At 35.0% G+C, this 72,089-nt stretch overlaps 1 protein-coding gene across 1 annotated transcript; it reads right to left on the reverse strand.

The window, feature by feature from the left end:
• Nucleotides 1-24,689: 24,689 nt before the first annotated feature.
• On the reverse strand, nucleotides 24,690-52,277 carry LOC149560387 (WAT1-related protein At5g40240-like). Its single transcript, XM_089824668.1, has 7 exons — nucleotides 51,700-52,277; nucleotides 50,953-51,015; nucleotides 26,298-26,414; nucleotides 25,671-25,920; nucleotides 25,428-25,586; nucleotides 25,190-25,341; nucleotides 24,690-25,060 (listed from the first exon to the last, which is right to left on the reverse strand). Exons 1-7 carry the CDS (start codon nucleotides 51,879-51,881, stop codon nucleotides 24,877-24,879), a joined length of 1,107 nt encoding a protein of 368 aa, XP_089680794.1. The 5' UTR covers nucleotides 51,882-52,277; the 3' UTR covers nucleotides 24,690-24,876.
• Nucleotides 52,278-72,089: the final 19,812 nt, after the last annotated feature.

Consider the following 72,089-nt stretch of genomic DNA (forward strand, 5'->3'; position numbering starts at 1 on the left):
TCATATGTAGAAAGTAATCTAATATGCAAATATAAGCATAAGATAACATCATCTAACATATGCTAATCATCAATGAAAGGATACATATCCACCATCACGAAGGACACATCAACCACGATGTCTCAATGAATCTCAAATGATACGAGTGGAAAATACACTACCACCCGACCACATGGTACCTAAGTGGTCCACTCCCACCGTGCTGAGGAGATAATCTCAAGTCCCAAACAGGCTGTCAAAATCACATAACACAAGTCTCTAAAGTCCAGGAATCCTGAAAGTATACTAACTCAAAGGTTCCAAACACAAAACAGGCATCTACTTCCCAGAGGCACACAATGACATGTAGGAACCTACTATGCAAGTGGGAAAGTGTCATCGCATTTATCTCGTACAAGTTACCCTGGCAGTTAGCTAAACTCCACGGGTCCATACAAATCTCATGCGGCCACTAGTATCCTTTCATACTGACAAGGCATACTATGGAATGCAAGGTCGCAACCATGCATTCTCTCTACTCCCATCCTAGCCTATACAAGCACTCAAGGCATGGGTGAGAAGCAAAACTCTTATCTTTTTAGGTTCATTCAGTTAGTATTAAGTGTGAATGTTATCACTTATTAATCCAACTTACAATGAGTTACCCTGGCAGCCTCTTAGGGCCCCGGCCCCCATTGCAAGCCACTTCCCATCACTACATGCAAATATCCTACCCTAATGCTCATGGTATCACCATCATAAAGAAAGTCCATAAAATCATCAAATATCCACAATAAGAATCATCAAATATCCATGATAAAATCATCAAATATGCATAAAAGCATCAAATCTCCATGAGCAACATCCATAGAAAATCATGACTACAATAGCTCTCTATTGGCAACTGAAGTATCACTGATAATCAAAGTATCCATTGGTTCTTAATAACTAGAATATATCTCAAATTAGATCACCATATCCATTGGTTCTCAACATGAAACCAAGAATATCTCAAAAACATACTGATCGAAGACTCCAAAATGGTTGAGTCATGCATGTCACAACATAACATCATCAAGAATAAATCCACATATTAGTCCCATCATGGCGACTAGAATATATCCAAGGATAACTGATCGATGACCAAAATAATGGTTAAATCAAGGGTCTCAAACATAAGAATTTCAACTTTAACAATCAGTAATCACAACCAATACATAGAGCATTCCATCACATAATCATGGTTGGGTTTATAAAGATCGAGAAATAAAACTTCATCATGACATCACAATCACATAACCCCCAAGCCTTTGGTAGACGTCCTATATCGGTCAACACTAGTCAACCCAAAATCCCAAAACATTAGCATAAGGAATACACAATGTAAACACATGTTTTGGTTTTGTTAAGTTTTCAAATTTGAAATCAAAAGTCTCAGTTTACGTTTTCCCAAAATTAATATCAAGTGGAGAAATTTCACGTTTTACCTAACCCATGTATTTACTTGATAGATAAAAGTTCCTCCATTAGATTCAATTTTCTAATTGATCCAATAATATTTTATTTGTAAAAACTTCGTTTTAGAAATAACATTTCCAATAATCAAAACTTCGATTATATATATGCTAATAATTAATCTTAATTAAAACTAATGTTTAATTAAATTAACTATTAATATCTCTACTAACTCACATCTTTTATTGATATAATAATTATTTGTTATAAATTACATATATACATATATACTTATATATATATATATATATACATATATATATATATATATATACATATATATATATATATACATATATACTTTTATATATATATATACTTATATATATATATATACATATATATGTATATATATATATATATATACATATATATATATACATATATACTTTTATATATATATATACTTATATATGTATATATATATATATATATATATATACTTATATATATATATATATGTATATATATATATATATATATATATACATATATAATAATAACAAGAAAATGAAATATATAAAAATTGAAATATTGATAACCGATTTCATATAACATAAAATGTTTTGTAAAAATCAAAATGTTAAAACAAATCTTCGATGTCGCGCGGTACATGGTAGCTGCTATCGCAGGTCTACCCAACAGCGGGTAGAGAGTACCCCTGTCATCACAATCCCTGTGATGGCAGGCCCTCTGCGTACTCGCGGGGTGATACGACTCCGCCGGATTCAAAAAAATTTATTATATAATTTAAACATTTTTTAAAAACGCTTAAATAATATTTAACGTTTTTTTCAAAAACATTTTTGATTAATGATATTCAACTTTTATCACATATGAATATATATATATATATATATATATATATACATATGTATGTATATATATATAAAGGTATATGTATATATGTATATATATATATATATGTATATATATATATGTATGTATATATATATATATATGTATATATATATGTATATATATGTATATGTATATATGTATATATATATATAATATAAAGAATTATAGATATCACAGTATATATATAAAAATAATAATTTATGAATACAAGCTTTCTTTTTTCAGAATTTCTCTATGAAACTTGGTTTTCAAAATTTCTTATAATTAATTCTAATGGGTTTGTCCATGAATTGCAACCCTAGCCCCGTGTCATTTTCAGATCTAAGCATATAGAATCCTAAAATAAATTTTAATTGCCCAAATTATAATGAAGACATATGGAAGACACGAAGAAGACAGGGAAAGCAAGATGCGGAAGTAGCATGATTGAAATCACAAGAATCTACCCGAATTCTGATGCTAACTCGCTCTTCCTCAGATAACCCGCAGAGCAAGCTCCCTTTTTCAGAATTATCGAATCCTCCAATGCTCCAATTGCTCTCCACACTAACCACGCTATGTCCAAGCTTCTAAGGAATGCCTGAATATAAAGAGCTCTCAGGAAACCTCTAGAATGCTTCTAGAACCAGCTAGAAGGTGTCACCAACTAAGCATGTGTCTTTTCCAACCTTTTTGATGAGCCCTAGGGTTGTAGACACCATGTGCTCAATTGATGCACTAACCCCCGTGTTGTTGACACATGAAAAATGGAGAATTGCGTTAATTCCCAAGCAAGCTTATAACTCCAATTATTTTTTAAATAATTTCCATTTAAATATTTATAACTCCCATTTTAATTTAATAACTTTTATTTTAATTTTTATAACTTTTATTATTATTATTTGTTTATTAATTTATTAGTATTTTATAATTATTATTTATTTTAATTTTCTAATTTTCTTTTTATTTAATTCTTTTCTCTCAATTAATTCTCCTTGAATTAATTATAATCAAAATATCAAAAATCATGATATTTAATCTTCTCAAATAATTAATTTATTAATTAAATCTATTTGTTGAGGCTTTAATTAATAGAAAATTCATCATAGTTCTCCAAGATAAAATATGAAAACCCATCATAGGACAATTCATACAAAATCAGTGTAAAGGATTAAAAATCACGAAATATGTCATCCGACACATTCAGTGGGTGCTCAACTCTGATACTTGTCCTAACTCACTAGGACAAATGGTTTTAGGGTTGGGATTTGGACTTGAGAATTTATCTCCCTTCTCTTATCATTGAGATAGTATAATAGGGTACGCTCATCCTGGCAATTCAGGGAAGTCGATACCCGGTACCTGCAACCTACAGAAAAACCATGCATGTACATACAATATATATATAATGCTAAACTAAATAGACAATGGTAGGAAGTGGTGCATCGTGTAGATCCCGACTAAGCAGGTGACTGGGAATCCCTTCCTTAACCACATCAGAAATGCCATACAATAAGAAAACACGCACACCGTACATATGCAAGTATGGGGTAAGTATCCATAATAAAACACATGAGATAATAAACCATCTAACTAATCATCAAAAATAACAATATAATGATCATCATACATACATGAAATATAAAGTCTAAATGATCTCATCATATAACAACTGATTCCACAACATAATGTCTGATAGTCTCAAAACAATACCACTAATCCATCAACATAATACTAGTCCATCAAAGTCTGATAATAATAGCAACAATAAGTCTAGAAAAGATGTGAACGAGGGTAGGCACTACATCCACCCCCCCTTGGATTAGGCTTACTCCTGGAAGCCTACAAACAAGTAGGGATATAACTCCCTCAATCTAGTTGCATCCTCCCAAGTAGCTGAAGAATCATCAGTAGGGTCCCATTGGACCCTTACCTGCTCGATGGTTTGACCCCTGAGGGTCAACTCCCGCTGCTCCAGAATATGAACCGGCTCCAAAGCCAGCTGCCTATCCTTTACCTGCAACACATTCCAATCAAGAACATGCACAATATCAGGAATATACTGTCTAAGCACTGAAACATGGAAAACATCATGAATGCGAGCTAGGCTGGGCAGTAGAGCAAGGCGGTAAGCAACCGAGCCAATCCTCTCTAGAATCTCGAATGGTCCCACAAAATGAGGTTCTAGCTTAGAACCCTTTCCGTAACGGATCAGACTCTTTCTTAGTCGCACTCTCAAGAAAATCTTATCTCCCACTGCAAACTGCTTATTAGTCCTATGAGCATCAGCATACTTCTTCTGCCTATCCTGTGCCATAGTCAAATGCTCGCAGATACGCACTACCTATTGCTCCATATCACAAAGCATCTCAGGACCCAAAAGAATGTGATCCTCAAGGTTGTCCCAACTCAAGGGTGTACGACAAGGATGACCATATAATGCCTGAAAAGGTGCCATGCCAATAGAACTATGATACCCATTGTTATAAGAAAACTCCACTAGATAGAGATAGTCCTCCCAATATGTCTGCCTATCTATCACATACATCTATAACATATCCTCCAAAACCTTATTCACCCTCTCTGTCTGACCATCAGTCTCTAGATGATATGCCGAACTGAAGTTTAACTGCGCTCCAAGCTCATGCTACAACAATGTCTAGAATGCAGATGTGAATACAGGATCCCTATCAGAAATGATCTTTCTAGGAATACCATGTAATCTCACAATGTCACACATGAAGACATTAGCTACAGAAGCTACTGTGTAGGAAGACCTGATAGGTGAAAAATGTGCCACCTTAGTCAACCGATCAATGGTGACCATGATAGCATCATGATGACGAACGGTCATAGGTAATCCTACAATGAAATCCATGGAAATGATATCCCACTTCCAAGAAGGAATGAGATTTGGCTGCAAAAGTCCAGCTGGGTGCTGATGTTCTGCCTTGACTCTCTGACACTCAAGACACCTAGCCACAAAATCAACAATATCTCACTTCATTCCGGACCAAAAGAACAAACGTCTCAAATCAGCATGCATCTTCTTGACACCTAGATGTGCTGAGTATGGTGTACGATGGGCTTCTGCTAGAATCAAGGTGCGAAGCTCATCCAATAATGGCACATAAATCCTCCCCAAATGTCTCAAAAGACCATCTGATTCTCGAATGTAGCCTAAAAAATTTCCTTCCAAGGGTCTTCCTGAATCTATCTCTCTACACACTTCCTGATACCATGAATCCGTAGGAAGTGCCTGAAGAATCTGACTCCTCAAATCCACACTAAGAGTCATAGATGATACCACATGTCTCCTGCGACTCAAAGTACCCACCACCACATTCTCCTTACCTTGAATGTACTTAACCTCAAAATCATACTCGCATAGAAACTCCATCCACCATCTCTGGCGAGCGTTCAAATTAGGCTGAGTAAAAATATAATGAAGACTGCGATGATCGCTATGTAGCTCAAATCTGTGCCCCAACAAGAAATGTCTCCATCTTGTCAAAGCATGAACTACTGCTGCTAACTCAAGATCATGCGTAGGATAATTTAACTCATGATCCTTGAGCTTTCGTGATTCATACGCTATCACCCATCCATTCTGCATCAACACTGCCCCAATCCCTTCAAGAGAAGCATCTGTACACACCATGAAATCTCCCTCTGGATCAGGTACTGCTAAAATCGGTGCACTAGTCATAAGCTCCTTGAGCTTCTGAAACGCTTCCTCACATTTCTCTATCCACACAAACTTCTTTCCTTTCCTTTGAAGAGAAGTGCTAGGATGTGCTATCCTAGAGAAGTTCTGGACAAATCTGCGATAATATCCTGCTAAACCCATGAAACTACGAATCTCTGACACATTAGTCGGTGTCGGCCAATATATTATCGCCTAAATCTTTGTAGGATCCACTGAAATACCATCACCTAAGGTGACATGCCCTAAATATGGAATCTCTGATTTGAAGAATTCACACTTAGCTGCATTAGCATAAAGCTGGTTGTCTCTCAAACACTGCAATACCAACCGCAGGTGTTCCTCATGCTCCTTCTGATTCTTAGAGTATATCAATATATCATCAAGAAACACAAGTACAAACCTATCAAGATATGATCGAAATACACCATTCATCAAACTCATGAACACTGATGGAGCATTAGTCAACCCAAAAGGTACCACTGTGAACTCATAATGCCCATAGCGAGTTTGAAAAGCGGTCTTGTGAATATTAGCTTCCTTAATATGAAGTTGGTGGTATCCTGACTTAAGGTCAATCTTAGAGAAAACTGTAGCTCCCTTGATCTGGTCAAATAAGTCATCAATCCTAGGCAAAGGATACCTGTTCTTAATAGTCACCTTGTTCAACTGTCTGTAGTCGATACAAAGGCGCAAGGAACCATCTTTCTTCTTCACAAAGAGCACTAGAGCTCCCCATGGTGATACACTAGGTCGAATACTCCCTTTGGCCAGAAGTTCCTCTAACTAAAGATGTAGCTCTCCCAGTTCCTGTGTGGTCATGTGATAAGGAGCTTTAGAGATAGGCTCCGCTCCAAGAATTAGATCAATGCTAAAGTTGATATCCCTCTTTGGAGGCATGCCTGGAATCTCACTTGGAAAAACATCTACGTACTCTTGCAAAATCGGGTGATCTAAAGTCTTCCTCACAGGATCTTCCTCATCAAGATCATTTACCATAATAGCAAATATTTGACATCCCTTATGAAAACTTCACTTCATTTGCATAGCAGAAATCATCCGCAGAGATATAGGCCTTGGTATCCCAACTATCCTCACATCATTCCCTTGGTCATCTTGGCACATAATTATCTTCTTCCTGCAATCTATACTGGCTTTATGAGTTCCAAGCCAATCCATGCCTAAAACCACATCATAGGAACCAAGGGGTATGACTCGAAGATCCACTACGGATATAAAGCTTCCTAAGCTAAGCCCACATTTATGAATTACAGAGTTCGTGGTGACCTTGATACCTGAGGCTAACTACACTTGCCAACCATGATCTTGCTTCACCGCATCCAGCTTACACTTAGAAACTATAGATGGTGAAATAAATGAGTCTGTAGCTCCTGAATCAAATAAAATTCAAAGAGATATACCTCGAATAGCACCTGTGGTCTCAACCACTGTTCCCTGATGATCTGCCTGACGGTGATCAACTGCTGCAAATACTCTATGAGCTCTACCTGCATCACCAACTGTAGGCTCTGAAGTTGTAGGCCTAGGTCCTGAAAACTGAGGTGCTCACTATGGACACTGAGCTGCATAATGACCAATCTATCCACATGAAAAAAATTCTGTATTCTTGCCAGATCCTCTACCCATAGGTGGTACATTTGATTGCTATCGGTTGTTCCTGCTAACAAACGACTGACTACTCTGAGCTGGCTAATTGGGCTGATTTTGTTTATTGCGCTGAGCATTGTGATTGTTCTTAAAGTTAGAACCTTTGCCACCACCTTGAGCCTGAGAATTTGATCCCTTCTGTTGTTGCATCTACTGAGATTGTTGCTGAAACTGTTTTCCCTTAGAAAAGAAAGGCTTCTTGTTACCACCTGAATTGAAGTTGCCTTTAGATCCTGATGCTGCTGGCACTCCTACAAAACCACCTTGACCAAGGTTGACACTTTGCTCCACAAGGATTGCTCGATGTACCGCATCCTTGAGGGTTTTTGGCTCAAATACTTTGACACCCCCAATAATACGGTTGTTCAAACCCCTAATAAAGTGTTGTGTCAACTGAGCTGAATTTTCACTGAACCCTGAAAAAAACATGAGCTCATAAAACTTACGCTTATATTCGGTCACTAACATAGTGTACTGCTTGAGATTATGAAATTCATCTACCCTTTGTTTTTTCCATTCCTCTGGTAGGAATCGTTCACGAAAACTTTCTAAGAATAGTTCCCAAGTGACAATGCTCATATCCTTCATATGATTACTTAATAAATATATGTATTAATTCAAATTATTAAATCAATACATACTTCTTGACTTATCAACGAGATGTAAAATGGAGTCGTAGAATCTATACTAGGGTCATCAACACTCTTACCCTAAATTTTGAGCAATGTTAAGACATGCTAATTAATTAATCATTCACTATACATATGAAATGTGATCAAATTAGTTTAATATAATTATAATTTACCTATGTGTCAATGCCAAATGTGTCACTCAGGAACTCATCAGTGACTATCCCATCATCTATAGTGTCTCCAACATGACTACCAAACATGCATAAGGATCCACATGGCGTGCACATTTGACCACAATGCAAAGAAGGATACTCCTCAACTAATGTACTAGTGCAATGATTGAGGGTCTATGTCAAAGCATTTATAGTCCCTAGAGTATTGGTCTTTACACGTTCCTTCACAACTGAAAGAATAATGACATGCTCACCCTATGGCTTGACAATAGGCATCCTAACTACATTAGGGTCACGACATGCCCTCGACCTCTCAAATGACAACCCCCCACCTCTACCCTAAGAATCTAACATATCAAAATAATTAGGGATCTCCCCAAGGACAAATTCATAATACAATTTCTTTAAGAAATACATTGGAACGTTGCGATTATTGCTGGGAGGGGCATCAAAGACCATCCACCATCTATCCCAAAAATTATTTCTAATATCTATTAGGAATAAGGTGTCTCAACCTTGGATAATTCTTATTCTTATTATTTGTTTTGTAAATGTATTGTTTGCAAATAATGTAGTTAAGTGTGAGTGTACATGTCTAGTTAGCATGTTGATGTGTCACTCCACATGTATGTGTTGGCATCTTGAATTGTGTAAGGAGATCATGGCTAAAATGGTTATAACGGATTCCTATGATGCATAAGAGCTATCTCTAGAAGATTTGATTATAGGTGAAGATGTGAAGACATGTAGCAATTGATCATTGAGTATTGTACACTCAAGTATCCAACTCATGCGTGGGGTTCAAGGCATCACCCTGAAAAAAAACCCTAATACAGTTGTTCTTTGGAAGTTTTCCTAGAAAGGGAAAGCACATGATATAAGCATTTTTAGGGTTGCAAATTGGAGAGTGAGAAAGTGTATTGTTGGTAGGGTATGTTGCTACTAGATTTGTCTTCTATGTCATTATTCTCCTGAAAGAACTTGCATTGCAAGTGTGTTGTAACCTTTTGTGTTGAAGATAATACATTGTGCAGGTTTTGGAGGGGTGGGGTTGTTTTACTGAAGGGTTTTTCCCCACCGGCATATCTTTGTTTTTATGTGTTTTATTTCTCTATCTATTTTTTATATCCATGGTTGACTGCAATATTATTGTTTACATAATATCAAATCTAAAATTGTATGAATTTAATAGGAATTTGCACAATACTTTCCTTAAGGGATTAGTGTAGGAAGTTTTTTATGCACCTGAGTTTCCTTACAATATCATCATGTATGCACCAATGGATGGGGAACCTTTTAGTAGTATGTTTAATAATGTCTTATTCTCCATAATTTTTAAACAATGCACATATGCTACCTTTCGTTATGTCCTTTTTTCTTACATCTTTATAGGATAATGTGTTTGCATAATATCTTTTTTTTTTCTTCTCCCTTAACACACCAAATATCCAACTAACCACTAACAAAAGCTACATGGCTCATACTAGACTCAAGGGAGGATTCCAATTGTGCTCTCATAGGATTAGTTTTCCTACAAGCTTTCAACCTACCAATGATTTCTTCTAATTTATTTTTCCCTCATTCTATTTATTTTATTATATTGTCTTGGTGCCAGGAAGAGGTCTTTCAATGACTGGAGGTTGCAAAATTTCTTGTTCTTCTTGTGAAGGGTTTTGATTTTGATCTTGTGGAGGGTTTTCATTTTGATTTTGTTGATTAGGCTGGGGATTTGGGGGTTGATTATTCACATTTCCTAATAAGAAACTAATTACATTACAAATAAATAAACAAATTTGAAGAAAAGCTAAAAATATGTACAAAACAATGTAAAAAGGAGAGTAGAAAACATACTTGACGATCTTGATCTTGATCTCTGGTGATGAGGAGGCATTTTAAGGAGGAGAGTCAGCAAATTATTCAACTTTTACAAACCACATGGAGGTTGTTGAGGGGAAAGAAGGCACGAGTGAAAAGAAAAAAGGGAAAATGGAATGGGTCATGGGTTTGCAGCCCATTTATAGAATTTTTTAAAGCATGCACGCTTTGTCTAAGGCTTGTGGAGCCCAAGCCAAAGTGCATGTGCACTTTTAGAAATTTTGAAATTTTAGTTGTGTGTCATCTTTTTCGTACTACAACTTGTGATTTCACCCAATGTAGTAAACATCTCATGCATATAGAAGATATGTGGATAGGTAATAGACTAACCATTATTGTTGAACATTGAAATTGTTTGATGCCAGACCTAGATAAATATTGTTCATCAATCAGTAAAGAAAAATTTTGTTCGTAGCTCTTGGACCCCTCTTCCACAAAACATGATGCAAGATTGGTGTCTTTCTTTTTCACCATTTAGGTTGGATGCATGGACTGTTATGTCTTTCAGTCTCTAAATCTTTTTCAATTCTAAGGATATAATATGAGGTAAGATTGGTGTCTTCCTTTTTTCACCATTTGGGCTAGATGCATGGATTGTTCTGTCCTTCAATCTTTGAATCTTTTTCATTCTAGTACTTTAATATTTTATTGTATTTCTCTATCAAGAAGCTCAAGCAAATTAAGGGACTCTACTCTAGAAGGAAAAACCTAAATTTTCCCTCAAAGTTGAAGAGAAGCATTTACATTCATTAAAAAAAGCTCACTAAAGGATTTTTGTTTGGAAAGCCAAATAAAATTGTTTGGATCAAGCAAAACACAATATAAATTTAAGGAACTCATTTTTCTCAAATTAGGTGGGGATATTTCTGCTTTGTGGCCACCAAATTTAGAGTTGACAAAATGACCCTATTTCATGGCCTAGGCTATAATGGTGATGTGACACTATATAAGGAAAGTCATCACTTATTCTTCCATTAACATTTTTTTGTTTTTTAGATTGATTCCATACTATGAGTAGAATTCCTTACAATAGAATCATAACACTAACGCAGTTGCCCAAGAAGCTACAATTAATCAAAACCACTACACAATCTCATTTCGAGGAATTTGAACTTGGAAAAATCATTCAAAACACTTCCTTAGAAGAGCTATATTTAAAAGTAATAAAATGTAAGGTCAAATGCTTTTATTCTATTGAAAAAGAAATTACATGTATATCTACTACTAAATTATTTTTCGGCCTTCTTGAACTTGCATGAGATTTTCAACTTCTGTAAGTCAATTTTTAGATTTCTTAGGTTTTTGTTACAAAAATCGAATTCCAACAAACTCTTTATGATTTTTGACTTCTTCTTCTCTTATCATTCATAACTGTCCTACCAACATTTGGTAGGAACTATGTTGCACTACAGCTCTTGTTTCTTATGGTAATATACAAATATATTGCTTTTCACCTTTTATTCCATGCATTGGTTGGTGGGTCAAATCTAAGGCTTTTTCCTCCCTTATATTTACTTTATTTATATTTTTCCTCTTATTATTTCTTTTTCTTTTTGTCTGATCAATGTATTCTTATAAAACCATTTTCATTCCCCTTTTAATATGTTTATCACCCCTCTTTTAAATATGATTTTTTGCTTTGTATATTTTTCTTCAATGATTTTCATTCTTTGTTTGCCTGATTGGTGAATGCCCTTCTACCAATAACTTATGTGGATTTATATGCGTGTACAACCTAGTAAAGGTCATGTTATTTTGTCCTGTGGGTAATACTGACGTGCTCTTTGTAAAGTTGTTATTTTCTTAGTTCATAATTGTTATGTTCATTTGTTAGTTTAATTAGTACTATTTAATTGGGATTATTTATTTAATAGTTTAGTTAATTATTATCTATTTATTAGTTTATAGTTTTTATTATGATCAATTTGATTAGAATATTTAATTAATATATTTATAATGAAACACTCAAGTTTATCTATTTATCAAATAATAAGTAATATTATTAAGATTACAGTTGATTGATTTGATATAATCAAGAATGATCAATTTATTATGGATTAAGTAGGAGTGACTCTATTTATTGCTAGAGTAATATTTAAGTGAAGTATAAATTTGGATACATTTGTACCAATTAGGGGTCATGATAGTTCTACCCTCCCAAAATTGTTTCTCCTCAAGAAATTATGTTTTTTTTTTCTTCATTAGATCACAATCATTTCATGATTCTTGTTCAAATTTTGAACTTCAATTAAATGATATAATTGATAATTAAAAGTAGACTCAAGTGCACTTATCGAGTGGTATAAGAGATTCCATATATTAATCAATTGTGTAAATGTGTAATTGACCCTCATTTAGGTGATCAATTGAGCATACTCACTTGATTTGTGTTTGATGATCAAATTTTATATGATGATAAATTATAGATTTCACAATTCAAGGTGTTGAGTTGCTCAAATGATTCTTAAGAAAAAATTGATTGATCTTTTAAAAGTTTCAATATTTGTTTGTTGTAGTTAATGATTGGTTTGATGGTCCATTTGAGGATCATTAGCATACATTTTAATTGAAATAGACTTGTTGGCATATTAAACTTAAGTCCTTTTTTTTTCTTCTTACATGGCCACTTTATGAGGATGAAAATTTCAATGTCATAGGGTGCTAGACACTCATCTATGAGTAGACTCCCTCAAGGCATTAGGATTACATATTCGTAATCATTTTTGAATCTTTCCTCAAGGCTTTTGGAATCATTTTCTTACCTATCATGGGCTCTTTCCTCAAGGTATTAGAAACCATGTCCTCACCCATCTTGGAATCTTTTCTCAATACATTGGAACCCACCTCCTTAAATCTATCTTTGAATCTACCTATCTCGTGATGATTTACTCTCCCTCTGCCATCTCGATGATAAATTACTCTTATTCATGAACTTATATTTATCATTTATGTAATCATGCTATCAAGTGTCATTATCACCTTATTCAATAGATCTAATATTTTATATTGATTAAAATATTTATAATTGTTATAAGATGGCAAGATCATAGCTTTGATACCAATCGTAATGTCCCCTTTTAGGGTCCATTATTATGGACAATTATTTAATCAATTAAAATGTTTATATTAGTTAATTTACTTACCAAATGATGTTATTATTTGGATTTGGAATCGAAGGGTATAGCTATTATCCCACTTGTCTAGACACCATCTATGGAATCCCTTGAAGTTTATAGGTCCAAGCCCGTTCCACAAAGATTTATGGGATGATAACCACCACCCCCTATTAGGAAAGATCCACTAGATAGGATTTATACAAGATCCTCCTTAACACCATTGTATGCTTTCGATGACAAATCAAATAATAGTAATATTTTCTTATAATGATGATAAAAGTTATTTCTATCTTTAATAATAATAGTAATTACTCTACATTTGAATGGTGATTTAATTATAATTATAATATTATTTAAATATTAATCATTATATATATATATATATATATATATATATATATATATATATCACCATGTATATTTTATAATCATAATATACATACATAAATAAATAAGAATAAAGTAAACTGTATATTTTGTCTCCTTTTTAAGATACATTTTTCTTTATATACTCTTCCTTATGAAAGATTTTAGAAAGAAATAAGTATGTATTATGAGAATACTTACATCATTTATGATATGTTTTATTAAGCCGATAGGCTTTTTCCCTAGGAGACTTTCATTGAAATTTTTTGAGTTTCTGATATTGTCGGATGCCATGAAATGCCAAAAACATCACAAAGTCAAATGACACTGGAAATTCAGTTTATGAAATGGAAACTTTGAATTCAGTGCAAGTGTTTTTTGTCATTCAAGATAACTTACACAAACTATTGATGTACATACCGAAAATGGTTTCTCTACTTCTACAATTTTTCTTTTCCCCATTAGCCCTAACTTGCCAAGGTGCACTATTGTCCTATCCATTCTAACTACTCTTAATGAAACCATCAAAGAATCTACTAAAGATCTAAAGAAAGAAGGGATATTGCCAATCCTCTGCCGCATCAACAATTTTAAAATTTTTTGGCCAAATCAAAATATTTTCTTCTGAAGGCTTTTATCCAATGCACCATTTTCTACAAGCGATCCTTAATTTGGGTGCTTTCTAGAAATTGGTAGTAGGATTCCAATGTCTGAGGCAACTTAGATATTTTAACAGCGTGTAATTCTAAAATATCACTAAGAATTGCTCAATCTAATCGTACATCTAAAGAAATTCAAAAGCAGTGTATTTATCTAGACAATTCAACATCCATTTCTCTATCGCCTTTAGAATTCAACCCATGTCAGACCAAACCCCTGAAATCCTTTTCATTTTAAAATATAAAAATATACCTAAAAAGAACAGGTTAAAAGCCACCTCTAAGCCTTTCCCGTAAATGTTTATTGGACAGAGTAATCCATTTTGTAAAAATAATATACTTTATTCATATATGGGTTTGACCATAAGCAACTAGGTAATAAATAATACAAAATAAGTAAAATGAAAATGGTAATGTCCATTTCAAAGCTTAAGAAATTGTCAACTTCAAAAAAAAAATTTTAAAAACTCAAATGTATAATATCAATGAGCAACATGCTTACTCATATTTGATTTCACAAATTTTACTATAAGCAAATATATGATTGTTGCATTTTTAATGGCCAACATGCTTACTATACTCAATGTTAGTGTCACAAATTTTTTTACTTACCAATATTATTCTGAAATAGTACTTTTGTTCTGTAGCTTTTACACACATATTTTTGTTGGTTTCTAAAGTATTATTAATGTATATAAGGAGATATATCAGTTTAAATCGCTAATAAAGCATATACATATTGCAATATTTTTTCTTTCTAAATGGTAGTTGATTTTTTTAATAATTGTAAGAATCTAGTTGTTTAAAATTATAACAATGGCTGCCGCTCACGTTCCTACCCATGGGCGATTGTCAGCTACTGCTATCGCGGGTTCCTTTGTTGGGTCTGTTACTACCATGGGAACTATTGTGTTGGGTGTGGATCCTATCTTTCCCACCTACGTTGGTGTGGGGGCAGTTGGTGGTGTGGTGGTGGCTTCTGCTTCATCCTTCCTCCTTGGTATGCCAGTTAGGGTTTCTGGCCCCCTTCCTGATGTGGGTGTGGTTGTTCCTACTGCTTCTACCTAGGTGTTGGTCACTCTGCTATCTCCTTTGCAGATGTGGCAGCCTTTGAAGTTGGTATTGCTCTGGCTTTGAGGATGGGGTCCTATTCGGTTGGGATTAATCGAGATGTCATGCCTATTCCTGTTAGTAACTAGTTAGTGCTTCACCTTGAAGCTAACATTGTTGATGAAGTTAACTCATCTGCTGATGATTTCTCTACTACTGCTGCTATCTGCCACTTCAGGAATTTTTGGCCCTCTCTCACAGAGTTGCATCCTTGGATATCCATGGTTTGGGAACCTCTCATCTCATATTTAGTTTAGATCTACCTTGTTGCCAGGGGTATTTTTATTGTGAAATTTGCTAATGTTGAGGATAGGGTCGTTGTCCTTTGTCATGGATTCTCTTGGGAGGAATGATTCCCCCTAATGGCCAAACCCTAGTATCTGACTTTTGACCCCACTAAGGAATCCTTCAATAAGATTCCTCTTTCAGTTCATTTGTCGAATCTTCCCCTTCATCTTTGGTAGGACTCGGTCTTGGAGGCTATGGGGGAAGGCCTCAGGGATTTCTTAATTATTGATTCAGTTTCATCCAATATCTTGAGGACAATGTATGCTCATATTCTTGTGGAGATAGATATCTCTAAAGGGCTCCCTACTATGATTAAGTTGCCTTATCCTGGTGGTTCTTGGATCCAACTTCTTGATTATGAAGGTATCCCCTTCAGATGTAGGAAGTGTCACAATACCGGTCATCTTGTTGCTTGGTGCTTTTCTGCTAAGGTCAAATTGAAGAAATCTTTGTCTTGGTGGTCAAGGGCTTTTGATGATCATTATATAGTTCAGAAAGCTACATCAGTTGAGCAAGGATTGATTAGTCCTTCACTTAATGATCTCACTCTGGTTGAGGATTCCATTGATATCTCGGATGTTATACCTGGGGCCCCCTCTATGGTCCAGCCTCATAGTGTAGTTGATGTTTTGTCTCCTATCGACTCTGTGGTTCCTGACTCTTTGCCTGCTTTGAGTCAAAATTCTGTTGTTGACCCTTTTGTCCAGAACATGGTTTTTGGCTCTTTAGCTAGGGGGTTTCTAGGGGCTTGAATGGATTGGCAAAACATGGCGAGGAAGGTGGAGGATGGTTGGACGAAAGTTAAAAGGAAAAAAGTAAAGCCCTCCAATCCCTCATTTGATATGGCTTTAATTAAGATCTCAAAAGAAAGGACAAAAATGTAAATCTTGATGGTCTATTTGTGCCTTGGGTTGTTTGCCCTCTTGTTGAGATCTTTTGTGTTCCTCTAAATTTGTCAAGTGGTTTTCCACAATTGTATTTGATTCTTATTGCTATATTTTTCTTGTCCCTTTGTATAAAGTTTCGGGTCCTTTCAAAATCTGTTTCTACTTAATCAAAACAATTTTGTTGATTTTAAATTCATATTAATGATTAGTAGGAATCAAATATTTATTAAGATTATATAGTAATATTAATTATATATAAATATTATAATAAGAAAATATACAAAGTTTAGTATTTTTACTTCTCTCATAAATTTTCCCTTCTTTTGGGCATTCTTTTTCTTGTTATATTTTAGTACTATTTGTATAATAAAAATAAAGAAAATACAAGAGTTACTTATATACATAGGTTACTTTTAATTTAATAACAATTGAAAATTAGGAGTAAAATCTATTAAATTTAGTTTGTAAAGATTTTTTTCTAAATTTAAAATATTCAATTATAATCATATTTTTTTAATTCTATTTATTTAAACTTATTAGGAAATGAAGAATAAAATAGGTTTTAAAATTGTAAGACTCAAACCTAAAATTAATTTTTCAAACTATCATTCTTAGTGTATTTTTGAAAAGTGTTATTCTCAAAAATCCTTACTTATATTTAGAGATATAGATATTAATGAAATCAACACATTAATTTTTATAATTGTTAAAAAAAATTAATATCACTAGAATATTTGTAAAAGTAATTGAGATTTAAAATGAAATTCAATATATTATATTTTATAAGATTCATCATATGTTCTTTTTTTTTAAAAATTATTAATTACTTATTATTAAAACTTATTACTATTAAAATTAAAAATGAGATCACGTTATGATAATTAAAACAATGTCCTTAAATGGTATGACTTTTACAAGAAGCCATCTGTTGTAAGGAAATAAAAATGATTTTGAAGACATAAGAAACTCTTTCTTTTAATGATAAAATGTCTAATGTTATTAAATTATTACAAACTAATATTGGTTCAATGTGAAAGTTCGAGTTCATTTGCCCAACTACATGAAAATGATGTTTTGTATAATATTAATTTTTAAAAGAGGTTATGTGGTGAGGAATCATCATGTTTACTATATAATTCAATTTTAAGAATATTAGAATTTAAAATGATGATTTAATTGATTTATTTAAATATTAATTAATAAATAAATAGTTAACTTATTTATAGAAAAGAGGGGTAAAAATTTATTAAGACTAAAAGGAATACAACAAGGAGAGCTCAACAAGGAGCTCGATCCTGAGCAACAAGATCATCAAATTTTTGCACCCTCTCAAAGGACAGTTGCCTCCTATCCCTAATATTCCAACCCGGATCATGGCTAGAAGCCCATTTGACAATCAGCAGAATAGTTAACTTATTTATATTAATTATGACATTATCAAATATTTGATATAAAATAAAAAAATATTGCCAAAAAATATCTATGCAATAATTATTATAACATTATGTAATATATATAATACTGTCGGCTTAACCCCTTGTACCTTTAAAAGGTACAAGTGCTAGTATTAATTTACTTTTGGTGTTTGACTAAGGATTTCCCTTATTTAGTTTTAGTCCTTCCTTATATATTTTATTTAATCTAATGTTTCTTTATGTCATATCTATTAAGTAGTTCCTATTATTACTATTATTATTTTATTGGTAAGAGGAGAAGTCAAGATTAATTATTATGTGTTAAATAATCAATTATTATAATTTGTTTATTTAACTCCTCCCAAATAAGAGACTCACAATTTACTGTTTGTGTTGCTAAATTCTTTTATTCATAGTCGTCATGTAATTCAATCAAAGGAAATATATGCGACCACTTCTTGTTTTAATGATAATAAATATATATATATATATATATATATATATATAACACCTTTCATCCCATGTATTGGTTGGTGGGTCAAATCTAAGATGTTTTCCTTCCTCATATGTACTTCCCTTATATTTTTCCTCTTATTATTTATTATTTACATTGTCCATTGTCCCATGTGTCTATTCTTATATAACCATTTTCATTCCCCTTTTAATATATTTCAGTTTCCTCTCTCAAATACGATCTTTTCCCTTGAGTATTTAGCTTCGATGATTTCCATCCGTTGTTTTGCACACTGTGGCTGCCCTTCTATCAATAACAGGCATGGATTTATATGACCGTACAACCTATTAAAGGTCATGTTGTTTGGTCATGTGATCTGTATTGATGTGATATGTATTGATTTGTTATTTTCTTAGTTTATAATTGTTATGTTTATTTGTTACTTTAATTAGTGTTATTTAATTAGGATTATTTATTTAATAGTTAAGTTAATTGTAATTTATTTACTAATTTATAGTTATTTATTATGATAAATTTGATTAGAATAGTTAATTAATGTATTCTATAATCAAATACTAAAGTTTATTTTTTATGTAATAATTAATAATATTGATTAAGATTATATTTGATTGATTTGATATAATCAAGAATAAGCGATTTATTATAGATTAAGTAAGAATGACATTATTTAATGTTAGAGTGATATTTAGCTGAAGTATAAATTTGAATACATTTGTACCAATCAAGGTTCATGACACACATCTATTAAGGGGGTGGCTTTCTCTTTAGAGGTGAGATATCACTTTGTTTCTTGGAGGTGGATGCATTCTTTCCACTTTTCTCTTCTTTCAAGTTTCTTTTTGAGGTGGGAGCTCCTTTTGAGGTGGAGGCACATGCTTTAGAGGTGGGTTATTGTTGGTAGGAAGAGTTCAGTGGTTGTTGGTGCTATTCCTCTTTCAATTACTCCTGTGTTTCTGGCTGGTTGTATTCTATTAGTTGTTTGTTACCTCTCACTCATATTCAGAGTGGCATTCCCCTCTTTTCAATTACTAGATCTTACAGGCTTCCTTCTTGTTGATCTCTATCTTTGCTTGGTTTTGGAGGTTTTTTGTTACCTTATGGAGTTATTGGAGTTTTAATTTCTTCTACTGGTGTCCTTCACTGTTCCTCTTCCCTATCCCTCCTTTCTCGGACGGAAGAGGTATTATCTAGTATTTGGTTTGGGGTTCCTTCTTGAACCCCTGTGTTTTTCAAAATTTAAAATTTTAAGTGCTAGTTCCTAGGTCCTGCTAATTGTGACTCCTTTTAAAAGCCTTTTAAATTAACCTCTTGTGAATTCTTTTATGCCTGTTACTGTTATGGTCTTTCTTTCCTTTTTATATAGGTTCAGTGCCTACACCATTTTACCTAATCAAAACAATTGGACAACATTAGAATTTTATCAAGATCTTTGCACAATTATTTTTAATGTTTTGAATTGGTTTTCAATTAATTATATAATTATATAACTATATCTTTTACAAAGAATAACCAAGATTTATTAGAATTACTTTTATTTTAAATGATTTTTTCTTTTACAATTTTATAGCTGTAAGCTATCATTTTATTTTTTCATTCTAATTTCTATAATAGAATAAATACTACTTATCTAAAAAACTCAATACTTCTCTCTTACATTAATAGGACCCCACATTCTTTCAATTCATTTAGAATTTCACATTTTATGTTCCACTTCTACATTTCATTAGCATACCCATTACACACAAAGGCACAATTGATGATAACATATATTTGTACCAATTCTGCACTTTTTAATTAAAAATAATAATAATTTACTTATTTTTCAACAAACTATTGCTTTGCATAGTAAAGTTTTGATTTCGTATAGGGAATTTATATATTTTTTAATTGATATAACTTTTATACCTAACTTTACCCTTGACTTTTATTTTGCAAGATTAGAAATGGTAACATTTACAAACACAACAAAATGAATAGAGTAAAATAAAGACAAAAATATACACAAATTGTGAAAATTCAAATAGGCAATTAATCAAAAATGTCAACTATGCAATTCCTAGTAGCAATTTAAATGCAAGAGATACATGTTCATTTGTAAGCATTATATGGAAAACAAAAAGTAGTGCTTTTGCTGCAATTATTACATTTAGTTTTTGCATAGTTCAAGTTGTTTTTCTTTTTGATAACATTTTGGCAAAAAAAATTATACTAGTATCACTTGTAAGAGATGTTTGATTTTCTTTCAATAAGAAGCATGTTCTCAGTATATGTCTATCTTATATGTTCATCTGTAATTGACTATTTTTTATGTGTCATGTAGAATAGGTCCTTATTTTGGACATAGTTTGTACATTGTAATATTTCATCATTACAGATAAAGTATTACACCTTTGTTACCCTTCAACGCATGCCACGTGAAAACTACACTTTTTCTCTTGAAACTTTTAAACATATTTTCATATAAACATTTTTCTCTATAGTTGAAGTTTCTTTAATGTGTCATTTATGGAACTCATAGTACTTTTACATTCAAGCTTTGTATTTGTAATAATGAATTAGAATTAGACATGGTAGGTGCAATTGTAGAAGGTGTTAGGGTTGCTTTCCAGCTTCACACAAGACTTTGACTGGTTGAAAAAGAGACTCAGAATTGTAGCAATGGTCTGAAATATGTGTATTCACTTTACAAGACAAAGATGTCAAAGAATGGTTGCACAACATTAGAGACAAATATTATGACATCTTGGCCTTAAAAAAGAATGGAACAATTTCATTTGATAAACAATATACCAATGAGCCTTGTGTATTACATAAATGTATTTTTATTTTTTCTCATTAATAAATTAGAATTAGAATTAGAATTATCTTATTATAGTACAAGTATAGATTACTAATATACAATAAAATAACATTAATTAATATATATTAAATCTTCATATTTAATATTAATATTCAAAATATATAATTATAATATTATGATTAATTTTTTAAGTTTTTAATTATTTACTTTATAATAAATATATTACATATAAATATTAGTGTATAATATTATCATCAATTATGTATAATTATAGGCAAGAGTCTACAATACCTCTTGCAGGAGGTCGTAACACATAAAAATAATTAATCTAATAATAAATAATCTAGGCATCATACCTTAAAAATAAACTATGTATAATCATAATTTGGGTAAGATTAAAAAAATTAGCTTGTCTTATTTATGGTATGTAATAAGATTCTAAAGATATGGGCTGAGAAAAGGAAAAGAGAGATAAGACTATATATAATAATAAAAATAAAAGCTAATAATTTATTCTTTTATAGAGTGAAAAAGGATGGAAGAGAATAACCTACTTCTCTACTTCATTTTTATCTATTTCTAAAATTTATCAAACATTGAATGTAGTGTCAAATTTAATTATGATTAATTTTCTTATGTTATCAGTATTATTAATATTATTTTTTTCCAAAGTTAAAAGGAGTGGTGTTTTCCATTATAGCTGGAAATACTTTGATCCATTAAATTCGTTTACAATGTATGATTCAGTATAATATATGAAACAAGAAGTAGAAAGTAATGCTAGAAACATGAGGAAACTATTTTCAATCTCCTTGCATTTCTTCTGAACACCTTGACATTATTAAAAGTAACCTTATCCTTAGACTTTCATTCTGTAAAATAAGAAACTAAGAAATTTACTTAACATGCATCTCAGAAAATGACCGTAGTAGAGAGTAAAGACAGTAAGGCAAAACATCTCGAACATATGATATTCATATCTACAAATTGCAAAAAAAAAAATCAAACAAATATTTACGAAGAAAATATCAACTATACTAAACCAGCAATAAATTAAAAGAAGCTTGTACATGTTTTTTTTAAAGCCTTATAAGGAGATAAAAAGGTCGTGCATTTGTAGATTACTATGTTTCAGGTATTTACAATTATTTCAATAATAGATTTGTTTTTATTTATTTTTTCAATTAATTTATTTCGATACAGCTTTTTCGAAATTTGTTCAATTTTCTCTCTTGAGGAAGATGAAGATGGTTATAGCAAATGACATCTCTAGGATCTACAGTCTTTATCAAGTCGCATTTCGCTTGAAGAATTTCTCTCTATAAGTGATGAGTCCCAAAAACATATGTTGAAAGATACGATAATTCCTCTCAAACCAAAATTGCTAAATAATAAAAGACGGGTCAAGAGTCCAAGCAACTTGAACAAAACAAGTTTTCGTAGGGGCCTTGCCCCATTGAACAATAAACTCAAGCAAGGAAGAGACATGTCGACAAGATTGATTCCACACATCCAACAACTATGAAATATATCTAGTGAAGAAAGCATTGCTCACTCTTATGACACAATGCACACATTGAGAGGTTCTAAAAACTACACTTACATAAATCATCCCAATTAGGACATCGATTGTGTACCACCAACCACATAAAAAAATTATATTTGAGTCATGAAAAATTGTACCAAATTTGTTTCCACCAAGGAACCTTGATGTCCCCAAAACTTTAATTTTGACTTAAGAAATATAGATAGCAAGCTCACCTTGCAAGAAGAAATATGAATTTTAGATGTTTTAACATAGTAAAATTATAAGCAAGTTAAATGGTACTATGTCATTTACTTTGGAAGGTCAATGACTAATCAAAGATCTTAAAAAATCAATCAAAATTTGTACTCTCATCTTTACCCTCAACTTCCACTTCAATCCAATGCTTTGTGTACTTGTTAACTCTATACTTGTATCTTCTTTTCCTTATTATGTCACTTAAACATCTTTAATTGATCGCTCAATTATATAGTGTAATTCATTTAATAGGTTCATTAAACCAAGCTTCCACCATAGTTCTTATCTATACAATTATCCAAATCATACGATTTCAAGTCTAAATTCTAATTACACTAAAAAAAAAATTGTGTATATCATTTGTTTTATTGTTTATTTGTGTATTTACTCAATTTGAAACATGGATATACATCATGTACACATTAAAATATATGAAATAAAAATAATAGAATGATGGTGCAAATTCATACATTAAAATATATGAAATAAAAATACTAAAGTGATGGTGCAAATTCATTTAACTCATAATTTGTTATTATTATGTACTTTAATTGATTTGAAATGGTGATTTAAGCAAAAATGAGATCTAAACTAAATAATCTGAAGCCTTTTGAATTAAGCTTTTCTCTAAATTTATAATGCCACATGTTCAATTTCATTGTGTATTTTTTATAAACAAATAAATTATTCTAAAATTGTAAATCTCTTACCGTCTTCTCAATTTTAATATTACCCATCTTTCTTATAGGCACATATCAACTAATGGCCAACGACATAGTTTGATGGCTTTGATAGTATATAAGCCTCTTAAAAAGACTGACCCCTGAACCTGATCTAAGATCCATACAGCGTCCAAGTCTTAACACTTCCTGGAACAAGGTGGAAGTAGGATTGGCAAATTTTAATTTAGGAAGACTGAAAAATGGTTGGAACTCGCAGAAGTAAATTAGTCAGTAATTAGCAATTACTCTTTTATAAGTAGCAAATAAGAATTGGGTGAGTGAACTAAAGACTGACAAAGTACTACTCTGATCAGAGTGGGCAAATTACCAGCCATTCAAAAGACAAATTTAAAAAACTCTAGGGGCCAGAATATGCAATCAAAAAGATTGCTGAAATAGTCAGCAATCTACTGGGACCGATGCGGCAAACAGAAACTGTTTATGCGTCCAACGAATTTAAAGAATATTGACAAAAGCTTATATCTTCTGTTTCTGGATTTGACTCTCTATGTTTTTTTAACATTAACATTTGGGATTACACTCCGCAATTGTCATGTTAGAGAAGGATAATAAAGAAAGAAAGATGATGGAACGCACAGTGCTCTGAAACGCTGAAGCTAAGAAAACATAATAGAATCCAGAAACAGGAGATATTAGAAATGGAAGATATTAGAAATAGATTGTGGAAATATGATATTATTAATTGACAAAAACTTACCAGTGAGCAAAGCCATGTGCATAGCTTCAACTTTACCAAGAAATTTAAAATGGATCTATAAACATTTACAGTTCTCCTAGTTATTCTTGCCCACAACTTCAAATTAATCAATACCGTGCAGAATATCAGTCAATTTGTTTGCTTCTGAATTACGAGCCTGTGTGACTGTGTTCCCCCAGTAGCTGTTTATATTCAGAAGGATCATTATCAATTAAATTGGACTCACACTTTACAGGGCCTTTGCTTGACAATTCATCAGAATCATCAGTATCCTTTGATTGCCCCCAAATCACAGCATAGAATCCCAACACAATGAAAAACGCTCCCACCACACTGCAATTGCAACATAGCAACACCAAGTATCAAATTAAGCTCTCGTCAGTACCCTTCCTAGTCTTCTAGCAGCCCTCTGCTAGTCAATAACTAAATGTTAGCTAATCTATGGAATTCTCGAAACCGAACCTTCCATAATGTAGCTTGTCACCAAGAAAAATGGCTGATGCAACAGCTGCAATTACTATCCCAACTGGCTTGAACATTGATACAAATAGAGGTCCTTTCTTGGAGTTGCACCAAGTTTGCATAGTGTAAGTAAACCCTGTACCAATAATTGCCTACAACAGAAGGATCATTAAAGGCAAATGAGTGTTTCTTGTTGTAACTACAAAACCTGAGAACTTTGAAGAGTTACTATTCTTACTGAATATGAAATGCTTGTAACATCAATGTTCCATTTAAGACCCCAAACAGCTAATTTATGCTCAGCAAGAGATGTGAAAATAGCTGACTGCATCGCAGCCATCGTGGTGGTGAAAGCTGTAATTGACAATTCAGCTGGATATCTTTTCAAAGTTTCCACCTGAATAGACAATTGTTTTGTAAATTTTTTGTCAGTAAAAAGCTTGAACAAAGATTCGTCGTAGGCTAATTTTAAAATAACTACCTGCATGATGTTCCAAATTGACCATGAGATTGAGGCCCCTGCAAGGAAAAACGATCCTATGATCCAATCTTTGACTGATGTTGCTCTCAGGGCAACATGGGGACTTTCATGTAAGTCATGGTTCTGAGAGCAAAATCTTCTTACGACAGGGCCTTTATACAGCGTGACAACCATTGCTCCCCCAACTGAAATGAGAGTACCCAGAACTTTTAACTGGCTACTTGAACTTCTCATATTCACTTTCTCCACCCTGAACTCATATGACAAGAAAAATTACACAGAATGCGGGCATAGTGCTAGGTAGAGATAAACATCCCGTAAGGAGCTCTAACAAGTGATAATATCGTAATGCGTAGAGCTTCAACCCTCTGCTGAACAAGCTAAGTAAGATGGTGGGATTTTTTGTGGTAGAGGGACTTATTTTTCTGTGAGTAGGTTGCAATGATGCAGTCAATATAAAATTAGACAAGCAAAGCAGCGCTGATAATTTGAAAAGTGGAAAACAATTGCAAACATTTGTCCAAGAAAGAGTGTCATTCTAGAAGTATGGAATCCCAAACCTGCTCTTAAGGGGAAAAAAAGTATACAAAGTTATGAGTAATTTAACATGCTGACTGAATTATATACCTGAAAAGAAGAGATAACACAAAGGTAAATGCAGGGATCAAGTTCCCCATTGCAGTAGCTAGTGTTGGGGAAGTATAACTTACACCTGTGAAGACACAATTCTGCATAACAGAAATCCTGCCAATCCAGACAAACTTCGGAAAATGAGAACTTATAAATTACTACGGCTAAGCATAAAAAAATATGCAGACAAGACATTTTGAGCAACTCTAATTGCTCGATTGAGTATTGATGCAGGTGGTCTTCTTTTTATAGCAGCAATGAACGGCGCTGCATAAAATAAGTAGATTTTTACTATTTTATTTAGTACAGACCATACCATGCACAATAGTCATTACTAACCTATGTTACTAGAAACAAGAAACGAGAAACGTAACCGCAACGTAAACATGACGAGAAACGAAAATTTGAAAGGTTGTGTAAAAGAAACGTATTTTTTTTTAATATATATATATAACCAAACTAATTTATTTCTTATAAATTAATTCTTAATTCTATCTGAAATTGTATTAATAAATTACTAATTCAATTGAAAAAAAAAACTAATACTTGACTGTTACTAAAAGTAATTCTCTAGATTTTATAAAATCTTCAAAACTTTATAAAGAAATTTGATTAATAACACTCTATGTTTCCAAATATTAACAAAACTAAAACTACTACTTCGTTAACAAGACTGAAACTGTTGCTTCATTAACAAGACTAAAACTAAAAGTAAAACTGCTGCCTGTTACATTCCCTATGCACCCTATAAAATATATTATTTTAATGAGTTTTTATATTTATAACCTTATTCCCAGACAGCACAGAAATTATTAATATTTTTTAACCTTATTCCGACACAGCACAGAAACGGCCGTTGCATGACGCAAAACCGGTTTCGCACATCGCAACATGAAACGGGGCTTCCCCGTCATGTTTCTGGCAACTATGTTACTAACTGGAATCAAATGTAGCTATACTCGTGTCACATGACACTATAATGGCTCAAAATATTTGAAGTCTATACCAAGTTTATTCAAAAGAAATTGTGAGATAATACCAAGTTGGCTGGTTACCATCCAAGGTACATATTTTCTCTCTTCTTTTGCTCTAGTTTTCACCTCTTTCACTCATATTCAACCTCTTTTTCTGCCTTCAGAATGGTTTCACTCATCCCCCATTAAATTATCATTGAAGCCATTGGTTCATTGTTCGGCAATTATTTAGTACTGGAAACAGAGGTTTTCTTATTTTCATTTTTACTGACAAACTAAAATCTAAGATAAAGATAATTTCATGCAATTATTTCTCAACAGATTTGTTGTTTTCTGCATCTAATTTGATGAATATATTAAAGACCAAGGAGCATGGACTTGCCGTAATGTGATGCTTTTGTCAAATGATATATAGTTTGACCATGTTTTGCTAATTTTTTTTATCCATCCAGGTCGATATTGATACTGAGTTTGGCTTACAGAACTTTTGATGTACTGAGAGACTACATATGAAATAGAGGGAAAGGTCTAGCATTTATGATAAACTAGATGATCACTAGACCACCATCAATTCAAACCAAGTCCAAGGTCTGCACCATACTAAAACTAAGGCACATCCTTAGCTACTACAAGGATATGACTTTTGATTTTGTGAAAATAAAGCCCAAGTTTAAGGTACCCTTTAAGGCTGAGCACCCTGAGCAATTGTGTGTTACCCCAAATTGTGTCCTTAGTGTGACCATCAGGTAACTTCTTATAGTAGGCACATGGATCAGATCCCCACCGAATAAAGTTATTTTCAGTCATGAATCGACCGAACTTGATGTACCACTGCCTCGGACCTTGCTTGAGACCATACAAGCTCTTCCTCAATCTGCAATATAAGTTTTTCCTTTCCATGTTTAATGAATTCCTCGGGCTGCATCAAGTAGATTTCTTCATTCAAGTCACCGTGGAGGAATGCCGTTTTGACCTCCAGTTGTTCAAGATCATGAACAACAACTAAACCAAGAATAGCCCGAATTGTAATCATCTTGAGCACGGGTGAGAAGATTTCATTCAAATCTATGCCCTTTTGCTGATCGAAACCTTTAACAACCAGCCTGGCTTTGTAACGCTTCTGACTTTTGCCTTCATCTTTCAACCGATAAATCCATCGATTTTTGAGTGCTTCCCGATTTGGTGGCAAAGGAACCAAATCTCAAGTTTTATTTTGCAATAGAGAATCAATCTCTTCCTGCATCGCTGTCTCCCATTTGTGAGAATCCGATGCTTTGCAAGCTTCTTTAAAGCTTGTGGTTTCAACTTGGTCTGAAAGCAATAGTTCTGGCTCTGCTTCTTCAGAATACAAGAGTTCATAATCAGAGAATCTGGCAGGAAGCCTTCTCTATCTGGTAGATTTTCTCACTCCTTGGATATTATCCCCATTTTGTATATCCAGATTTCCACTGTTATTATTTGCCTGAGAATTTTTTTTGCAATTCACAAGGACTGCCCCTTGGGAGAGTGCGATTACTCTTTTGAGTTTTGTTTTGATTTATGCTGATATTTTCAACAGTCTCTATATTGGGATTAGAATGAATATTACCAGCATTCCTATGACTGTTGTCCATATGAGAATTCTGTGAATTAAAATGCTCACTGCCATACTCTGTGACTATGCCTTGGTAAATATTTGGAGTCACAGCGCCTTGTGTAAGAAATTGTTCCTGCCGTGAGGGCTAGAGTCTTCAACGCGGGTCTGAGGGATGTTAGGCCCCTGCGAGTGAGATTCCCATGTGAAGTCTGTTTTAGAGCCGTGTGGGCTGTTTCTGCCATTTAGGCAATTTTCAACATTGAGTCCAGTCACCAAATGTGGCATGCTGCAGTGGTGGGATTTCCTTATGTAATCATTCTGACTTGTGGGTGGACTTGGTCCGGCGTGAGAGATCGGACCATGCCCATGGTCCACTGAGGGTGGCTGATGCCATTTTCCATATATGTAATTACTTTGAACATGTTCTGCGGTGCATTGACCAGATGTGCCAAAGTTGCCTGTGGAGAGATCTTGGTAATTGCCGTGAGCCAGAGGAATACCATGTTCTGTAATTTCTTGAACAATGGAATAATGCGATGTGTCCTTAGAGTGCCCGCAAGCTTCACCACTATTCTGTGTTGATAGTTTCGAATTGGCTACGTGAATAATTTGGACTGTCAACCTCCATATTATCACGTTCTGTTTCAATTGGTTTTGTGCCTCCATGCTTAAATTATCTCTGTTCTGTTTTGGATTTGATTCTGAAGAATTACCACTATCACTGTTATTAACAAAACTGTTATACTGATTTCCAAACTCATCACTGTGGTTCCACATACTTGTAGAAGATGAGGATAGAGGTGCAGGAGCTAAAACTGAGGTGGGAGATAAGATATTTGAAGAAATAGTATTCTGATTTCTACCAGCATTAAATATTATTATCAAAAATAGAGAAAGGGGGCATATTCACATAACAGTTTTTCTTCCTTATGTAATGCTAGAAATACTTTTCCATTGAAGACTACATCTCTGCTCCGAATTATCTTCTTTTCAATTGGATCCCAAATTCTGAAACCGAATTGATCTTCTCCATAACCCACAAAGATTCCTCTTTTTGATTTTGTATCAAGCTTCGTTCTTTTCTCCTTTGGAACATGTGCATAAGCTTCACAACCAAACACTCGGATGTGAAAATATGAGATTCGCTTTCCCAACCACTCTTCCTCCGGTATGCCAAAAATCCAACCGAGAAGTACTTTGATTGATTAAGTAAACTGCTGTATTACATGCCTCTGCCCAAAACTCCTTGCCTAAACTGGCATTAGAGAGCATACAACGAGCTTTCTCAAAGACTGCTCCATTTTCTTGCGAGGTGAATTGAAACAATCTCGATTCTACAGATGCCATTATCTGCACAAAAAGAATTAAACTCCAATGAACAAAACTCTCCAACATTATCCATTTGCAAGCACTTATATTTTGTGAGCACTCTGATTCTCAACTAAAGCCTTAAAAACTTTAAACTTGCTGAAAACATCAGATTTCTTATGTAACATGTAAATCCATACCTTTCTTGTGCAATCATCAAGGAAAGTGAGAAAATAGTTTGCTCCTCCAACTAACCTCGGTGGGTCCAAACACATCGGAATAGACTAAGGCCAAGGGAGTGCCTTTCTTTTCACGCTTGGTCCTCAAGAAGCTGACCCACTTCTGTTTTCGATAAAGACAGTGCTGACAAAATTGTAAGTCAACTGATTTCAGCCCCAATAATTGCTCCCTTTTATGCATAACAGCAAGGCCCTTTTTACTCATGTGGATCAAGCCTTTGATGCCACAATTCTGAATTACTATCTACAACTGTTATGGCAGCCCCCACTTCACCGACATTTTCTACAATATAAAAACTCCCAACCTTGTCTCTTTTTGCAACTAACATGGATCCTGTTGTGGGCTTTTCACACCATCGCCCCATTGCAAATGGGGGGCCCCCTTTTGTCTCTTGGTCTTGTCCTTTTGGCTTTAGTTCTTGGTAGTATTGGGCTCAATCTTCTAAAGTTCCCTCTTTCAAATGAGAACTGGTAAAATTGGCCAGATGTGGAAAGTGTTGTCCATGTGGCTTTGAGAATGGAAATTATTTGCTTCTTTGAGAATTGAATGTCTTGACTTACTATTTTTAGAAAGTCTATTTTTAGTAAGTCTATTTTTAGTAAATTTCACTACCTCTCAGATTGGCCTTATTTTGACTTTGGGACAACTTGCTATTTTTAGAAAGTCTATTTTTAATAAATTTCACTGCCTCTCAGATTGGCCTTATTTTGACTTTGGGACAACTTAATATTTTTAGAAAGTCTATTTTTAGTAAATTCCACTGCCTCTCAAATTGGCCTTATTGTGACTTTGGGACAACTTACTATTTTCAGAAAGTCTATTTTTAGTAAGTCTATTTTTAGTAAATTTCACTGCCTCTCAGATTGGCCTCATTTTGACTTTGGGACAACTTACTATTTTTAGAATGTCTATTTTTGGCAGGTCTATTTCTGCAACAAGTGAGCTATGGTTGATAAAGAGCCAAAAGGGTACATGTGTCTATATCCAAAAGAATGAGCAAGCACGACAGTCAATCAAAAAAAAAAGGGTTAAGTCTGGAATCACCCATGAAATATCCAAAAGTAGAAAGGCATGAAAATAATAGGAAAAATAGTTGTCGCGGAATTCTTCCATCGTGGACAAAATCCAAGATCACTCAAAAAATCCAACCTTGGAGAAAAATGGTTGTTGCGGAATTCTTCCATCATGGACAAAATCCACGATCACTCAAAAAATCTTGCCTTGGAGAAAAATGTTTGTTGCGGAATTCTTCCATCATGAACAAAATCCATGATCTCTCAAAAAATCCAGCCTAGAAGAAAAATGGTTGTTGCGGAATTCTTCCATCATGGACAAAATCCACGATCTCTCAAAAAATCCAGCCTTGGAGAAAAATGGTTGTTGCGGAATTCTTCCATCATGGACAAAATCCACAATCTCTCAAAAAGTCCTACCTTGGAGAAAAATGGTTGTTGCGAAATTCTTCCATCATGGACAAAATCCACGATCACTCAAAACATCCCACCTTGGAGAAAAATGGTTGTTGCGGAATTCTTCCATCATGGAGAAAATCCATGACCACTCAAAATTTCCATAAGCAAGAGAATTAGAAATCATGGAAGCAAAAATGGCTAAGTGTTGGAAATTTCTCCTTCATGGAAGCAAAAATGGCTAAGTGTTGGAGATTTGTCCTTCATAGAAGCAAAAATGGCGAAGTGTTAGAAATTCCTCCTTCATGGAAGAAAAAATGCTAGTGTTGGAAGTTTCTCCTTCATGGAAGAAAAATTGGCTAAGTGTTGGCAATTCCTCCTTCATGGAAGAATAAATGGCTAATTGTTGGAAACTTTCTCCTTCATGGAAAAATGAAAAAGGATTAAGTGCTGGAAATTTCTCCTCCAGATCTTGAATTTCAACCTCTTCAAGTGTGTACCCAAGACTGGAAAAATGATTGATGATGATTAAAAAAGGGGGAATTCTTCAAAATGTAAGAAAAGGCATAATAGTGAATTGAAAGCATTTGAAGAAAAAGGAGGAGAAAGCTCTAGTTCTAGAAATTCAAAAAAGACGCTCAAATCCAAAATTCTAGTACCAAGATCAAAGTACTAAGTGATCCAGTCCCAGACATTCAAGGTTCAAAGATCAAAGTTCAAATCCAAAAATCCAAGAACATGGCGAAGGAAGTTCAATATGAAGAAATTCTAGAGTAACATAATCATTAGCAAGGGATTCCAATCCATTTTAGGGAGATAAATTTCCAAGCAAGTACATGGAAGACGAGAATGTTCGAAGAGAGATTTTCAGAAAAGTCAGTCAAAGTTGGATCTTAGTTAAAATGATGCAATTGGAAAAGACTCGAGCTTACATGGCCTCCATCATCATTTCATGTCATCCAATTATCTTTGATGAAGAACTGAGGTCTCCAAGTCAAACTTCTATGCATTCAGAGAATGGAATCAAGAATAATTTATTCAAGGAATACTGAGCATTTATTAAGTAATGGACATGCATGGTGGATATTTATTGCACCCCACTCCTTCCTAAACGAGCATGCATAGTGGGCATTTATTACCCACTACAATAATGGATTCCTTGTTGCATTAATGTAGATTCCTTTCCTTTGCCCTAACCCTAATTAGGGCTAATGTGGCACAATCTTGGCCATCGGTTATTGTGATCATCCGGGCCACCTATTGTAATTGAGGACCTATATAAAGGCCTCATTCTAATTTATAAAGGGGAGATTTTTATGAGATTGTTGCTATGAGTTACTGAGATAATAAAGTTTTCATTGGAGTTTGGTGAATACTTGACGTGTCTTAGTGCTTGCTTGTTCTCTTAAATTTCTTCAATTAGATTAAGTTTAGCCTAGTTAATGTGTGGTGATTGCAATGAAGAATACAATGGTGTATTCATGAATTCCTTTGGTTCATACTTTTGACGTTTTAGTGATTCTAACTCGTCGTGCAAAGTTAGCCTGAACCCCTTTCATGCATATGCTTAACTTCTATCATTCGTATACATTGTTCTTTATGATGGCGTATGCGGTGATATGAAAATCTTTGGCATGACCCTTGAAGATTGCACCAGTTCACACTTAGTTGTAGTATAACTTGGCGAAGCAGAATTCGGTAAATTGAGGAATTTTTCCACTAGAGTACTATTTGTTGTTATCACTACCCTTAGGATTAGAATAGAGTTCCTGAACCCTATCCTATTTAATTTCTGAATATTTTGTGAAAATTCCAAAAAGTACTTCATTGCAAAACTTTAAGTTAGCTCCCACATCTAGTATGGCTTGAAATGAATCTAAATAAACACGTAAAGCCCCTTGTGATCATCAGCAAATCACATCAACCACCGATCTTATCCACAGTCAAGACCTGGCATTAAAGGAACCTTGAAGTCGTTGTATGATCTTCTAGCAATCTTAGCATACACAAGACTTTATTCAAGAGAGGATAAGATATTTCGGTATTTTGTTCTACTGTTTGGTGAGTCATAAAACACACATCAACAGATCCCTTTGTGGCTTTCCACGAATTGGTTAGAGAAGTGAGAAAACCTTGTGCATATAGCTAACTTATGGAAATCAAATTTCTCTTTAGTTGTGGCACATGATGCACATCTTTTAATAGCCATTTAACAACTCCTTTCAAAGACAATAAAATGTCTCCTTTGCCTACTATTTCACATGCCTTATTATCACCTAAATATACTTCACCGAACTTACCTTCTTGATAATTCGAGAAGTATTCCGCACATGGAGAGGCATGAAATGACACACCGGAATCCAAAACCCAAGAGGCTGAAGTAGTCTCAATTGTAGATAAGATTAATACACCATCATCTTTGTCATAGACTATATTGGCTTCACTTTCCCGCACTCATTCTTGTGCTCTTTTATAACCTCTACAATCTTTCTTCACATGGCCATTTTTGCCACAAAACCAACAATCTCCTCCTTTCCTTTCCTTTGACTTTGAGCGCCTAGCCGATTTTGATCTTCTATGATGATTGGTTCTCCCCCTATTGTTTCTTCTTCCTCTAGTTTCGGTGTTGACCATCGTCAAGGCTTCACCAAATGAGGATTCCTTGTTGCTTCTTCTCATATCCTCACTAAGTAGAGTGGCCACTACTTCATCATAGACTAGCTTGCTCTTTGAGGAGTTTGAAGTACTAACTGTTGTAACTACAGGATCCCAGCTATCAAGTAAGGAACACAATAAGATGATAGCTTAAGATTCGTTATCTTGAGTCATGCCAACCGAGGTTGCTTGACATAATGTTCAAATCATTTATATGATTTGACATCGCAGTCCCTTCCATCATTTTCAGCTTGTAGAGCTTCTTCGTAATAAATATTTTATTTGCAACCGATGTTGTTTCATACACACTTTGAAGTTTATCCCAAACTTCCTTGGTGGTTGCTTCGTTCGATACATTGAACAAAACAATCTGTGATAATGAAAGAAAGATTGTCGCCATCATCTTCTCATCAATCTTTTCCCAGTCTTCATCCTTCATTGCAGCTGGTTTCTTCGTTTTTCCTCCAATTGCAATTGTCAAGTCTTGCTTGACTAGCAATGAATGCATCTGAATTTCCACAAACTGAAATTTTGTCCTGAGAATTTCTGCACTCCAAATCTTCCATAATTCCAGATTTTCAAACATCGTAATCGATCCCAACGACTACGCCAAGCTCTGATACCAATTGTGAAGTTCGCTAAAAGTGCAAAGTGAAAGAACAAAACAACAAGAAAGAAGAAAAACATAAACACACAAATTTATTGTGGTTCACCACAAATTGTGGCTACGTCTACACTGTAGGGAAGATCTCTTATTAATGTCAAAGTCTGGTTTTTAAATCACAGCTGTAGCTTCAGCTCTTCGAATACAATATGATATAATAAGCCTACAATAACAAATATATAGTCTCGAAAGAAATGAAGAGACAAAACAAATTGGAGGGAAACCATAATTAAAACATAAGTCTATTGGGCTTCACATAGATACCCAACACTTAGTAGCCACCTTGCTTTGTCACATGAACTTAGCACTACAACCATTATCAAGCAAAGGTGGATTCCAGTTCAATCCATTCACATCCTCTCTAATACTTGCTTATCTCCATAAAGAATAATAAAATATCTACTCACCATAGACCACCTGAGAGTTTTCCATTTATACATGTAACCCACACGGGCATCTGAAATCTGTAACCAAATTGTACCTGCGGTTGTAGCTCAAAAATGAAACATGATATTTCACTGGCATGCGTTGTTTCTATAATTGAGTTGCCAGGTGGCTATGGACAACCAACCACATCAGAATGATACAGTGTTTTCTAGGGCATTTTGTCTTTTTTACCTTCGTACGCAAGATAAATTTGGAGAAATCATTTATTTTAAAAAGAAGAAACAAGTAGCATTGTTTTTGCCATGATTTATGCAAATGATATTGACAATTGCATCCACTTGTCCTTAGAAAGATGCAAGTGGGCACAATAAGCATTGCAACCATAATAATGCCGTAGACTACAAATACAATAAGGTTCAATCATTCAAAACAATCCAATGAGTTTGGGCACTGTTTAGCAGTTGGAAAGGCAAAATTACACAAATTCAACTCATTCGATTTTCTTTTCATAAATCTCTCCTTCAGTCAAATTAGTGATAGGTAGTCAGTTCTCTCATCTGCTGGAACGTAGGCAGAGAAACAAGGTAAATCACATCAAAGATTAAGATCTATTGTTGCTATTACAGACTGAAAGACCACTGTGCTGAAGCCTGTTGGCTTTACATGCAAGGACACAACCATACATTTTAATAAATCAACTCATGCTTGATAATTCCAAAGAAGACGCAAGGCATATGATTGATCCTCATAAGAATGAAAAGTATATTCTCAATACTTGGACTATCTGGTCATCATATTCTTATATAGATGCCTGGTGCTTGCACAGACTTCAGTCATATTTTTCTCTAAATCAGATTTCTCAAATTTTGCAACAGCATAAAGACGACAATACCCACAATGAGATTTCAAGATACTACTCATTCATTCCCTTCATCTCCCATCAGCTAGATTTTACATTTTCTGTTTTGGTGACTAAAAAGGCCAAATACATGCCTTTCTATTATGTGGACGGACTGAACTATGTTTTACACAAACTATCATCAGCATGTACATAATTCTGCAATTTAATTGTAATCCACCCCCAAATGGCAAAAAGAACTAATTGGGGCCACTACTTGTATTCAAGTGACCTTGGCATAGTAATGCAGGAGCGTCCCCCCTGCCTATGTCAGAATGGGAGCATCAACTTCTAGAAGGGAGTTTAAAAAATGAAAGTTTTCAAGGAGTGTGATGCACTCATGGGAAGACAATTCCCAAAGGAGATGTCTAGCTTCGCAGCTAGATTATCCACAGCAGAAATGCCCAAACTAACTAACAAGCAATAAACATCAAAGGAAGAAATATCATTGGATTATCGTTGAGTTGGCCTACAAAAGCAGATATTACGTCAACATTATTAATATACAACTACAATCAAGACATATATTCACAATTAATTATCCCTTGAAATTAGGATACTTCAACAAAACCTAGTTATTCCAATTGCTCCTACCGAATCTCTTCTTATCCTTCTCTTTTCTAACCCCCTAGCACTACTCAAACAAGAAATGCTACCCTACTTATATGTAAGATCGCCAGGCACAAGTCAGCTTATCTGATCATTAATTTCCAAGACAAAGGAAACATATTACAAACAGATATGTCTAGAGCCAAATTCATAAGAACAACCACAAATAGACACATTGTGTCATGCAAATATACAAGAGGGTCGATCAAACATATTACAACATAAAAAGATGTGTTGTCAAGCATTGCATGTCTCAAGATCTTCAGCAGCTTCCTCAAAATCATCTTAAGTCTCAGGGTTCTCCTAGCACCAGCCAAAACATTTGGGATCTTAGTCCTTATCTCATTTCTAAAATCCTCCATCTTTTGCTCTGGTCTCCTAGGGTTCATCATTCTAGATGATATGTTTTCAAAGTATGTCAATCATCAATTCCTCAGGTTTGACAATCTGGCCATAAGTGCTGTTTGCCCTAGTTCGATCCGACCATCTGCCAACACCAACAAGCTGCCTCAAGCAACTAGGTCTGTTTGATAACCAAAAAACTATCAATTTGTCAACCAGCTAATCCTCCTTGTGCAACCCTTCACAATTGCGGGTCAGATTCAATCTTGGGTCACCCCATCACCAGGTTCACAAATGTGATCTCCAGTCTTCCAAGCAACCAGTCCTTCTCTACCCACCTTGCACTATCCTTCGGTTGACATTGATCAGAACTTCAACTTCTTCCACTCTACAACAACAAAGCCTGCAAGTCAAAGCCACCGGATTCCAAGTGTTTGTTTTTCTCTGATGTAGAATTGTTCTCTGAAACCACTTGATGCAGCCAAGGTAAGAGAATATCCAAAGGAGATGTCCAACCTTGCAGCTGATTATCCACAGTGGAAATGCCCAAACAAACTAACATGAGGTGAACATCAAAGGAAGAAATATCACTTCAATATCATCAAGTTGGCCCGCAAAAGAAGATATTACATCACCATTGTCAATATACAACTGCAATCAAGACAAATATATTCACAGCTTAATCCTTCTCTTTTCTAACCCCCTAGCACTACTCGAACAAGAACTACTACCCTACTTATATACAAAACCGCCAGTCACAAGTCGACTTATCCGATCATTAATTTTCAAGACAAATGAAACATATTACAAATAGAAAGTTCTAGACCCGAATTCATAAGGACAACCAGAAATAGATACATTGTGCCATATGAACATACAAGAGGGTTGATCAAACATATTACAACATAGAACAATGCATCACTAAGCATCACATGTAGTGAATCTTCATCACAAGCCGCAACTCGCCACACCCTCACTGTTAGAATAGGAAAGTCAGTATAGGACTGGACCAGTCTTAACTTCATCTAGAAACATCGGAACAAGGTGTATAGATAGACATAGGATCTCCATGATGCCTAGACCACACCATATGGACCACATAAGAAAACGTGCCAACTAGAGGGACTGCTACCTAAAACAATAGGAAAATTGTCAAGACAAACAATAAACAGATAAATTGTTTTTGGGCGATGCAAGATTGTCAAAGACCCAAGGATGCTCCTGCATTGGAACGGAATCTCAGAATGGTTCTAAACTTAGCAACCAACAGTTTGCAATTGATGATTTTGTGTGCTTTTTTAGCCAAGCATAGCATTTTCTTGGGGAGAGATTTGGGTTTGAGGAGGGATTTTTGCAACAAGGCAGAGGAGGGTGTAGTTTTTATTTGAGGATTAAATAACTCATCTTTGTTGCAGGTGAAGGGAGGTATTTGTGGCAGGGAATAGCCTTGAGAAGTGTGTTTTGATTTCAGGAGAGAGTAGATTTTGTATGCTGTGGGTTATAGAGCTGGAGATGTTGACAGTGATTTTGAAAAGTATGTGTTCGTGCTGTTGTAAATTAGTTTATTTTCAGTTTTGAATGTATCCTCAGCCTTAGAGGACGCAACTGACGTATTATAAGTTGAGAGATTTGTTGCATTGATTTATTGGTGAATATTCTATGAACATTTCATGAGTTCTTTGTGCAGAATTTAAATCTGTTTCATTGTTTAATGTGGCATGTGATTCAGTTGTATAAGTTTGTGTGATAGAGGGTTTTGTGTGTATCAAGCTAGAAGATTCTCAGTCTGCAGGCTGATTGGCAAGAGGGAGGATGTTTGCACTAGGATTGAGCTTGTGGGTATTGTGAAAATGTATGCAAGCAGAGACCCATGAAGTTCGGATGGCAGATGAGTTAGAACTGGAGGTAGAAATCCTCCTAATGCTGTCCATGGTGAAGATTTAGAGCCTTGTGAAGGCAAGCTAAATAATTAAAAGAGGACATTAGAAGAGGTTTTGCTCCAAAAAGAGAACCTGAGAGTGAAGAGGATCCAGCTACAAAACACATAGGTGATGCAAATGGTGAAGAAGATGAAGGCAGCAACAGAAGTTGTCAATGATCCTTTGTTTAAGGCATTGCCAAAAGCAAGAAAGAGAACAAAAATTAATGCTCCTACATTCAGTGGGAATTTTAATCTAGAAGAATAATGACTTGATAAACGAAATAGAAGAGTACAAGTTCGAGGAAGTTGAAGATCGTGACAAATTTTTGAGGAAGTTGAAGATCATGACAAAGTGAGATTCATAAAGACCAAATTGAAATTGAAGGGACATGCCTCTATTCAATAGAAAGAGGTGTAGCTTGAAAAAGGAAGAAGAGGTAAAGACAAGATTACTAAATGCAATAGGATGTTGGAGAAAACTAAAAGAATTTATTCCAGTTGATTACTTGTTAATAAGATGCAAAGTCTCGAACAAGGAGGAATACCGGTGAAGGAATATACAAAAGAGTTCCGTAGGATTTTGATCTGGACCAGTCGTTCAAGGGCCAGAAAAGAGAAGTTATCCCGTGATACTAATGAAGAGGAAGATTCCTAGTGAACAAAGAGAGGACCCAAGAGAGAAATAGGGTCTATAAATGATTAAGAGTTCAACACTAGAGACATTTTCTTTCTAATATGGGTGTCTAATGCAGAAGCATCCTGCCTGCCTATGCAAAAAAGAAAGCATCCAGAAGCAGAAAGGAGTTTCAGAAAAGGTTCTCAAATTAGTAAAGAAGATTGGGGTCAATTAATGTGAAGAGGTTTCCACAATCTGTCATATTATTGAGATGCATTTCTAGATTTGATTGTGTGCCAATTTTTGCCTCAACATTTTGAATCACACTCAGTGATCCATCATCAGGATGAGAATAGCAGGAGCAAAAAAAAAATCCAGAAAGTTTCTTTCCCTGTTGAGTATAGCATTTTATCAGGAGAGATTTCAGTGTGAATCTGTGAGGAGGGATTTTCACAAGGAGGCAGAGCATGGTTTAGTTTTTCTTTAAAGATTGGATTACTCATATTTGTTGCAGGTGAATAGAGGTATTTGCAGCAGAAAATTGGCTGGAAATGTGTAGTATGATATTTTATTTTTTTTTGTTTTTGTTTTTTTAAACTGCAGATTGTTCTTATGTGTTCTTGCTGTTGTAGATTAGTTTATTTTCAATTTTGAATGTGTATTCATCAGCCTTAGAGGCTTTAATGGACACATTCGCAGTTGAGGAGTTTGTTGTACTGATCTATCAGTGAATGAGGTATCAACATTTCACGAGTCCTTTGTGTAGATTTTAAATCTGTTTAATTGTTCAATGTGGCATTTGATTGAGCTGTGAAAGTTTGTGTGAACGAGGATTTTGTGTGCATACCCTATTACATCACATAGTATTAACTGTTATATTATACTGACCTTCTTGACCACTCGTAGTGATAAGACCATCCTTGAATTTTACAGATTTTAACTTTGTTTCCCAACTTTTCGTGACTGCAATATATGACATGATACTCTCATTGGATTTGCTAAAGCTTCAGACTATACCGATTCAATTGCCACACATTTAAGAGCTAATACCTTTTTGGATTTCCCCTCCCTTTAGTCATTTTTTCCCCGTTTTTCTGATGTTTTATTCAACTTGAGTGCTATTTAACTTGAGTGCTATTTGCATCCACCAACAACTATTCTATGACATTGCATGATATCACAGATTCACAACTTGGAAAAACCATTTTCAGCCCCAATATATAGGCATGGTCTGATCTGTTTTTGTTAAGAGTTTTAGGTTACTCTACAACACTCCTAGGATCAAATGAAAGACCAAAATAACTTCCACAAAAGATTGGCAAGACAATTGCATGAAGATACAAGAATGCTATTATTGATAATGGACTTGATTGACATCGAATGAATTGATTTGAAATGTACATAATAAGCCTCCTTATATAGGAGAGGCGATAAGAAACAATGATAAGGAGAAGATAAGCTATCACCCACATAAGGTGGAATCACATGTCCACGAAAGGTGGATCATCCTCCATTATGCAATGAAGTATGTGCGATGATGAGGATAATAATGTGATAAGTACACTAAAGGTGGAATGAGATAACTATGACCACCTAGAGTGGAATTCTTCTACACCATGTGTTTAATTGAGATGCAAACTCCCAAGTGTCTCAATCACAAGCTACTACGCAATGCATTATCCTAAGTAAGCTTAAGTAAGTGTAATTAGTGAATATTTAATTACACCAACACCCCCCTTAAGTGCAACTTAGGGGAATGCACTTAAACTCACAATGCAAGATGGGTCCCGGCTACTAGGCCATTTTAGGTACCTATAACGAAGAAGCTCCAATGTAGATGAAAAATACCTGCAAGCAAAATATAATCCAATGCCTACAAGAAACATGTCTCCCGTTAGGAAGAGATATCAAATGATGAAGAAGCCACTCCATGTAAGAAGTGAGGAAGGAGGAAGGTCTCCATGTATGCATCTCTGAAAACTGAATAGGTGTCTACAAGCTCAAAGATTTTGTCACACCATCAAGCTGACCTATGAGATGTGAAAAATCAAGAGAACATGAAGAGTTGGAAAATCCAATCTCCAAAAAAGGTGAAGAAGTATCTAAAAGAAAAATCTCCTCAGATGTATTAACGAAATCTGCATTATGAGACTCATTTGAAAGAGCATCCAGAAATTCATCCCACACTACAAGATCTGAAGCATAAAGATCATCCTACTGAATAGTAGAGCTCATGTCTGAAGAAGCATGAGGTGGAGGAGTAGGAAGTTCAACACTTGTCTCAAGAACAAAATGATTCAAGTGTCCAATGTTCTCCTCACATGAATTATTCACCCTTGATAAAGGGTTAGGTACATCATGAATATCATCATCATTACCAACAAAATGTCCAAAAGAACACAAGTGTGATGTATGATCAACAACTCCCATAGCTATGACATCTCTAGTCTCCATGTCGTGAACTCAACAATTTTACCTTGTGCCCCATGAGTAATTTGTTAAATGGAAAGGATATTAGTGGTCAAGGATGGTACACAAAGAACATCATTAAATGTACTCTGTCCCATAGGAATAGAACCTTTCCCACAAACCTTCATGTATGTATTATTACCCATCAATATAGGTGAAGAACTACAAGACTCAATAGAAGAAAACATATCCATAGAAGATGCCATATGATATGATGCACCTAAATCAAGAAGCCATTTACCTTGCTCAGGATGTGTGGAAACAATGAGTGCTTGTCATTTGCCTCTAGACGATGATGTAGATGTAGCAGCTGCCTGATATTGAGAAGAAGGAGAAGACACTGATGAAAGCAACTAGATATTGTTCTTTTGAAGAATGTGAGTGAGCTCATCAATCTTCTTATGGAAACATTTATGCTCATCATGTCTTAACTTTTTGGAATAAGCACATTTATCTCTCTTTCTTCTAGATGATTCCTCTCTTGAAAAGGACTTGGATTCAATATTATGTTGTAAAGGAGAGTCGTCACCTTTTTCATGTTGCTTAGGATCCTTGTGTTGTTTGTTTCCCTTTCCTTTGGGAGCCTTTGGAGAGGAGTCATTTGCAACCAATGTCTGATGCTTTAAAGGCTTCAATTGACCCATGTGTGCTAACTTTGTTTGTTCCCTTGTGAGTTGAGCTGCAAATTCATCAACAAAAGGCATTTTGTATGCACTACCAAGAGCATCCATAGTAGCATAGAATGTGGAAACAAAGATTGAATATTCAAGACCTAGCTTGGAAAGAATAGATAATATCAATTGCTCATCATCTTTAGTAATGCCACAATTAGAAAGCTCTAATCTAATGGAATTGAACTTAGAGAAAAAGTCTTGAATATTGTCAAAATCACATGGACTTAGACCTATAAGCTCATTCTCCAATTTGAATTTTCTTATTCTATTAGGTTTACCAAAGATTCTTTCCAATGTAGTCCAAGTATCATGAGGATGTGTGCAAGATGCAATATGATATAGTAAATCATGAGAGATGGTAGATCTAAGAGAGCCAAGTGCTTTATCCCTTCTATCAAACCATTTCCTTCTTTCTGCAACACCTGTAGCTGGTTCTAGATCTTGTCCAAGAATCATTCTAAGCAATTCAATACTCATCAGCTGATTAGAAATTGCTTGTTTCCATTCATAATAGTTATATGGAGTGAGTAATGGAACTTTTGAAAAATCCATAATGAAATCAAATGATGACTGAAATCAACTAATAACTCCTTCAAATTACTGATTCAATTAAGAATATTGAAATCCAAGTATTCACCAAGTGCAAATATAGCCAAAAAAGACCTATTTCTGAAAGTGATATGCCCACTCCAAATCACTAAAATCGGATTACAGATTTGGAAAGTAGAGGAAAAATCATGCACTTTAAAAAAAAATTGCACCTGAAAATGTTACCGGATGTGCCCAAATAGAGCCTTGAAAGTTGCAAAAAATGGGATTTGCGATTTTCAGAAAAATTTGGAGACAAAGATCCAAAATCACCTGCACCACTATGTAGATTGTGAAATTCTACCCCAAAACAAAAAAAATTCTCGGAAAGAGGAGTCTGTATGAGGGAGATATCACTGTTTGAAAATCCGTATTAGGGAGATCGCTATTTGAAAATTGCCTCTGAAATTATTTTTCCTGAATCGCTGCCACCACACCCTCAAAAAACAAATGGCTCTAGATTTGGCCTCAGATGTCCAATTTGGATGAAACAAAATTCGATTTAGGGGTTTTTGGACCTCCTCTATATTATGTCAACCTCTGATTTGCACCAACAAGCTCCAATTTTCACCTGCAATAGAAGGTCACAAAATAGGACTCCCAAAATCTCCTCCAGATTATGATTGTTAGATTGTGGTGATTGATCAGGAAAGTACTGTACATACTTCATAAATAGTGGGGTTCAGGGCATCGCCCCGAAAAGAAAAAAAATTTGAGCAGTAGCCGACATGGTAGCCGACATATTATGGCCGACATATGGCCGACATGTTATAACCCTAAAGCGGTTTAATACTTGTATAAAAGGGCTTAGGGTTGGGTATTTTTCATAATGTTGTGATACGAAATTGGTTCTTGCGGCGGTATTGAGCTGTAAAAGATTACGAATTGTAATCAGGTTGTAATCACTGGATTGTAATAAGATCGAACTTGTTGTTTGGTGGACGTAGCCCAGGGATTGGGTGAACCACGTTAAATCTTGGTGCCTTATGTTCATTTTTGTGTGTTCTATTATTTTCTGTTATTGGTTATATTTGCATGTAGTTTTTATTTCTGTTCGTGGTTTATCCTAACAAGTGGTATCAGAGCAAGGTTGTCTTTTAGTTATCCTCTGCAGGAAAGTCTCACGGTTAAGTGGGAGTCTCATAGTTGAGTGGGAGCGATGGCAGATGAGGGTAAGTTGAGGGTTGACAGGTTTAATGGGCAGAACTTCCAGTTATGGAAGATGCAAATGGAAGACTATTTATATCAGAAGGATTTATGGAAGCCGTTGGAAGGAAAAGTCAAGAATCAAGGAACTATGTCAAAGGCTGAATGGGATCTTTTGGATAGAAAGGCACTCGGAAGCATTCGGTTATGCTTGGCACCATCGGTGGCATTTAATATTACAAAAGCAAAGACGACAGAAGATTTGATGAAAACCCTAGCAACATTGTATGAAAAGCCCTCCGCTTCAAACAAGGTATTTCTCATGAAGCGTTTATTTAATATGAAAATGGCAGAAGGTGGATCTGTTGCAGATCATTTAAATGAGTTTAATACTATTACTAGTCAATTATCTTCTGTGGGTATCAATTTTGATGAAGAAATTAAGGCTCTCTTGATTTTGTGTTCTTTGCCTAAAAGCTGGAATGGCTTGGTAATGGCGGTGAGTAATTCTGTTCCTGGATCTAGTACCCTAAAATATGATGATATGATCGGTGTTATTTTAAGTGAGGAAACTCGTAGAAAATCCTCAGGTAGATCTACATCAGGAAGTGCTTTAAATGCACAAAGCAGGGGCAGAACGACTGAAAGAGGAAGTAACTCTGGAAATCGTGGGAAATCAAGAGGAAAGTCAAAAGGGAGGAGGTCTCAATCGAGAGGACCAAATGATTGCTGGTACTGTGGGAAGCCAGGGCACAAAAAGAAAGATTGCTGGAATCGAAAGAAAAATGAAAGAGATAAATCAGATGGAGACAAGGAGGCAAATGTGGTAAGTAACAAATCCGAAGAGGATGTTTTGCTTCTGTCTTTAGAGAGTGTTGATGATTCATGGGTTTTAGATTCTGGTGCTTCATTTCATGCTACACCTCATAGAGGTTATTTCATTGATTATGTCCAAGGGGATTTTGGGCTTGTTTATTTGGGAGATAATGAACCCTGTCAGATTGTTGGAAAGGGAAAAATTAAGATTAAGTTGCAGAATAGGAATCATTGGCTACTACATGAGGTAAGACATGTTCCAAAACTAAGTAGAAATTTAATTTCAGCAAGGCAACTCGGTGATGAGGGTTGTGTAGTTACTTTTAATAATAAAAATTGGAAGGTTTCAAAAGGTTCCCTTGTAGTAGCAAAAGGTGTGAAAGTAGGCACCTTATATCTTTGTACAGGTCATATTGTTCCTTCTACTTTGATTGTTTCAGAGAAAAATGAATGTTCAGGAACAATTACTGCAGTTGAGCAGAGAGAACAAATAGCTGTTGTAGATTCTGATACAGCGTTGTGGCACAATAGACTTGGGCACATGAGTGAGAAAGGTATGAAAGTACTTCATTCAAGGAAAGTTTTACCAGGTCTAAAATGTGTGAATATGGATTTCTGTGAAAGTTGTGTGTATGGAAAACAAAAGAGAGTGAGTTTTGTAAAGACAGGGAAGGAAAACAAAAAGGAGAAATTAGAGCTTGTGCATACAGATGTATGGGGACCAACCCAGGTATCTTCCCTTGGTGGCTCTCATTATTATGTTACATTTATTGATGACGCAACTAGAAAAGTATGGGTTTATTTCCTTAGACAGAAATCTGATGTATTTCAAACTTTTAAGAAATGGAAATGCTTGGTTGAAAATGAGACTGGTAAGAAATTAAAATGTAAAGTACTGAGTTTTCTGGATTAGATTGTGTTTGTATGAAATAAACAAACACAATCTAATCCAGAAAACTCAGTACTTTACAAATGGATTGTGGAAATCTGTTACTGTTAAATTAAAATGTCTCAGATCTGATAATGGTGGTGAGTATTGCAGTCATGAATTTGAAGATTATTGCTCCACTAATGGTATTCGTAGACAAAAAACTGTTCCAAGGACTCCACAGGAAAATGGAGTGGCTGAACGCATGAACAGGACTACAATGGAGCGCGCAAGGAGCATGAGGTTGCATGCTGGGTTGCCCTTACACATGTGGGCGGAGGCTGTCAATACTGCAGTATATTTGATTAATAGAGGTCCCTCTACTCCTTTGGGTTGTGGTATTCCAGAGGAAGCATGGACTGGTAAGAAGGTGAGTTATTCTTTTCTCAAGACCTTCGGTTGTGAAGCTTTTGCTCATATAGACTCTGAAAATAGAACCAAGCTAGAAGCTAAATCAAAGAAATGTGTCTTTGTTGGATATGGCATTAATGAATTTGGTTATAGGCTTTGGGATTTTGAAAATCTTAAAATTATTAGAAGTCGGGATGTCATATTCAATGAGAAAGTGTTGTACAAAGATCTGTTGCAGCAACATGAGAAGAAAGAAGATGATTATGTAGTGCTGGATGATACTCCAAAAGCTGATGTTCCAGCCATTCCTCATGACATGCAACAACTGCAACAACAAATACCAAACACACCAGTGAATGTTAGACGGTCAACAAGGCAAATTAGACCTCCACAAAGGTTTTCTCCCTCTTTGTATTCTATTTTACTTACTGATGCTGGTGAACCTGAAAGTTATGATGAAGCTGTGCAGGTGGATACTAAGATTCAGTGGGAGTCTGCAATGAAAGATGAAATGGACTCTTTGCTGAAAAATAAGACATGGGATTTGTGCAAGTTGCCTGCAGGTAAAAAGGCTTTACAGAATAAATGGGTTTACAAGTTGAAAGAAGAGGAAGGAGGTAAGAAAAGATTTAAGGCCAAGTTAGTTGTAAAAAGATTTGCACAGAAAAAGGGAATTGATTTTAATGAGATATTTTCTCCTGTTGTTAAAATGACTTCTATTCGTACTGTTTTAAGTCTTGTGGCTACTGAAGATTTGCATTTAGAGCAGATGGATGTTAAAACAGCCTTTCTTCATGGTGATTTGGATGAAGAAATATATATGGCTCAGCCACAGGGTTTTGAGGTCAAAGGTAAGGAGAAGTTAGTGTGCAAATTGAAGAAAAGTTTATATGGCTTGAAGCAAGCACCTCGGCAATGGTATCTGAAATTTGACAGTTTTATGCATGAGCATGGATATAATAGGTGTCATTCAGATTACTGTGTTTATTTTAAGAGGTTGGATGATGATAGCTACATTATTTTATGTTTATATGTTGATGATATGCTTGTAGCTGGGTCTAACATGGATCATATTAAGGGGCTGAAACGCCAATTAGCACATGCATTTGCTATGAAGGATTTGGGGGCAGCAAAACAAATCCTTGGTATGAAGATTTGCAGAGATAGGAAGAACAGAACATTGACGCTATCTCAAGCTGATTATGTTGAGAAGGTGTTGCAACGTTTCTCTATGAAGAATGCTAAAACTGTCAGCACACCTTTACCCAGTCATTTGAAATTGACTAAGGAAATGTGTCCCAAGACACAAGAAGAGGAGGATAAGATGTCCAAGGTACCCTATGCTTCAGCTGTAGGAAGCTTGATGTATGCTATGGTATGCACTAGGCCAGATATTGCACATGCAGTGGGAGTCGTTAGCAGGTATATGAGTCATCCAGGATTTGAGCATTGGAATGCTGTCAAGTGGGTTCTCAGATATTTGAGAGGAACATCCAATAAGTGTTTACACTTTGGGGGCTCTACTACTGATTTACAGGGCTATGTTGACTCAGATTTGGCTGGGGATATTGATACCAAGCGGAGTACTACAGGTTATGTCTTTACTGTTGGTGGGGCAGCCGTGAGCTGGGTTTCTAGGTTACAGAAGATTAATGCTCTCTCCACTACAGAGGCAGAGTATGTTGCTGCTACAGAGGCAGCCAAGGAGATGATATGGCTTCAGTTCTTCTTGGAAGAATTGGGACATCCTCAGAAAGATAATTATTTGTTCACAGATAGTCAGAGTGCCATTCATCTTGCTAAGAATTCAGCTCTGCATTCTAAGACCAAACACATACAGTTGCAGTACCATTTCATTCGGTCAGTTTTGGAGGATGGACAGTTAAAGCTGGAGAAGATACATACCAATGACAATCCAGCAGATATGTTGACAAAGGTTGTAACAAGGGAGAAGCTGAACTCCTCTTCAGCTTCGGTTGGTCTTTTAGACTGAACATGAATAAAAGAACAGTAGAGTCCAGGATGGTTTGATCCAGTGGTTTATCCTAAAAATGATGTCCAAATTGCCAAATGTTGCACCAACAATGAGTCAAGCCAAGATTGCACTTCTTGAGTAGAAGTCTTCACACCATGAGAGCTCTGATACCATATTAGAGTTTTAGGTGACTCTACAACACCCCCAGGATCAAATGAAAGACCAAGATAACTTCCACAAGAGATTGGCAAGACAATTGCATGAAGATGCAAGAATGCTATTATTGCTAATGGACTTTATTGACATCCTATGGATTGATTTGAAATGTACATAATAGGCCTCCTTATATAGGAGAGGCGATAAGAGACAATGATAAGGAGAAAATAAGCTATCACCCACACAAGGTGGAATCACATGTCCACGAAAGTTGGATCATCCTCCATTATGCAATGAAGTATGTACAATGATGAGGATGATAATGTGATAAGTACACTAAAGGTGGAATGAGATAACAACTATGACCACCTAGAGTGGAATTCTCCTACACCATGTGTTTAATTGAGGTGCAAACTCTCAAGTGTCTCAATCACAAACTACTATGCAATGCATTATCCTAAGTAAACTTAAGTAAGTGTAATTAGTGAATATTTAATTACACCAACAGTTTTGATGCATTGATGCGGAGGATTCCAGACGAATACGCTTGCTCCTACTCAGTGGTGCATGTCATTTAAAAAATATATAACAGTTAATCTTGGGATTTAAATGCTTTGCTCATATTCTGCAAAGTTGCAAAATGATCTTGACACTTTGGTTTGGCTCGACTATTTTCACCAAGCAATGAGATTATGTCCTAATCTGTGGAGGAAGGTAGATCTTCTTCCTGTAAGAAAATTATCATTTCAATAAGGTACACTTAGGGTATACCAAAAAATTGGTCAACACTGAAATAATGACAATGGTTGTGAGCTGATTTCAGAAACTGGAGGGACGAGAATTTTTTATGGAATCGATGCTCGCTTAAGTCTGAAAATCTGCCTATGATTAGGGAGGTATTGTTGAGATTGTTGACTTGGTGGTCAGTACCTTCTTGAAGATTCCTGTCATGGATCAGGTTAAATCTGGCATTTGTATTGGGCACTAACAGTTTGAGCTTTTGGTGCAATGGCAAATGCTTCCAACAAGTGGTATCACAGCCTTGGGTCAAGGATTCGAGTCTCCCTTCAGTAGATGCTGAAGGCTCAGTCGATGTTGATGGGGCATTGTTGAAATTGTTGACTTGGTGGTCAGCATCTCCTTGGAGATTCATGTCGTGGACCAGGTTAAATATGGCATTTGTATCGGGCACTTACAGTTTGAACTTTTGGTGCAATGGCAAATGCTTCCAACAGGTATCCCACAATGGGGGATTAGGCTAAAGCCTAAAACTTTCACAGCAGGGTGAGTTCCATAGAAGATACAAGAAAACAGTACGAAGAAAATAAGGATTTCATCTTCGATTTAATGACTGCCTAATTTCAACCCTTAAGTGTCAATTGGGAGCATTGAGCAGGACCAAAAATTTCCAGAAAACACTTTTCTGAATCTTCTCTATGTTCTCTGCAGAGCTACTTTTGTAGCTTTCCATCAATGGGCCCAAAGGCAATTTAGGAGCCTAGGTTTGAGCTTGTTTCAGACATCATCCAGCTACCAAAAAAATACACCTAATTCTAATTGAAAATTGGGAATCACCACAGTGCTTGTAACAACTATAGCTCATAGGCTACCAGCAAGGGGTTTTAGTATGCCCAAATAGGTGTGATTTTCAGCAACATGTTTTTATGCAAATTGATCGTTACCACTGCCAGGCAAATTCCAATTCAGCAGCCAAAAACTAATAAAGTGAATTTTCAAGACAAAAGGAACGGACCATTTTTTCCCAAAGTCTTAGGTGCAAGAGTGTGTACGGCTAAAATTTGCAGCATCAGCTCAGAATTATAGAGAGTTTTCTTGCCAATTGGATCCGTTGTGTATTGGACTGTAAGTAGGGCGTAAAGGTACAACATTCATGTGTAATGGAATCAAATATAAATAACTCTATAAACCTTGGAATGAAGGCATACTTACCCACATAAAGCAAGCAAAAAAAATCTTCCAAGCATAGAACGCGTGAGAGGTGGCCGCTTTCCCCTGCAGTCCAACCCACCATCTGAAATCAGTATCCAAGTAATTGCTGCATTGGTGACTAGACATTATTGCAAAATAGTTTGAGGGTTTTACAGAGTGTTTTTTCACTGGCATGGAAAACCAGACACATTATAATGACTACACCTTGCGTTTTTAAAGAAACTCCCAAATATTCTATTGGAAGGCCAGTACAAAGAAATCCACAACAACAACAACAAGAAATATAAAATATAAATAGATTTTGAAGAGCCTAAAAAATCACTCTTCACAAAACAAGGATGATAGTCAATTGGTTCAGACATTCCATTAGTTATCTTCACAGAATATTCGATCGTTTAACGCCCGTACTAGTTACAGAGCTTTTCATCAACAAAAACTTTGAATTTTTTCTTCCTCGTCCATGCCACAAACCGATAACCCAAAGCAGTCCCACGACAAATTATAAAGTGTTGAACATGAAGAGATTTTAGTCCACAGATGGTTTCGAAAACTTTTTTCGAGGCTATACAAGCTAACCCAATAAATTGGCATACATGAGCTAATACCTTAAAATGTAGTCTCCAATTTCACCATAGCTTACGCAAAATGTTAGATTTCAATAGGATAAAATTGTAACTGGGCGCAATAGTTACGCAACCAAGGCATTGCTTTGATTTGCCCAAACGGGTATATATAATTTGTATGTACCTGTCAACGAAAAATGCAAGTGGGCATAATATGATTGCAGCTAAGGCATTGCTGTAGACTACAAATACAAAATGGTTCAATCCTTCCGAGAAAGCAGCTTTGCTCAATGTTGTCAGCCCCACGTCCAAACATTCCAGTGAGATCATCACTGCAAAAGGCAAGAATTTCTGCGAGGAACTCATTTTGTTTTCTTTTCTCACCCCCTCCCTTGTATCCAATTAACAAACTACTCATGGTGTTGAGCTCGTATAAAACATTTAATTCATTTGCTTTTCTGCAGGACTGGCGTTGAATATGAGGCTGAGTCGCAACAAAGTTACTGACACATTTTCGCCCTTTTAGCCCAGATATCAAATCTAACAACTAGCCATGGCGTTGGCCGTTGGGTTTGTAGAAAACACTTAATTCATTTGCTTTCCTGCAGGCCCCAGGCCTTGCGTTGAACATGAGGCTGAAGTGTTTAAATTCTACGGACACACTTTAGTCAAGATTGTATTAAATTCTATTGCCGATATGGCGAAGTGTTTCGGACCATTCACCACATAGGTAATCTATCCACTGTACGTGAGGCAAGTATTTAGTTGCGAGGATCCAGTACAGCAGGCCTTTTTAATGTTCAACTAATTCAGTACAATTTTAATTGCTATTTGGCAGGATAAAGAACTTCAGTTTTTTTTCAATTTGGAATTACATTTTTATGTAAAATAAGGCTTTTTTAATGTTCAACTAATTCAGTACAATTTTAGTTGCAAATTTTTGTTTTTTTTTTATGGAGGGTTCTGAGCTGCGAGGCAGTCCAGGGAGGCACAAAGCCCGGAGCACGAGGCACAAAGCTTGGAGCACGATCCCGACCTCATCCCTTATGATTTCTATGGGCCTTGCACTCAGCAAAACTTGATCCTAGGTGGACTCTTTGTGAGCCATTCAACTTCACCAGTAGATCAAGGGCTCTTAGTTGCAATTTGGCAAGATAAAGAACTTAAAGTTTTTTTTCAATTTGGAATTACATTTTTATGTAAAATAATTTTAATTAATAAGGAGAAATTTTGTAATCTTAGTTAAATTGTGATATTCTTATGAAGATTCAAGTGTCTAGTTTTTGAGTCAAACTTTTATCAAGATTCAAAGTGTCTAGTTTTTGAGTCAAATGCACTAACCCATGTCTTATGAGTGTTGATTTTAGACAAACTCATCTCTCATGTCGATGAATAAAACACACAACATTCATTGGATTGGTGAGGCACTGATGCAGAATGCCTTCTAAATCTACAATTGAGACAAAAAAAAAACATCTACTCTATGTCGGTACAAGAAGTAACCAATTAGAAATATAGTCATGCTATTGGTAGACTGCATTAAACAACATCCTCTGATGTTGTGGCTCTTTTATTCCTTTCAATAAACCAAAACATTACATCCTCAAAATGAAGTCCCCATGATCTTAACTGTCCACTATTTCCTTTAGTTAGAAACTCTAACTCTGTCCCTGTACACCCCTACATAGACTTCTACTCTCCCAAAATACTTTCATTAATTCCTCTTATAAGACTGGAAACTAACACCTAACTAACTGGAGAGTTATCTCCTTATTTATCTCATGTATGGACTAGAACTAACCCCTAATTCAACACCTATGTATTTCACTTAACTAACAAATCAAACCAATCAAAGCATGACTCGGCATTTACTGAAGATGACTCAACAAACACTGGTTATGTTCGAGCTAAACCTTAATTAAGCTACAAATGACTGGACAGTCATAGTCTTCCCTAATTGAAGGCAACTAAACTTGGACAATTGTTATTCTAGATGCTCTGCATCATCCTCCCCTAGTATGGAAAAGCTTGAACATTTCAGTTCTTGTGTATCTGGTTCAACTGTTGGATCAGCTTGGTTATACTTAAGCAAGTCAACTTCTGAAATCCAAGAATTGTAGGAATCTAGGAGGCCTTCCCATTAACATAATATAATTTATAAGATCTGGATCGAGTAACCATCAATTTGGTATCTCGTACTTGTCCAATTCTCTCTCTTTTCTTCCTAAGCGTGTGTTTGACCCAATGGTCACCTTGCACCTCATTTTGGTCTTCTCCTAATTGGTCATTATTGGTTCTAATTGAATAAGAATGAAGATTAGCAACATTAAAGATGGGATTGGTGTCCAAGTCTTCAAGAAGTTCAATTTGGTAGGCATTGTCATTTATCCTCTTCTTGATTTTGCAAGGCCCAATTTTCTTTGGCTTCAACTTGTTGTAGATACCTTGTGGGTACCTTTCTTTGTGTATATGTACCATAACCATTTCTCCTAATTGAAGAACATTTGTCTTCTTATGCATATCAACTTTCTCCTTTTAATGATTACGTTACAAGTAGATAATACTTGTGGGAGACAAAGGGTGTGAATCAATATTCTACAAACGTTTGCCCACAACTGGATATTATTAGTTACTTTACAACATGCATGAAAGTAAACCAATAATGTTGAATAGTAAATAAAACCATAAATAGAGAGAACTCATAACACCTTTATTTGTTAACTAGGGAAACCCTAGCCAAGGGAAAACCCCAATGGGGATGACACCCATAGAATGATCCACTAAATAATCATATTAAGGATACTAACCTTGTTCACATAGTGTCTTGATCCTTCTTAGAGGACCAGGCCCTATTAAAAGCCTCAACCTTGTTAGGAGTTGGTATAACAATTACAACTATATGCAAGAAGAGCCCACTGCCCTAACATGCAATTATACAATATAGTGCCTTTATACAAAAGAGATAGATACAAAAACTTCTTTATTGCTAATTCTCGTACTTCACGTAGTCTGATCTGACATTAGAATTTGCATCACAAATCTCTCATATAACTTCACATGTCATACACATAGTTTGCATATACATCAAATACTTCACATTCTTAGATATTTCACACATCGCATGACACAATACTTCACATAAAGTAACTCTTTACTTATACCATCTCCTTTCACAAAACTCTTATGTAGTCAGTTTGATGCAAGCATGTGTTACACTGACTTAGGGTAAACATCTAGGACGACGTCCCTACAAACATAAGTAATTATTTCATGACCAAAATAAATTCTTAACACTTTATACCTATTTTCCTGTTGTACTATGTTATGCTATGCACACTGTCTTTACTGGTATTTAGCATGTAACTTTGTCTGTACTGTTCGTACTGACCTGTGAACTTAGGTACATCATCATGACACTCTGATATACATTTCCTTAACTTTGCAAGTGCCAAATATCTTTGTAGACTTTTCTATACAAAAATAATCTCTATACTGCCAGTGAAATTGTCTAACACTTAGACAATTTTCTATCTATAACTGCAGAATCTTCAATAGTATATTTTTTCATTACATCCTGAAATATATGCTACCATAAATGACAACTCCAACTCATCTTACCTAGCCATATTGTCAATAGATTATTCATCGATTCCAATTTTTATCTAAGTTGTTGTTGTACCTCTGTAATATTCTCCAAGAAATTTTTAGTCTCCTGGTTATTGTCTAGGCTTATTCATAAGTCAACTAGGTCCACAACTCCTTTAGGATTCACTACATATATAATTTGAAAAAGAAGCTTACCTATACATCGATTTATGCTAGAATTATAGGCAAAATCATCTTGAGGTATGATCGAATCCCACTACTAAGGATTCTCTCGATTTAGACACCTTAATAGGTTACCCAAGCTTCTATTTACCACCTTTGTTTGTCTACCAGTTTGAAAGCACATTGAAAAATTTATGATAGTCTATTTTGATGATATCTTGATTTTTAGTAAATCCTTGAAGGAGCATGTAGAACATTTGAAGATAGTACTTGATATACTTAGAGCAGAAAGGTTATTCATCAATAATGAAAAGAGTAAGTTTTGTAATGATAAGTTGGTTTTTTTGGAACATGTTATTTCCTCACATGGCTTGAGTGTAGATTGAGAAAAGGTCAAAGCCATTCTACTCCTCAAAGTATCACTAAGGTAAGAATCTTCTATGGTTTGATAAATTTTAATAAGAGATTTATTAGAAATTTTAGTAGCATAAGCACACCAGTGACTAATTGGACAAAAGGGACTATCTTTATCTGGATAAAGGCTACTGATATAAGTTTTGAACATCTCAAAAAGAAGGTAATAGAAGCACCTATTCTTAGCATACCTAATCTTGAGAAAAAAATTACATTTGAATGTGATGCTTTAGGGGTTTCTATTAGGGGAGTGCTAAGCCAAGAGGGGGAACTAGTTGCCTTCTCTAGTGAAAACTAAATGAAGCTAAAAAGAAATAAAACACATATGATAAGGATTTTTATGCTACAGTACAAGCTTTAAAATAGTGGAGGCACTGTCTTTTACACAAGGAGTTTGTTTTGATGATTGATAATCAAGCTTTGAAGTATATCAATTCACAAGGTAATTTGTCCCATAAGCATACTAAATGGGCTTCCTTTTTGCAAGATTAAATTCTTTTTTGTGCAATATAGGAGTGGTAAAAGAAATATAGTTGCTGATGCATTGAGTCAAAGGTGTCATTTGTTGGTTGTTATGGGTCATGGGTTGGTTGGTTTTGAAGAAATGAAGGACAAATATGTCGATGATCCCTACTATAATAACATTTTGGCAATTTTAAAAATCCCTAACCATCTACATATGTAGTCATTTGAAGACTACGTGTTGTTAGATGGATTCTTATTCAAACGATAATAACTTTGTATTCCTTTTGGATCATGAAGGGAAAATCTTGTGAGAGAGATGCACTCAAATGGTCTGGGTGGACATTTTGGAAGGGATAAAACCTTTTGGTTAGTAAGTGAGAAGTTATTTTGGCCCAATATGGGAAGGGATGTGAAGAATTTTTTTGCTTCTTGTAAGGTGTGTCAAGCATACCAAAGAAGCCATGGATTGGTATTTCCATGGATTTTATATCGGGGCTTCCAAGAACTCAAAGAGGTAATGATTCAATATTGTAGTAGTGCACCATTTTTTTTAAATGGCCCATTTCATACCATGTAAGAAGACCAATGATGCAAGTCATGAAGCGACACATTTATTTTTTCAAAGAAGTGGTAAGGCTACATGGTGTTCCAAAAATAATAACAAGTGATAGGGATACCAAGTCTTTAAGTCATTTTTGGAGGGTCTAATGGAAGAAGTTGGATAAAATACTACAATTCAGTTCAACGTACCATCCTCAAACTGATGGATAAATGGAGGTGGTAAATAGAAGCATGGGCAACCTATTAAGGTTTTTGATTGGAGAGAATCCTCGACAGTGGGATTTGATCATACCTCAAGCTAAGTTTTCCTATAATTCTAGTGTAAATCAATCTACAAGTAAGTCTCCTTTTCAAATTGTATATGGAGTGAATCTTAAAGGAGTTGTGGACCTAATTGACTTGCCAATAAGCCCAAACAATAACCAGGAGACTACAAATTTCTTGGAGAATATAATAGGGGTACAATAGCAAGCTAGACACAAATTGGAATCCATGGATAATCATTATAAGGAGAAAATTGATTTGGGTCAAAGGAAAAATGTTTTTTAAGTAGAAGAAATGGCTATTATACATCTAGGCAAAGAAAGGTACCCACAAGGTGTCTACAACAAGTTTAAGCCAAAGAAAATTGGGTCTTATAAAATCAAGAAGAGGATAAATGACAATGCCTACCAAATTTAACTAATTCCTGGTGAAAGCCTCCCTAATTAGGTAGCTTTTATATTTCCTCCCCAAGAGAATGAGTAAATGAAGAGGAAAATCACATAATTAATGAAGAAAGGATTCATGAGAGAAAGTATGAGATCGTGTGCCACACCTGCTCTATTCTCCCTAAAGAAAGGAGGAAAGTGGAGACTTTGTATGAATTCAAGAGCCATCAACAAGATCACTATGAAGTTTCGCTATGCGCTACCTAGGATGAATGCGGTGAAAAAAATTATTCAATTGTATGTTGTCTTTGATGTTACAAAAAATGTCAAGCCTTACTGAGCAGTCAGTGATTACCCAACTCACTTGGGCATTGAAGACAGTTTCCTGTGTATGTTGAGCATTCTAGTTATAACCAAGTTCAAACGACAGTATTGACTAATCCCTTTTAGGCATCAAAGGAAAATCATGTGTTGACCAAGTTTACTCAATTACCAAAGGAAAGCTAGCATGGATCCTATGTTGACCGAGTTCACTCAGTTACCAAAGGAAAGTTAGCATGGATCCTATGTTGATCAAGTTTACTCGGTTACCAAAGGAAAGATAGAAGAAAGTCAGTATTGACTAAGTTGGGTTGGTTAACAAAGGGCTTTCCTATGTTGACCAAGTACTCAATTCAGTATTAGCTGACTGTCAGAATATTGAGTCGACTGAGCTACAAAGTACATTTTGATAAAGGAGGATCAAGTAATCAAGCCAAAATAGAGATTTGAATCAACAAAGATAGTTGCATCAGTGATTAGGTCAAGTCATTATTACTCTCTAATAATTGTATCAGTTAATACAAATCTCCTAACAAAGTTAGCTAAACAACTATTTGGAAAATCCTCTAACAAGGTGACATTTCTAGATTGAAGTGTCTAAAGACCTCTAACAAGGCCACTCCTAACAGGGTGAATTAAATTCTCTAATAGGGTCACACCTAACAATTTTTTTGTAACCTTTAACAAGGTTGGCTCCTAACATGGCTTACTTCAGAAGAGTGAAAAATAGTAACTAGTTGCAATGGGTGGTTTTCCCAAATTGGGTTTCCATGTTAAATCTTGGTGTCTCATATGTTCATGTTATTTGCTTTATGTTTCTGCAACTAAGTTAATTAAGGTTAATCACATTTAATATCTTAAGATCTACATGTTCAGTATTAATTAAGTTACAACAATATATTTAGTGTTAACAGAGTTTCAACAAGAATTTATTTCAAAGTTGTGTTGACATCTTAAGGGACTTGGATTTGTTTTTGTAGTGATTGATTCACCCCTTCCCTCTCTGTTGCTCCTTAACATTTCCAACAACTGGTATCAGAGCATTTGGTGCTTACAGATAAGGTTACAAGGACCTAAGCTAAAGATCAAGATGTCTTACAAAAGGAAAATTCCTAAGTTGAAAAGAGTAACTTCCAAGCATAACAGGAACTCATAAAGCTACATTTGGCAACCATTGGAGACTTAGGCCTAAAGTACATCAAGAACAAATATGTGGCACCCTATTGGAACTTTGATCGCAGAACAAATTACAAAATAAAAGAATCACAACATAGTAATGATTGACATTATCTCTACTCTCAATTATGTTGAATTTGATGAAGTCAAAGATTGTCCTACTGCTCATGAAATGTAGATTGAGCTGAAAGATATCTATGGAGGAGATGACAATGTGAGGAGAGCTAAGACAAAAAGTCTAAGAGGTCAGTTTGATCAAATGAAGATGAGAGAAGATGAAAACATTCCACAATACAATAAAAGAATCAAAGCAAGTGTAAGTGCAATCAGATCCTCACGAGGAAAAGTAGATGATGTGACAATGGTCAACAAGATACTCAAAACTCTTCTTCCTATATATGCAATTAGAGTTTTAGAAATTCAAGAGATGAGATGCAATCCAAAAATAGTATAACTTTGGATGCACTAGTAGGAAGGTTGACAACCTTTGAGTTAGATAACTTTGATAACTATGTTCCTAACTCTAGTAGCATTGATTCTGCATTTCAAGCTAAACTATCACTCAAAAAGAAAGGTGGAAAATCTAAAAGCAAACAGTCTGACAATAAAGACGAAGAGGATTCTGATGATGACCTTGAAACCATTGAAACCCTACTTGAAAGAAGATTCCCTAAAGGCAAAGAAAAGTACAAAGGTAAAATGCTCATTATTTGTTTTTCTTATGAAGAAGTTGGTCACATTGATGCAAGGTGTCCAAACAAAGAGGCAAAGAAGAAAAGAAGTACAACAAGTACAAAGGCAAAAAAGATTTTAAAAGATACAAAGATAACAAGGACAAAGGTAAGAAATCTTTCTATATGGCTAAAGACTCTGATAGTAGTGATGATGATGAAATGGTTTACATTGCTATTAAAGATGAATTAAATGATGAAAATGATAAGATGAACCTCATTTTTCATATTGGCAAGAATGACATGTGGATCATAGATAGTGGTTGTTCTCACCACATGACTAGTGAAAAAACAAAATTTGACCACTTGGAACACTATGATGGTGGAAGTATCAGATTTGGAAATGATAAACCATGTTATGTAAAAGGAAAAGGATGCATTGCATTAACTAATGAACTCAGATTTGACAATACATACTAGGTTGAAGAACTGAAACACAATCTACTTAGTGTGGTATAGTTGAACAACATTGGATTCAAGGTAGAATTCATGAATAGAAAGGCCAAGCTATTGGATTGGAAAGGAAATCTAGTTGGAACTAACAATCAAACAAAAAGTAATCTATTCTATCGAGATCTAACTAAAAGTTCATGATTCCTAACTTAAGTAGAGGAAAGTTGGTTATGGCATAAATGATTATGTCACATGAATTTTGATAACCAAGTCAACATAAGAAAAATAAAAGAGTGAGAGTTATTCCAAGCCTCAAGAAACCTGATATGGGAATGTGCAAGAATTGTCAAACTGGGAAGATGGGAAGTGCAAGCTTCAAAAGGAAGAATTATCATTCTGAAGAAGTTCTCAAGCTAGTTCATACAGATCTTTGTGGACTTATTGGCATAGAAAGCTGTTGTGGAGATAAGTACTTCATTTTATTCTTTGATGATTATTCTAGGATGATGACAATAATGTATTTGAAGGATAAATCTAAAACCTTTCAAAAATTCAAGTGGTATCTAGCTAGAGTGGAAAAAGAATAAGGAAAGAAATTGAAATGTATAAGGTCAGATAAAGGAGGATAATTCATCTCAAATGAATTCAATGAATTCTGAAATGAAAGAAGAATCAAAAGACAGGTATCTACACTTGGTACACCTCAATAGAATAGCATAGCAAAAAGAAGAAACAAATCCATTATGGACTATGCAAAGATATTGATGATAGAGAAAAATATTGCAATCAAATACTAGAAGGAAGTAATCAATACAATAGTTCATACCTTGAACCGAGTTCAACCGAAGAAAAATTCATATCAAACTCCTTATGAACTATGGTATGGCTATAAACCTAATGTCTATTATTTCAAAGTATTTGGAAGAAAATGTTATTTCTTAAAAGAGACAAAGAAAGAAAAATTTGATGTAAAAAGTGATTAAGGCATATTCCTAGGATACTCCAACAAAAGCAAGGTATATAAATGTTTGGATCTTACTACTCACAAGCTTATAGAAAGTGCACATGTAAAAATTGACGAGTTTGCAAAAAAGAGTGAACAAAAAAGTAGCAAAGAACCTGAAAACTACATAAACTTTGTGTACTATGTGTTGGAAATCTGATTGAAAAGATCACTATTGAAGAAAGAAGATTGTTTGCAAGAGGGAGATTGTTGATAAAGAATGTTTTCAATCATTGTTTTGTCACTGATGTCAAACCTGCTATTTGCTAGAATGACAATTGCTTATAAGATTCAAGTACTATCACTTAGTTGATTGATGAAGAGGATTTAATCAACAAGATGTAACAAAAGCACCTAAGGGAAAGGTAGAGTTATGATTTTGTAGTGAAGTACAAGCATCAGTTAAGACAATGGTAAAATAATGTATTGATAGTATACTTGAAGATATAGAGGTTGGCTACACTTAGAAACTCTAGAAGGATAAGTTGTAACAAAGTTGTCTGCAAAACTTGACTAAGTTCATTAGTGGGTGTTGAGCAAGCTAGTTCATGCCGAGCAGATTTTCAGTTAGTGTCGAGCAAATGAAAAATCTAGTGTGTGCCGAGTGAAACAAAAGGAGCTGAGCAAGTTCAGGTGCTGAGAAAGTTCAGGTGCCAAGCAAGTAATAGGTGTCAAGCATCAAAAAACTTAGTGGATGCTAAGTGAATCCATAGTAGGTTCTAAGCATTAGTAGAATCTAGTTGGTGTCGAGTAACACAATATGTGCTGAGCACAAAAATTTCAATAGTGCTGAGCTGCTGCATTATTTAAAAAGTCAAAGATTTGCCAGATTTGAGCCAACAAGTTTGTTACCTTGAATTTTGTAAACCAGATGGAGGATAAGGATGATGAGTTGGAGGTACAAAATTTTAGGTAAACTATTTTTAGGCAAATTCAAGAGAATTTTTCATGATGTTTCTAGAAAAGAACAAGATATGGGTTAGATTCATTGAATCCTACCTAATTCATTTGATCTGAAATTAAAAGCGAGAAGAATCGAGCAGGAAAAGTATTCCAGACTTCTATTTAAGGAGTCACAGGCCAAGAAGCAAGAGTGGCTAGGTTTCCAAATTGCCAAGTTGTTGAAGGGTGTTAAGGAGAAGATATCGAAGAGGAAGGAACAAAGTACAAAGACTCTACTTCGATAAGTGGCCATATAGGAGGTTGCACTAGTACATCGAGCATGTAGAATCAAGGAGACAAAGCTTGAAAGGAGGATAAGTTGTCAGAGCTACAAAGATTGAAAGCTAGGCAAAATTTGAGAGGTAAACTGAGATCTAAAATTTGCAAGTTGAGTTGTGTGTTGTATCAGGTCAAAAGCCCTTGTTGTTACTCTCTAACCACCTATAGGTTGGTTTAACAACCATTTGTAAATCCTTTAATAGGGTGGCATTCCAAGCGAATGTTCTAAAGTCCTCTAACCAGGCCCACTTTTAATAGGGTGATTAAATCCTTTAACTAGGTCATATTTAACAGTGTGTTGTAGCCTTTAATAGGGCAGGCCTTTCATAGGGCATCACTTTAGAAGAGTGAAAATTGAGTAGCATGTTACTGGTAGTTTTTCCCGAATTGAGTTTCTACGTAAATCATTATGTTGTGTTTTGATTCTTCATGTGTTATTCTTTCATGTTGATTTTCAATAACTTGCTAAGTAAGAAAGTTTAAGCTTGGATGCATGAACAGTTTAATGAGGCTCACTTTACTTGGTGAAAAAGTTTTATTAGGACATTTGGATATTGAATAACTGATTCAAACACCCCCTCCCCCCTCTAGTTATTCTAAAGCATTTCTAACAATTGGTATCAGATTCATCTACTGATTTAGTTTAAAGGTATTAAAAGCAGGAAGATCAAGATGTCCAAGAGAGAAGTTCCCAAACTCAATAGAGATAACTTCACTACATGGAAAATTCTAATGAAGTTGCACCTTGGATCAATATGTGATCATGCACAAACCTCAATTGAAGTAGAACATGTTGATCCAGCTGTACCCACTGTAGAAGATATGAAGAAAAATAAGGAGCACAATTAGGTAATGTTGGAGATTGCCTCTGCCCTCAACTATGTTGAATTTGATGACATCAAGGGATGTGACTCTACATTCAAAATGCAGAAAGCCTTGACTGATATTTATGGAGGAGATCAGAATGTTCAAAGAGAAAAAAGAGAAAGCCTTAGAGGAAAGTTTGATGACATGAAAATGGAGGAAGGTGAGAATGTTGCTTAATATGCCTCTAGAATGAAAGAAGTAGTAAGTGCAATAAGAACTTTGGGTGGTCATTTAGAAGATGACACTGTTAATAGCAAATTCTTAAGAACTTTGCTCCCCATCTATGCTATTAGAGTTTTAGCCATACAAGAGTTAAGATGCGTACCAGGAAACACACTAACTTTTGAAGTAATATTAGGAAGACTTACTGCATTTGAGTTATCCAACTTTGATAATTACAGACCTGAGAACCTTGAATCTGCTTTCAAGGCCAAGTTGTCATTGAAATACACTGAGGAGGTGAAACCAAAGAAGAAGAAGAAAAAGACAAAATATGCATCCAATGATAGTAGCACAGATGTAGAAGACGTGGAACAATTGGAAGCACTACTAGCTAGAATATTTCATAGAGGCACAGGTAAATTCAAAAGTAAGTTGTCTATCATATGTTTTAATTGCAATGAAGTGGGACATATTAATGCAAGATGCACATAGAAAAAGAATTACAAAGAAGGCAACAAGAACAAGAACATAAGAGAAGATGATAGCAGAGATTACAAAGAAAAAGGCAAAAAGTGCTACATTGTTGAAGAGGATTTTGATGAAAATGATGATGAGGTAGTCTATGTAGCCATGAAGGATGAATTAGATGAAGATGAGGTAACAACACTGGTAACCAGTGTGAACAAAAATGATAGGTGGATTATAGATAGTGGATGCTCACATCACATGATAGGAGACAAAAGTAAGTTTATTACCTTTACTCAATTTGATGGAAATAGTGTTAGATTTGGAAATGATGCTCCATGTCAAATCAAAGGAAAAGGTTCTATTAAACTTACAGAGAAAATTTCATGTGATAATACATATTATGTTGAAGGATTGAACTACAATCTGTTGAGTGTGTCACAATTAGGCAGTATAGGTTGCAAAGTAGAATTTGGAAACAAATCTGCCAAAATCTATGACACTGATGGAAATCTAATAGGGAAAGGTGACAAAACTAGGAGTAACCTATTTTACCTAGATATGGAAGATGCAACCTGTCTTATTGTTAAACTTGATGATGTATGGCTATGGCATAAAAAGCTATGTCATGTCAGCATCGATAATCTGATTAGTATTAGCAAATGAAGAAAGTCAGAGGTTTGCCTAAACTGAAAAAGCTTGAAAATATGATGTGCAAACAGTGTTAACTAGGGAAGATGACAAAGTCAAGTTTCAAAAGCAAAACCTACACCTCCAAAGAAGTATTAGAGCTAGTCCATATAGATTTATTTAACCCAATAGAAGTGCAAAGCTACCAAGGAGATAGATACATAATGCTACTTGTGGATGACTACTCTAGGATGATGACTGTCATGTTCTTAAAAAAAAAATTTGATGCATTTCAAATGTTTATGTGGTATTTGGCCACAGTTGAGAAGGAAACATGAAAAAGTCTGGAGTGCCTAAGATCAGATAGAGGAAGAGAGTTCACATCAAAAGAGTTTGAGACATTTTGCAATGACAAAGGAATCAAAAGACAAACATCAACACCTAAAACTACCCCACATAATGGTATTGCAGAAAGAAGGAATAGATCAGTGATAGACTGTGCCAGAACATTAATGATGGAGAAGAATGTTGCATTAAAATACTGGAGAGAAGTTGTTAGTACTGTTGTCTACACCCTGAATTGAGTTCAAGTCAAGAAAGGTACAAATGCAACACCTTTTGAATTATGGTATGGTCACTCACCCAATGTAAAACATTTCAAAGTGTTTGGTTGTAAATGCTATATTCTTAAAGATACTAGAAATGGTAAGTTTGATTCAAAGAGTAATGAAGACATATTCCTTGGATACTCCACTAGAAGTAAAGTATATAAGTGTTTGAATACTAACACTAACAAGATTGTGGAGAGTGCAAATGTAAACTTTGATGAGCACACAGAAGCTCAAGTTGATGAAACCAAGAAATCAAAAGAGTATAGATCCTTTGTATATTTCTATAAAGGAATGCCTACTAAAGAAAAAGCTACCAATCAAGTTGGGAATCAACAACAAAATTCAGTATCAGTTGAGTCACAGCCAGTGAATGTTGAGCTACATTCAAAAGTCGAGTTGCAGAATGAAGATAATGCACATTTTGATTCTAAAATTAGTACACATGAGAGAGATAATGAAATACCAGAAAGAGATGTGTACAGTGATTCTGAAGCTGAAAGATCAAACATGGAAAGAAGGACAGAACCAAGACTATCCAAGTATGTGAGAAGGCATCACCCTGCAGAACAAATCATTGGTGACAAGGATGCCAGACGAATGACAAGGAACAAACTAAGAAATGAATAATGTCTGATGAGCAATATTGAACCTAAAACAATGAAAGATGCACTACAAGATGATGACTGGTATAAAGCTATGGAAGAAGAAATAGATCAGATAAAGAAGAACAAAACTTGGACTTTAGTTCCAAGACCAGCTGATAAGAATGTGATTGGTACCAAATGGGTATTTAGGAACAAGCTAGATGAGAATGGTGAGATCACAAGAAACAAGGCAAGACTAGTCTGCAAAGGTTATGCACAAGAAAAAGGATTGGATTATGGGGAAACATTTGCCCCTATTGCAAGGATGGAAGGAGTGAGAATACTACTTGCATATGCTTCCTACAAAGGTTTTAAAGTCTACCAAATGGATGTAAAGTCTACTTTTCTGAATGGTATACTGGAAGAGGAAGTCTACATAGAACAACCAAAGAGATTTTTTGATGACAACAACAAGGATATAGTTTTTAAACTACACAAAGCGCTCTATGGTTTGATGCAAGCACCTAGAGCATGGTATGAGAGACTGCACAAATATCTTGTGAAGATAGGATTTGAAAGAACAGATGACAACAAAAACCTATATATCAAGGCAGAAAAAGATAAAGACATTTTGATATCTGAAATATTTGTTGATGATATAATATTTGGAGGAAAAGATGCCCTATGCAAAGATTTTGCTGATCAGATGAAACATGAGTTTGAGATGTCAATGTTTGGAAAAATCAAATTTTTTGTTGGACTACAAGTACATCAATTGAAACATGGTATATTTGTGACCCAATCAAAATATATCAAGGAGATACTCAAGACATTTGGATTAGAAAATTCAAAACCTGTCAGTACACCAATGGTAACAGGACATAAGTTATCCAAAAATGATGAGTTGGCTGAAGTAAATCAGATATTGTATAGATCACTAATTGGAAAGTTGTAGTATGTTGTGCATAGTAGACTAGACATTGCATTAGCTATTGGAATAATGACAAGATTTTTTGCAAATCGAAGAGAAAATCCTCTTATGGCAGTAAAAAGAATATTGAGATACCTAAAAGGAATAGATGACTTTGGCTTATATTACAAGAGGAGTGAAAATTTTGAGTTGAAAGCCTACATTGATGCAGATTAGACAGGTAATATTGATGAGAAAAAGCACCAGTGGAGGAGCACTTTTCTTAGGTAAAAGATTAGTCACTTGGACCAACAAAAAGTAAAGTTGTACCTCACAATCCATAGCAGAACCTGAGTATGTTGCTGTTGCCATTAACTGCACCACTATTGTATGGATGAAACATTTGTTGCAAGGTATAAAGGAAGAGATGACTGAACCTTTGATACTCTATTGTGATAACACAAGTGCCATCAACATATCAAAGAATCATGTGATGCATGCTAAAACGAAGCACATTGCAATTAAGTATCACTATGTAAGAGAATTGGTGGAAGACAAGAAAGTGAGGATGGAATATGTTAGTTCAGAGGAATAAATTGCTAACATCTTCACAAAAGCATTACATAAAGATATATTTGAATATCTTAGCTCAGTAAGTTAGGGGTGATACCCCTATCCAAGGCTATTTAAGCAATAACAAAAATGGCCTATATCAAAAGGAGTTGATTGTTGAAATCTTATAAATTGATGTAGAAGATACTTACTTTAGGATTTTTCTTGAAGTAATCAAAGTACTAAAATTCCAAACAAGGTGATAGAGGGAGAAATTGAAGTTCTTGCAAATGCTACACTTGCAAGATGAGATGCTGAAATGGTATGTCTTTGGCATTGTTGTCAAAGAGGAAGAAATAGCATAAATTGATCAAATCCACTAGAGAAAATGGACAAAGGGAGAATTAGCAGAATTGATCAATGCATGTAGAAGGAGAAATAATGTGCAAATGAAAAAAATAGAAAATGATAAAAGGAAAAAAAAGTAAGAGGGAGGAATAGTAGTTAAGAGGAAGAGCAGAAACTGAACAAAAAGTAAGAGGGAGAAATAATAGTTAAGAGGAAGAGCAAAAACTGATCAGATTGTTGACATTAAGTCAAGTTTGTTATTAGTGACAACACTTATTCATATTCTATATGGTTACCGAGCTCTTTGGATAGTCTCCAATGTTTGCCATGTAATTTAGTGGTTACCAAGCTTCACAATTCCTACTGAACATTCCAGTGGTTATCAAGTGAATTTAGGCAGAATGAAGACCAACAATTCTTACCAAGTAGTTCAAGTGTTTACCAAGTAGTTTAGTATTCACCGAGATTTTTAGATTCTATCAAGTTAATAGCTTAAGTCAAGTGAAGCCAGTGTCAACCAAGTTGAATGAAGAATAGTGTCTACTAAGCATAGTTGTGGTAAACAGGGAATGCAGTTTCTATCGAGTGACACTGTATCTATTGAGTCACCAGTGTATGCCAAGTTTGAAACTATGTTGAAGTGATTAGTATGGACTGAGCCTCTACTTCTACCGAGTGCATGACGATGCTAAGTAATGACAATGGACATCATGTATCAGAAATTCACCAAGTTAGTTTTCAGAACTTGAATATCTACATTTGGGCCGACTTTGTAATATTGGTGTTAACTTATGTTATGGCCGATCTTGTAATTATGTGAATTGGATTGGTATATATGTTATGTATTGTATCATATCCAAGTGTGTAGCGTAATGATTTTTGATAATGTGAATGAAATGCAAGCATGCGAACGTGAATCAACAACAAAACAAAGTGTATTGCAAGGCCATATCAAGAGTAGTAGAGTTACATCTATCACATAGAGGTAATTAGTACTTCAAGGATCTCAATTAGGAATTCATTTGTAAGTTAGAGATCTACTATTTCATCCTAATAGGTGAAATAACTTCAAATCCTTTAACATGGTAGATTTAATAGTTTTCTCTTTAAATCTCTTTATCGAGTGCATACTTCATTATATGTTTGTAAAACCTTTAACAAGGTGGACCTAGCAGTCTTAATTGCTCCTAACAAGGCAGATTATTAGAAGTGATCACTGTAAGCCTTAACATGCCAACTTTATGCTGTAGTATTGAAGTTTTGTGGGTATCATCCCCACCCCAGTTTTACTTTCTATTTGGAAGGTTTATGGGTCACCAAATATTGTGTTCAAAGTGTTTTTAGTTTCTCATGCATGTAGTGGATTAGATCTATTAATGGTAATTAGATTATGCTATTAAGTTTTGGAATTGTCAAAAGTTTTGAGGTTATTGATTCACTCCTCCCCTCTTAGTAACCTAGCTAGTCTTGAATATTTCAAACAATTGCTATCAGAACATTTTGGTTCTTAGGATAAAGTTTGACAGCTTGAGAAAACATCAAGGACAATGGAGATATTCAGACTTGACAAAGTTATTGACAATGAAAAGTTAGATCTAGAGATGGCCATAGCTCAACTCAAGAAAGAAAAAGAGCATCTCTCCCAATCCCTAAAAAGAAGGAAGGAACTTGCAAGTTAGATGAATGACCACCAATATGTTGAAGAAAAGATTGAAGATTTTTTCCCCTCAAGCAGTTCCCATGAAGCTAATGATGCAATCAAAGAACTCTTAGAAAATAATGGCTCCCTGCAAGAAAAAGTAAGAAAATTCTAAAGAGAACAAGAAATTCAGTCAATAAGATTGTGTGAAATCTCAGAACAGAGAAATAAGGCAAAAGAAGACTTGGAGGTAAGGAACAATTAAATTCAAAATCAATCCCTTTAGTAAGAAAATATTATTAATCAGCTCTCCAATGCAAATGAAGAAATCATGAGTCTGAGATTTGAAAATGAAAGGTTAAGGAATGACTTAAACTCTTAAAGGCAAATCAATGAAAGGATGAAAGTTGATCTAAATTCTAAAAAGTAACTCAATGAAATAATAATGAAATCCCAAGAAGACATGGATCAATTGAATCAACAAAGTGAGCAGAATTTTTATAGGCAAAAAGGTAAGGTAGGACTCGGATACAAAGAAGAAGGTGAATCCTCCAAACAAGGTGCTCAAAGGAATCAAATACCTACTTGTAATTATTGTGGTAAGATAGGTCATACATCAAATAAATGTTGGAGTAATGGAAATGCAACATTCAATGGTAAATGCTACAATTGCAGCTAGCATGGTCATAAAGCTAATGAATGCAAAGAGAAACCAAAGTTTGAGGGCAAGTGTCACAAATGCAAGAAACAAGGTCACAAGGCATCTGAATGCAGATCTAAGTTATTCAATGTAGCTGAACAATTTGTGAAGGCAATATTTGGTTGGGACTACAACACTTGGTGTAGATGTCATTACTGTGGAGAATATGGACACATTGGTATGAATTGTGCTAGACATCACATGAGAAGAAAGGATACCACCATAAGATATTACACATGTATTGAACTTGGTCATATAGCTAAGAATTGCATGAATACAGGAAGAGTTGAAGATGAAAAGAAAGAAAAAGTAGATAACATCATAAAGTAGATGAGACAACAGTGGATTCCCAAATCTACCAAGCAAGCTAGTTCAAGCGATGATAGTCATGTCACTCAAGAAGTGGGTGACTCCACCATTTCCAATTAAGTTCTTAAGGAAGAACTGGAACTATGTTTTCAAGGTCACATCTTAAACAGTTCCAAAATTGAAAGGAAGTAAAGATTCATATTGGTATTCAAGATACAGGAGAATCATCAGCAAGATCGGTAATAGTTATAACCAAATTGACATCTCTATTGAGCAAGGTTAGGTCACGGACTCTACCGACCGAAGTCAGGAGTAACATGGTTATGTTTGGTTGCCAAGTTACAAGCTTTCACTGAGCAATCCTTATAGATAGTGGATGATAGGCTGTCACACACAATGTCATTATGGCTCTCATCGTACCAAGCATTAATGGGAAGTTTTTATCAAAAAGGCAGGAAATCAACTTCAATTTCATTGTGAATTCAGTATATTGTGAATAGAGTGATTTGCAGAAAAAAAAATTCGAAGAATTTTTGCAGCTTATTGAGTTATCATGGCATCCAACAACAACAACAAGGTGAAGAAAGGATCTGAAATGTTGGTGCAAGGTGTTGAATGGAAAGCCACTAACTTCAAACTGGTGCTAGCGATTGTCGCATCCCTCGACTCAAATGGAGCTCAGTCACAGATACCACCTAAGGTATTGCTTATAAATGACACTTGAATTCATTTTAAATATGTAGTTTAGGAGATAGGAACCCTTGAAATGGATAATGCTCTAAGTGAACTCTATGTAAATGGAATTCTTAAACTTGAGCACAAACATTTTGAAGAGAAAAGTTTAACCCATATTCCTCACCTGCCTCAAAACTTTCAAATCAAATGGATTAGGTATATCCTAAGTAGAGTTTATAATGGTCAACTATGGTTAGAGCAACCAGTTTTAATTACCAAGAAAATGATACATCACATTACTAGTCTCCTCGTGCTTATCGAAGCTAAAGTCACTAAAAACCTAGGTCGAGATGAGTTACAAAAGAAAACCCTAGTCGAGTGGGATGGTAGAGGAATGAAAATTAGCAGTTTATCTAATACATAACTAAAATTTGGCATTCATGTGATAGTACATAAGATTTATAGCTCAAGTCGACTCAATAGTGTGTCATGTGAAGTAGTTGACTTAGCATATAAGGTCGTAAAGAAGAATTTGTCATATGACCTAGCAAATTTGTTGTTGAAGTAGCTGAACAAAAATATGGAAAGCATTAGAAAATCAAAGAATAACCCATGCAAATTTGGTTCATTGTTGATATGTTAATTTTTCTATGTTCAAAAGTTTTTCCCCTCTAAAGGCATGGTTGTATGGAGAAAAGACACACCAGTCTTATATCAGATCAATGAGTTTATCGCTAAAATGGGTGAAAATTTTGATAGTATCATGGAAAATTATTTTGAAAGTTTCAAAGAAAAGATGAATAATAGATTCAGGATACCAAAGAAGTTGGTTGAAGATTATAAGGATGATGTTTGTTTTATGGTAGAAAGTGATAGAGTATACATCCAGGTAGTAAGGCTAAGAGTTGTGTGAGTAAAACCTCTTCCATATGAGGTTAACATTTATGAGGCAAAGGAAATCATTGAAGCCATGGTAAATGAGCCTGTAGATCCAAAGTCACCTCTCTTTGGAACCTATGATGAGGCTAAAGAAAGAATTGAACTTGAGATCAAGCTTCCACAGGCGGTGAACAAAGGAAAGATGAGGATAGCAAAATTGAAAACAACAAGCACCCCTCTTATGATTACCGAAGAAAATAGAGAAGATGTGAACGAATCTAAAAATTAAGAGGAATCAGAGAAGGAAGAAGAGCCAGTAAGGAAGAGAGGCAAGGTGATTATCACCAAGCCACCCAAGCCATCCATAGTAGTATTTACAAGAAGAAGCAAGAAGAAAGGAGGAAAAGATGGTAGTGAAGTTGTGTTTAGTAATCCTCCTCTCACCTTCCAAGAAATATTGAAACAAATGGAAGACGATGCAGGTATAACTAACTTTAAATCATTAAAGTATGAGACTAGGACTGAGGCTAAGAAGAAGTA

The sequence above is a fragment of the Cupressus sempervirens genome, chromosome 4 (assembly GCF_028749045.1).
Source record: "Cupressus sempervirens isolate cs-2001-9-10 chromosome 4, ASM2874904v1, whole genome shotgun sequence".
Taxonomy (NCBI): domain Eukaryota; kingdom Viridiplantae; phylum Streptophyta; class Pinopsida; order Cupressales; family Cupressaceae; genus Cupressus; species Cupressus sempervirens.

Coding starts and splice junctions, on each gene's coding strand:
- LOC149560387 (XM_089824668.1), bottom strand. CDS start 51,881: ATGAGTTCCTCGCAGAAATTCTTGCCTTTTGCAGTGATGATCTCACTG. Junction 51,016..51,699: donor CTTGCATTTTTCGTTGACAG/GTACATACAAAT, acceptor GTTGGACTGCAG/GGGAAAGCGGCCACCTCTCA. Junction 25,587..25,670: donor CAATTTGGAACATCATGCAG/GTAGTTATTTTA, acceptor TTGTCTATTCAG/GTGGAAACTTTGAAAAGATA.